We start from the raw sequence: 72089 nt of genomic DNA on the forward strand, positions 1-72089 counted from the left end.
CACACTGCTGGTGGGGCATGGAGACATACTGGTGGAGGGAGAGGAACATGGAGACAAACACACACACTGTTCATGGGGGGCTAGGGGGGCATGGAGACACACATATACACTGCTGATGGGGGGCATGGAGACACACACTGGTGGGGGAGAGGGACATGGAGACACACACACACACTACTGATGGGGGTAGGGGGGCATGGAGACACACTGGTGTGGGGAGGGAAACATGGAGACACACACTGCTGATGGGGAGGCGTGGAGACACACACTGGTGGGGGGAGAGGGACATGGAGACACACACACACATTGCTGATGGGGGTAGGGGGGCATGGAGACACACTGATGTGGGGAGGTGGACATGAAGATGCACACTGCTGATGGGGGGGCATGGAGACACACACACTGCTGATTGGGGTAGGAGGGCATGGAGACACACTGGTGTGGGGAGGGAAACATGGAGACACACACTGCTGATGGGGAGGCGTGGAGACACACACTGGTGGGGGGAGAGGGACATGGAGACACACACACACACACACACACACTGCTGATGGGGGTAGGGGGGCATGGAGACACACTGGTGTGGGGAGGTGGACATGAAGATGCACACTGCTGATGGGGGGGCATGGAGACACACACACACACTGCTGATGGGGGTAGGGGGGCATGGAGACACATTGATGTGGTTAGGTGGACATGAAGATGCACACTGCTGATGGGGGGGCATGGAGACACACACTGGTTGGGGGAGAGACATGGAAACACACACACACTGCTGATGGGAGGTAGGGGGGCATTGAGACACACTGGTGTGGGAGGGGGACATGAAGACACACACTGCTGATGGAAGGGGAGGCATGGAGACACACACTGGTGGGGGGAGAGGGACATGGAGTCGAGACACATGCAGTCAGGGTCACACACAAGCACAGACAGAGGTGCCCTCACCTTGGTGACTTGTAGCCTTCAGCAGCTGCTCCCTCCTCTTCTACGCTGCCAGCCAGGGCCCAGGAGAAGAGCTGTAGATGTCGATGGAGCCCCGCCCCTGCGCGGGTCAGATGAGCATGTGCTGGGCTCCACCAATTTTGGCTCAGCACATGCTCCTCTGACCCCCACTGTCAGCAGGTTACTCTCTGCTGCTGCTGCTGCAGCTCATTGTCACAGAGCAGGCACCTGGCATCAGCAGCACATTGATGGAGGCGGGCGGGCAGAGCAGGTATGATGCCCTGGGCGGCGGTGCCACCTTCTGCTGTGCCTGCCACGACGCCCAGGGCACATGCCCTGCTCAACCCCCCTTAGTTATGCCTCTGCTTTCCAGTCTCCAGGGACAGCCAGCATCTCAGGGATGCTGGACATGCCCCCAGAGTGATGATCCCCATGTGGCAACACTCCTTTAATTAGACCACACCCATTTTTTGGGCGGCCGCGACTCCAGCATGGGCATAAAGGGCAGAGCGTGCACTGGGTGTCACTACACCCAGTGACGCCTCTGCTAGAATACCATTAATAACATCTGACATACCATTTCAAGTTAAACTCTTGCAGTTGCCAGTAAGATTATGTTTTTCCATGTCGAACAATAAATCCCAAGGACAAACACTTAAAGTAGAGATGAGCGGTTTGTGTCACCTTAAATCTGAATGAGCCCGATTTCCAGGATCCGAGTCAATCCAAGTAGCAGCTCAAGTTTTCCCGCCAGACTCAGATTCAAAATCAAGGTAAAACATCATCCTCCCGGCGTCGTATTCTCGTGGGTTTTGGATTCCATATAAGGACCCTGCGTCGGTGACTCTGCTGGTTAAATTGGCTTTGCTGTGTCCAGACTGATAACAAACAAGTGGCTGTGCTGTGTATAGTGTATACAAGGCACACTGCAGCGCAGCACCGATCCCGCTCTGTATTACTCTCATGGGAGCACTTCCATGGAATAAATGTACAAATGTATGAAATTGATGTTACAATAGTGCGCTGTTAACAGACAGTGTATTGCAGCGGGAAAACACACAAAGAGTAATCATCCAATACTCCACAAAAGCAGACACAAGAGAGGAGTGTGCTCAGTCACCGCGCACAACTGTTTGAAACATGAATACCCTTCACCTCAATGCAAGGTCACAAATAAAATGCAATATACTGAGCTTTTAATTGTCCAACTTCTTTTGTCAGATTGTTCACAATGGGTTTTCCTCAATTTCCAAAGGATAACGGTTCTGTAAAATTGTGCTCCAGACCAGTGCTTGATAACAGAGGAATGGGAAACACAAAAAATACAAACGGTGATAGTGCAGTGGTAAAAACAAGACTGATGTTTTATTTTAAAGGTTGCACTTACAAGAAGATAGAATTTAAATCGCATGTAGAAACCCAGTATCACATGGGGGCACAGCAAAACGGCTCACAGACGTCTACAGATGGTCTCCAAGAGGTGGCGACAGCCTCAAAGCACAAAAAATGAAAACAATAGTGCAGTAGTAAAAACAAAGATAATGTTTTAATTACAAGTTGCACTTACAGCAAAATGAAGTTAAAATCGCATATAAAAATCCAGTGGCACACAGGAACAGAGCAAGACATCTACAGGTGGTCTTCAGGAGGTGACGACGGCCCCAAAGCCAGAATTTGAAGTCGTCAGTCCTCGAGATGGCAAGCAGCGTCCTCAGGTTTCCACAAAAGTAAAAGCACAAACACACTTAACGCGTTTCGGATCACATGGGATCCTTCATCAGAAGTGTGTTGAGAGTCCATATACAGTCCTTTTAAAGACCTACTAATTCTAAAATTCAAAAAACATGTGCAGATCAATTGAAAGCGCTTCCTTCCGGCGGATATTACACCAACCGGAAGTTGTATGTGCGTTCCAGCGTGGTTTTATATCGTGATTTGCCATATGAAACATTAGGATATACAGCACTTTTATCCTCCTTTCCACAAGCTGCATTAATCAGAAATAACCAAAAACAATGGTGGTACGCCGTAGACAGAACAGACGATAAAGAAAACATATAAGTTTAAAAAACGTCTGAGCGGATATGACGTAACCCGGAAGTCCGGTATGCGTTCCAGCGCCGGTTTGCGTTCCATCGTCCTTTTCTTTAGCAATCCCTCTAGTTTCTTCTAAATCAAGGATTTATTTTGCTTGGGCGATCATGCGCATTCCGGCGCTGGCTCACACTTCACAGATTGGTCAATCAATTAGATAATGATCTAGGACACAAAAAAAATATGTATGTAAATATTTCATTATATTCGATTTTTAACATAAGTAAAACAAAAAGAATATAGTGCTGACACCAAGAAAAAGAAAGTATAACCTCGTGGTCTCACACAAGAAAGCATCCTAAGTCGAAATCACTATTCAAACCTTTTGGAACTAGGGTTTTTAATTGATAAATCCATCGAGTTTCTGCCATGGCCAGTCTTTTTTCCATATCCCTGGTTCTAGATCTTGGAAGTATCAATTCTATTCCATAAAAGGTTTTTATATGGCATTCATTTTTTCCATGGTGTTTCTTAAAATGTGCTGGAACAGTGTGTGTATCAAGTCCTTTCCTAATGTTGTATATGTGTTCTGCCAACCTCTGAGGAAAGGACTTGATACACATCTGTGAAGTGTGAGCCAGCGCCGGAATGCGCATGATCGCCCAAGCAAAATAAATCCTTGATTTAGAAGAAACTAGAGGGATTGCTAAAGAAAAGGACGATGGAACGCAAACCGGCGCTGGAACGCATACCGGACTTCCGGGTTACGTCATATCCGCTCAGACGTTTTTTAAACTTATATGTTTTCTTTATCGTCTGTTCTGTCTACGGCGTACCACCATTGTTTTTGGTTATTTCTGATTAATGCAGCTTGTGGAAAGGAGGATAAAAGTGCTGTATATCCTAATGTTTCATATGGCAAATCACGATATAAAACCACGCTGGAACGCACATACAACTTCCGGTTGGTGTAATATCCGCCGGAAGGAAGCGCTTTCAATTGATCTGCACATGTTTTTTGAATTTTAGAATTAGTAGGTCTTTAAAAGGACTGTATATGGACTCTCAACACACTTCTGATGAAGGATCCCATGTGATCCGAAACGCGTTGTGTGTTTGTGCTTTTACTTTTGTGGAAACCTGAGGACGCTGCTTGCCATCTCGAGGACTGACGACTTCAAATTCCGGCTTTGGGGCCGTCGTTACCTCCTGAAGACCACCTGTAGATGTCTTGCTGTGTTCCTGTGTGCCACTGGATTTTTATATGCGATTTTAACTTCATTTTGCTGTAAGTGCAACTTGTAATTAAAACATTATCTTTGTTTTTACTACTGCACTATTGTTTTCATTTTTTGTGCTTTGAGGCTGTCGCCACCTCTTGGAGACCATCTGTAGACGTCTGTGAGCCGTTTTGCTGTGCCCCCATGTGATACTGGGTTTCTACATGCGATTTAAATTCTATCTTTTTGTAAGTGCAACCTTTAAAATAAAACATCAGTCTTGTTTTTACCACTGCACTATCACCGTTTGTATTTTTTGTGTTTCCCATTCCTCTGTTATCAAGCACTGGTCTGGAGCACAATTTTACAGAACCGTTATCCTTTGGAAATTGAGGAAAACCCATTGTGAACAATCTGACAAAAGAAGTTGGACAATTAAAAGCTCAGTATATTGCATTTTATTTGTGACCTTGCATTGAGGTGAAGGGTATTCATGTTTCAAACAGTTGTGCGCGGTGACTGAGCACACTCCTCTCTTGTGTATGGAATAAATGTACCCACAAGGGAGTTATTGTCTCACCGTAGGAGTAAGGTACCCATATCCTAATATCATGTACAGGCTACTGTACCAGTGCTCAGATTTCCCCGTTCCCCTTTCTCCCTTTATTCCAACATCTTCCCCTATGTCAGAACTCTACTTTATTTCTATATCAACTGAAATCAAACAGTTGTGGCTGCGGTTTTATACTGTCAGATGCTGAAAAGAAGAGGATTACAGGACAAATTGAACCTGGTTATTTAATATATTTATAACCAAAAAGAAGAGAGGAAGTCTAATCCATATCACTGTCATTCTGAAAGCAAGTGAGTTCAAACATCCAGATTACTTTTTAAAAGTCATAATACTGTATGACGTTGATTCCACTTTAAATGATATGTACAGCGTTTTTGTCACAACTGAGGGCCTGAGCTGACGGAAGGCAGCCTCAGTTGTAGGGGCTGAGATGTACCGGAACCTGGGAGGTTGTATCAGACCCCTGGACATGTAAGTAACATGAAGAGAAACCGCCCGAAGGCGTGACCACGACAACTTGAGTAAAAGTCAATAATATTTATTTATGACAAACTCCATGCATCACAGTAGCAGTAAAAAGTAACATAAAAATCAGCAGAGAAATAATAATACAGTTCCTGGGTACTACAGGGTGGCAGGGGCCACAGAGCTCTGGTGGTATGAGACAGTTCTTATTATCTGCAAGTTGGAAAGTCCTTACCAGGCTCAACTGTAGCAATGAGGAAAGCCCAGGGTCGTACCAGCTGGTGTTCCAGGGAAAGCTGGACTGCTGTAGATAAAATGCTGCTGTGGGTACTGGTTAGAACCAGACAGGTGTTGGCACGGAGTGGATACTGGCTGGAACCAGTTAAATAATAAATAAAGCTTGAGGGCGATGCAATGTAGATGAAATGTAGAATTTGAGAGCGGAGAAATAATAATACCGGTGGAGAGTGGTAAACTGCAGAAAGGACACCGGCCCTTTAAGAGAAGCTGTACACTGCTGGAAGCTGAGCTGGAAGCAGGTGATGTTGTAGCTGGAAACAGGTGAGTCCAGAATGGATCGGAGAGTCAGGCTACACCGCAGATGGAATGCTGGTGCGGGTCTCTATAGCAGAAGTCTGGAGACAGGAGCTGGAACCTGAAAGACATTCACAGAAGAGAGACAAACTGGAACTAGGTTTGACAACCAAAGCACTGACGCCTTCCTTGCTCAGGCACAACCTATTTATACCTGCAGCAAGGAAGGCATTGGCTAGGCAATTGTGCAAATTAATAATACTGACAACGGATTGGTAGGAAAGATCAGCTGACAGAATCCAAGATGGCTGCGCCCATGCAGACACTTGGAGGGAAGTTTGGATTGTAATCCATGTGGTCTGGAAAACAGTAATGGCGGCGCCGGCCACCGGAGACAGGAGACGCCAGGCTGACAGATGCACATCCGACCACGCGGACACAGCGGAGGCCGCGGCTGACGTAATCGCCACTCTGAATGCAGAAGCTCAGGGACGGCGGCGGAGGCCGCGGGAGACGCCATGCCAGATGTATAAGGCGTTACTGTGACTGCGTCCAGAGAGACAGGAGAGGATGCGGGAATGTGCACATCAGGATAACAGATGGGATCCGGTCCTGGAGCGCTGAGCCAGCCTTAGGAGGCATCTGATAGGTAAGAAATGGCGTCCAGATACCCGGATCGTGACAGTTTTCTGTGACGCTGCATAAAGTGGATTACTGTTCCTGTCTTTGTTACACTTGTCCCTGGGAAGCATATTCACAGCAGGGAGCTGATACAGTGAGTTGGCAAAAGCTGTAACTAGAGATGTTGATAAGTGATTCCTTATGATTATTGTCTTGGAATATAGTAATATTAACATAGAACTTTAAATCACAGTGCGATTTTTACTTTAAGCAGGGCTGCAATCCGGAGGGATGCAATCACACTTTGCAGGGCCTGAGGGATGCAATCATACTTTGAGTGACAGCGGTGGGCGGCGACATACTGTTGCAGGGAAGTGGTCCGGCCAACGCAGGCGCTGCCGGACCGTTTTCGGGGTGGCTGCGTGATGTCACACGCAGCCGCTCCGATTAAAAAGATGGTAGCGGACCGCCTGCATAAGCAGCTATACTGTGTCTGCAGGGGGTCATCCTTAATTCCTGCCTCAGCGACGCATTTGTTTTGCGATCATATAGCTGGCCGCCGATTAGCATGCTGGGTTACCTTGCCCTGTGCTGGGCGGCCTTCAGCGCGCTACACAAGCAGTTGCAGAGTCTACTTTTTAGCAGAATATGCAACTCATACTAACTGAATAGGGTCCTCCTAAGTGTCAATTGTACTGCAGCATTATATCACTCATTTCTAGATGTGGAGCTGAAGCAAAGGTAAGCCAATATCAACACAGCGTGTTCTCTGGAATGCTGGTTTTATCAAAGGTGGATATGAAACCAGCATTCCATGAGAAGGGAGAAACGTGTTATGCTATCAGCATACCTTTGCTTCAGCTTCATATCTGCAGGCATTGTGCTTAATCCTCTATTCCAACATATGGGACATTTCGATAGAGGAGGGGAACCACATGCAGTCTCCCTTGTGGCCCCCTCCTCTATGGCATCTTGTTGACTATGGCATGCGCAAATTACTTGGAAATTGCAGCGGTGACCATTTTCCAAGTGGTTTGTGACCGCACTGCAGGACCGCGGGACTCTGGAGGGGTAAGTATACTATATAGGTGCAGTGTGTGCGGTGTGGCACCCCGCCGACCTAGGGGCCCATGTACACTGTACACACTGTACCTATTATAGAAACACCCATGGTTTTGAGGTGAATGTCCCTCATTTGGATGTAAAAGTGACTAGCAAAATATCATAAGCAGATGTACTGGGATGGAGCAGTGGCTAGTAGGCAGTCATGCTACTAACCCCGGTGTGACTGGAAGTGCACCTCAGCAAACAGATCTGTTAGATAACCAGCATACTGTAACCCTAGTGATCAATATTTGACACCGACACCAATGTCCAGGAAAAGACCTTAGAAGACTGAGCAAACTCACATGACCATTGGTGGTCATGCATTATTAAGGGTTTAACTGTCATTGGAGATGTGCGGGTTGCCAGCCGAACTTGGATGTTTTTTTTAAAGGGGCAATCATGTACAAGGGTTAGCCTTGTACATGATTGCCCCTTTAAAAAAAGTCCAGATTCGGCCTCATCCCACATGGCGCCGAACTCGGACTTCATTACAACCCGGCCCTTATCTGCACATGGGACTATGCACTTCCACTGGGTACATTACTATCAATATATAAGCTGCCGGTTCTATTTGTTCCAGTATTTCATCTGGCCTTGAATTCTAAAACAGTTTTCTGTTTCCATGGTAATAGTCTCCACAGAGGTCTCCAGGAGATAATATAAGTTAGAAACAGAGACTAGATCCATTGTTTACTGGGGCTCAGTATGAGTGACGGGATGCCAGTGGGCACAATACCGACGCCAGCATCCCGATCTTTGAAATCCCAACAGGGGAGAGGTAACTATGATCTGCCCTCTCCCCTACCCCCTAACCCTCCCTTCCCGCAGCCTAACCCTAACCCCCTCCCTTAGTGCCTAAACCTAACCTCGCCCCAGTGGCGCCCAACCCTAACCCCCCTGGGTGGCACCTAAACCTAACCCCCCCCCCCCCCCCCCCGGTCATAATCCTAACATGCCCATTATATTGCAGTTGGGATACCGGCTGTCGGGATGCTGGCTGTTGGGATGCCGGCTGTTGGGAATGGGGATGCCGGCTATTGGGATTCAGGCATCAACATTCTAATGAGTGTCGGGGACTCCGGTGTCAGTGTTCTGACTGGCGGGATCCTGACAGCCAGCATCGTAGCCGCACATGCCAGTTACTGTAGTAAGTCGCATAGGAACAAAACAAAAAAAAGGGATATACTGGAACTATGTATGAGCTTTATTGGTATTATTTATTCATATTGTGTTCCCTCTGCTGCAGTGTTGCCAGTTAATACTTTATGTATTTTTTATTAAATGTATTATAGTCATAGTAAGGTGGTTGAAACTTTTGTCAAGTGTGTCAGTGCTTCTTTTATTTTATCTGTCTTCATTTTGAAGTAGATCAGCCAGTACACATACAGTAGGAGCTGTGACACTCTTGTGACCACATGCATCTATCTTTCTGTGGTTTGTGCATGTTTGTTTTTTATGTTTTGACTATAAAACGAACCACACAGGTGAGTGGTCTCTCACAAATAAACGACAAAAACACTAGAGATGTGCACCGGAAATTTTTCGGGTTTTGTGTTTTGGTTTTGGGTTCGGTTCCGCGGCAGTGTTTTGGGTTCGACCGCGTTTTGGCAAAACCTCACCGATTTTTTTTTTGTCGAATTCGGGTGTGTTTTGGATTCGGGTGTTTTTTTCAAAAAACACTAAAAAACAGCTTAAATCATAGAATTAGGGGGTCATTTTGATCCCAAAGTATTATTAACCTCAAAAACCATAATTTACACTCATTTTCAGTCTATTCTGAATACCTCACACCTCACAATATTATTTTTAGTCCTAAAATTTGCACCGAGGTCGCTGGATGACTAAGCTAAGCGACCCTAGTGGCCGACACAAACACCTGGCCCATCTAGGAGTGGCACTGCAGTGTCACGCAGGATGTCCCTTCCAAAAAACCCTCCCCAAACAGCACATGACGCAAAGAAAAAAAGAGGCGCAATGAGGTAGCTGTGTGAGTAAGCTAAGCGACCCTAGTGGCCGACACAAACACCTGGCCCATCTAGGAGTGGCACTGCAGTGTCACGCAGGATGTCCCTTCCAAAAAACCCTCCCCAAACAGCACATGACGCAAAGAAAAAAAGAGGCGCAATGAGGTAGCTGTGTGAGTAAGCTAAGCGACCCTAGTGGCCGACACAAACACCTGGCCCATCTAGGAGTGGCACTGCAGTGTCACGCAGGATGTCCCTTCCAAAAAACCCTCCCCAAACAGCACATGACGCAAAGAAAAAAAGAGGCGCAATGAGGTAGCTGTGTGAGTAAGCTAAGCGACCCTAGTGGCCGACACAAACACCTGGCCCATCTAGGAGTGGCACTGCAGAGTCACGCAGGATGTCCCTTCCAAAAAACCCTCCCCAAACAGCACATGACGCAAAGAAAAAAAGAGGCGCAATGAGGTAGCTGTGTGAGTAAGATAAGCGACCCTAGTGGCCGACACAAACACCGGGCCCATCTAGGAGTGGCACTGCAGTGGCACGCAGGATGGCCCTTCCAAAAAACCCTCCCCAAACAGCACATGACGCAAAGAAAAAAAGAGGCGCAATGAGGTAGCTGTGTGAGTAAGATAAGCGACCCTAGTGGCCGACACAAACACCGGGCCCATCTAGGAGTGGCACTGCAGTGTCACGCAGGATGTCCCTTCCAAAAAACCCTCCCCAAACAGCACATGACGCAAAGAAAAAAAGAGGCGCAATGAGGTAGCTGTGTGAGTAAGCTAAGCGACCCTAGTGGCCGACACAAACACCGGGCCCATCTAGGAGTGGCACTGCAGTGTCACGCAGGATGTCCCTTCCAAAAAACCCTCCCCAAACAGCACATGACGCAAAGAAAAAAAGAGGCGCAATGAGGTAGCTGTGTGAGTAAGATAAGCGACCCTAGTGGCCGACACAAACACCGGGCCCATCTAGGAGTGGCACTGCAGTGTCACGCAGGATGTCCCTTCCAAAAAACCCTCCCCAAACAGCACATGACGCAAAGAAAAAAAGAGGCGCAATGAGGTAGCTGTGTGAGTAAGATAAGCGACCCTAGTGGCCGACACAAACACCGGGCCCATCTAGGAGTGGCACTGCAGTGTCACGCAGGATGTCCCTTCCAAAAAACCCTCCCCAAACAGCACATGACGCAAAGAAAAAAAGAGGCGCAATGAGGTAGCTGTGTGAGTAAGCTAAGCGACCCTAGTGGCCGACACAAACACCGGGCCCATCTAGGAGTGGCACTGCAGTGTCACGCAGGATGTCCCTTCCAAAAAACCCTCCCCAAACAGCACATGACGCAAAGAAAAAAAGAGGCGCAATGAGGTAGCTGTGTGAGTAAGATAAGCGACCCTAGTGGCCGACACAAACACCGGGCCCATCTAGGAGTGGCACTGCAGTGGCACGCAGGATGGCCCTTCCAAAAAACCCTCCCCAAACAGCACATGACGCAAAAAATTAAATTAAGAAAAATTAATTAATTAATTAAATTAAGAAAAATTAAAGAAAAAAGAGGTGCAAGATGGAATTGTCCTTGGGCCCTCCCACCCACCCTTATGTTGTATAAACAGGACATGCACACTTTAACCAACCCATCATTTCAGTGACAGGGTCTGCCACACGACTGTGACTGAAATGACGGGTTGGTTTGGACCCCCACCAAAAAAGAAGCAATTAATCGCTCCTTGCACAAACTGGCTCTACAGAGGCACGATCTCCACCTCATCATCATCCTCCGATATATCACCGTGTACATCCCCCTCCTCACAGATTATCAATTCGTCCCCACTGGAATCCACCATCTCAGCTCCCTGTGTACTTTGTGGAGGCAATTGCTGCTGGTCAATGTCTCCACGGAGGAATTGATTATAATTCATTTTAATGAACATCATCTTCTCCACATTTTCTGGATGTAACCTCGTACGCCGATTGCTGACAAGGTGAGCGGCGGCACTAAACACTCTTTCGGAGTACACACTTGTGGGAGGGCAACTTAGGTAGAATAAAGCCAGTTTGTGCAAGGGCCTCCAAATTGCCTCTTTTTCCTGCCAGTATAAGTACGGACTGTGTGACGTGCCTACTTGGATACGGTCACTCATATAATCCTCCACCATTCTTTCAATGGTGAGAGAATCATATGCAGTGACAGTAGACGACATGTCCGTAATCGTTGTCAGGTCCTTCAGTCCGGACCAGATGTCAGCATCAGCAGTCGCTCCAGACTGCCCTGCATCACCGCCAGCGGGTGGGCTCGGAATTCTGAGCCTTTTCCTCGCACCCCCAGTTGCGGGAGAATGTGAAGGAGGAGATGTTGACAGGTCGCGTTCCGCTTGACTTGACAATTTTGTCACCAGCAGGTCTTTGAACCCCAGCAGACTTGTGTCTGCCAGAAAGAGAGATCCAAGGTAGGCTTTAAATCTAGGATCGAGCACGGTGGCCAAAATGTAGTGCTCTGATTTCAACAGATTGACCACCCGTGAATCCTTGTTAAGCGAATTAAGGGCTCCATCCACAAGTCCCACATACCTAGCGGAATCGCTCCGTGTTAGCTCCTCCTTCAATGTCTCCAGCTTCTTCTGCAAAAGCCTGATGAGGGGAATGACCTGACTCAGGCTGGCAGTGTCTGAACTGACTTCACGTGTGGCAAGTTCAAAGGGCATCAGAACCTTGCACAATGTTGAAATCATTCTCCACTGCGCTTGAGACAGGTGCATTCCACCTCCTATATCGTGCTCAATTGTATAGGCTTGAATGGCCTTTTGCTGCTCCTCCAACCTCTGAAGCATATAGAGGGTTGAATTCCACCTCGTTACCACTTCTTGCTTCAGATGATGGCAGGGCAGGTTCAGTTGTTTTTGGTGGTGCTCCAGTCTTCTGTACGTGGTGCCTGTACGCCGAAAGTGTCCCGCAATTCTTCTGGCCACCGACAGCATCTCTTGCACGCCCCTGTCGTTTTTTAAAAAATTCTGCACCACCAAATTCAAGGTATGTGCAAAACATGGGACGTGCTGGAATTTGCCCATATTTAATGCACACACAATATTGCTGGCGTTGTCCGATGCCACAAATCCACAGGAGAGTCCAATTGGGGTAAGCCATTCCGCGATGATCTTCCTCAGTTGCCGTAAGAGGTTTTCAGCTGTGTGCGTATTCTGGAAAGCGGTGATACAAAGCGTAGCCTGCCTAGGAAAGAGTTGGCGTTTGCGAGATGCTGCTACTGGTGCCGCCGCTGCTGTTCTTGCGGTGGGAGTCCATACATCTACCCAGTGGGCTGTCACAGTCATATAGTCCTGACCCTGCCCTGCTCCACTTGTCCACATGTCCGTAGTTAAGTGGACATTGGGTACAACTGCATTTTTTAGGACACTGGTGAGTCTTTTTCTGACGTCCGTGTACATTATCGGTATCGCCTGCCTAGAGAAGTGGAACCTAGATGGTATTTGGTAACGGGGGCACACTACCTCAAGAAATTGTCTAGTTCCCTGTGAACTAACGGCGGATACCGGACGCACGTCTAACACCAACATAGTTGTCAAGGCCTCAGTTATCCGCTTTGCAGCAGGATGACTGCTGTGATATTTCATCTTCCTCGCAAAGGACTGTTGGACAGTCAATTGCTTACTGGAAGTAGTACAAGTGGGCTTACGACTTCCCCTCTGGGATGACCATCGACTCCCAGCAGCAACAACAGCAGCGCCAGCAGCAGTAGGCGTTACACGCAATGATGCATCGGAGGAATCCCAGGCAGGAGAGGAATCGTCAGAATTGCCAGTGACATGGCCTGCAGGACTATTGGCATTCCTGGGGAAGGAGGAAATTGACACTGAGGGAGTTGGTGGGGTGGTTTGCGTGAGTTTGGTTACAAGAGGAAGGGATTTACTGGTCAGTGGACTGCTTCCGCTGTCACCCAAAGTTTTTGAACTTGTCACTGACTTATTATGAATGCGCTGCAGGTGACGTATAAGGGAGGATGTTCCGAGGTGGTTAACGTCCTTACCCCTACTTATTACAGCTTGACAAAGGCAACACACGGCTTGACAAATGTTGTCCGCATTTCTGGTGAAATACTTCCACACCGAAGAGCTGATTTTTTTGGTATTTTGACCAGGCATGTCAATGGCCCTATTCCTCCCACGGACAACAGGTGTCTCCCCGGGTGCCTGACTTAAACAAACCACCTCACCATCAGAATCCTCCTGGTCGAGTGGAGTCCAGCTTTTCCTCAGCTCCCGCTATAACTCCGCTTCCACACACTTTATCCCCTTTGTGGGGACCCAGCTCCCTTGTCCAGCTGCTGGGATCCCCCCTACCGCTCCCCGCAGCACTCACGGAGCCCGGGGACCATTACCCTGCAAGCCGCCGATTGAGGCCTTCATCACCCCTGGAAGCCGGGGCCTCGAGTTCCGGGCTGCCCCCAGAGGCTGTACACGGCCAGTGCGGGAATCCATAAAGGCAGCTGCCTTCCCCGGCGACCACCCTGCGCATCCCACTGAGACCTCTCTTACCGCTGTCCGCGTCCTCCACGGAGCCCAGGATCCACCTCAATACGAGCCGCCGACTGCGGCCTTACCCGCCCGCCGAAGCCGCGGCCTCGGGTTCCGGACCGCTCCCGGCGGCGGGCCGCGGCCGGCGCGGAGCTCCACAGAAGTGACCGTTTACCCCCCGCAAGTCGCGGACACAGATCCCCCTGGCTGCCTGCACACTCTGCTGCTGTCTGCAGCCCACCTGCAGAGAGATCCTGCCGGGCATTGCTGGATGTGGTGAGTCCGGATCTCACTATATGGGGCTGGAATCCCCAGTGTATTGTTATAACACTGAGACTGACTTGTAGGGCAGAGGCCCACACAGGGCCCCATCTTATAGACTTTCTCACCATGTATTCTTTTATTGCTGGCCTTGGGGCCTTAAAGTGCCTGGTCCTCGAGCTGAAGGGGATTTAAGCTACAGTGCCACTTCCATACATAGCTTCCCTGCCTCTCTGTATGTGCAAAATAGGCAGGACCTGTTTGGAGATGTGATCTCTGCATTCCTACGCATTGCTGTGATGCTGGCTCCTCAATGATATATTAATGCCAGGCTGATGGGGGTCGTTGCTCAATAGACGCATTCTAATGTAGCTCTGCACCACCACCATTCTACAGTTCAGACCAAACTACGCTTTTATTGCTATATTCCTACATTATGGTCAGAACCAAACCCAGGAAATCATCCCGAACCAATCCCACACCTCGACCAAAGAACCCTTCATCACAATCGACCATTAGGCCTTATCTCCAGCCGACAACGACCGAGACGGATCAAGAATCAATGGCGGCCAGTCCTACTTCTTCGCCCTCTTCCTCGCCTGTATCGTTGTCCAAAGGCGGCCCTGCACCCCCTCCATCCTGGGAGAGAAACGAACTCAAGGAAATATTTTCATTCCTTAAAACACTCCCCACTAAACAGGATCTTCAGGATACGATTAGACAGGAAATGGCGACTGTTAAGAAGGATATCTCACAATTATCGGACAGGCTGACAGCTGTTGAGGAGACCCAAGATACTTCCGATACACTTTTTCGATCCCTGCAGGATATCCTTACAGCCCAAACCATGGAAATACGCTCCCTACAAAATAGGGTGACTGATATGGATAACAGGGGACGTCGGAACAATATCCGTATAAGGGGCCTCCCGGAAGATGTCCCACAATCAGGTCTCATTGACGCTCTCACGAAGATCTTTAATGAACTGCTGGGAAATGAACCTGACACCGAGATTGTCTTTGATAGGGCTCACCGTGCTCTTAAGCCTCGTGGACTTTCTTCAGACCGACCCCGCGACGTGATTTGCCGCTTGCATTATTTCACGCAAAAGGAAGACATTATGCGCAAAGTGCGCCAGCTAGATGAAGTGGATTTTAATGGAATGCCGATCTTCCTTTATCAAGACTTGTCCTGGCACACACTTCAATTACGCAAGACATTGAAACCTTTGACAGACGAACTACGCAAGCGGCAATTAAAATATCGCTGGGGGTTCCCCTTTAACCTACAAGTTTCCTATTCTGGGAAAGTATTCTTCCTGCAAAATTCTTCCGATTTACCGTCCTTTTGTGCTGCACTGGGACTGCCGGAACTGGCCATCCCAGCCTGGGAGGCGGAAATCCCGCAACTACAACTGCCGCAACATAAACAAAGAGGCCCCCCCTGGCAGACAGTCCGCTATGCCAAAAAGGCTCCGACCGCTGTTGCAGTGTCCTCTGCCACGGATGATACCTGACTGGACGCTCTCTACCTCTTGGATTTTTCAGTTGGTGTATTCCTCCGCCTCTTAGTGGGGCTGAGATCCTCCTACGTGGCCCTCCTGGTACTTTAATTGATTTTGCAACGTTATCTTCTACATGTGTGGTGGTTATGGTCTTTAGATGTTACTCCTAGTATTCCGGTGCTAGATAGCTATATGTTCTTTTTTGTGAATGCTTCTAAGATGTTCGTACTTGCATTTCGATGTTTGCGTCTCCTGACGACGACTCCCTTGTCCCCCTACCCGCTTAGTATAACACTATCCCCTGGAGCTGTGATCCTATCGTTGGGACGCGGTCTCCACGGCGGGTGCTTCATAATGGTTTATTTTTCTATTCCTCTTTTCTTTTGTTCTAACTCCTCTCTCCTCTTTCTATATCTCTGTCTCTCTTCTGTGGTAGTTTCCCTGGGAACCATGCTGCTGATCCCCTTATTTGGACACCATGAGTGCTCCTAACCGAATTAAAATCTCCTCGTTTAATGTTAAAGGGCTTAATGTACCTGAAAAAAGATCCAAACTACTTAGATCATTATGGTTGGATAAGGTAGATGTAGCCCTAATTCAGGAAACACACTTTAAGACAGACCTGAGGCCCCCCTCCTTATCGGACCGCCACTTCCCTCTCTCATTCTTTAGTAACAATCCGGAAGGTAAAACAAAAGGGGTAGCAATCTTATTTTCCAAAAAACTCCGTGTGACGGACGTGATGGCCCACAGATTGGTTCCAGGTAGACTACTATTGCTAAACTGTCAAATTTTTCAACAAACTTTCACGTTTATTGTGTTGTATGCTCCCAATCAAGCCCAACCCCAGTTCTTTACATCACTCCTCTCTCAGTTTGATTCTCTCTTGCAGGGCATAGTGGTATTGGGAGGTGATTGTAATTGGTCTCTAAATCCCACAGTAGATACTTCTAACGCAGCCCCTAGATTTTCGAAGCGCAAGCATTGCCAAGTTCGGAAAGTCTTCCACGAGCTTCAGCTGGCCGACTCCTGGAGAGTCCTGCACCCTACTGCCCGAGACTACTCTTTTTTTTCTCATCCCCACCAGGTCTACTCACGTTTAGACTACCTATTTTTAAGCCATAGACATCTTCCCCTCCTCTTAGATGCTGATATAGGTTCAATCACGTGGTCAGACCACGCTCCTATTTCTATGTCTCTTTCGCTCCAAACTCCCACTTTAGGTCAATGGTCTTGGCGTCTGAATGAATCTCTTTTGCAAGATGTTTATTGTAAGGGGGAACTCGAGAAGGCCTTGTCTGATTACATTGACCTGAACGATACGCCCGATGTGTCCAAAATTGTAGTGTGGGAAGCACACAAATGTGTTATCCGGGGTAAACTGATTCAATTGGGAACACATGTGAAAAAACAGAAAAAGGCCCTCATCGATACCCTCTTGCAACAGATACATACCCTAGAATCTGATCATAAAACTTCTCTGTCTGGAGAAACTTATGCAAAATTAACTGATGTTAGAGCCCGACTGAATAAAGTACTATCTGATACCACGCTACACTCCATGCGTAAATGTCAAAATCGATTTTACCAATGGGGTAATAAGCCTGGCAGACTGTTGGCACGTGCTTTACGTGCACAGCATTCTGCCTCATTTATCAGTGCAATGAAAGATGCTAATGACCTTCTTCACTCCAAGACCCCAGAAATTGCCTCTTGTTTTAAGCAATATTACTCCACCCTTTATAATTTAGCTACATCCTCGAATAACCCTAACCCTTTGTTAGTGTTACCTCAAATTCGGAATTATTTGTTAGCCACAGATTTTCCCACTATTTCAACGACAGATATAGAGCTGCTAGAGCGTCCATTCACCCTACAAGAATTAGACCATGTTATCTCGTTAACTCCGTCCGGTAAAAGCCCTGGGCCGGATGGTTTTACTATAGCATATTATAAAACATTTAAGGATAGTTTGGCCCCTTTACTGCTTCGTGCCTATAACGCTATTTCTGCTACCTCACATTTTTCCCCTCAATCCCTAGAGGCACATATTGCAGTGATTCCTAAACAAGGTAGGGATCCCACGTTGTGCTCCAGCTACAGACCCATCTCACTGTTGAATGTTGATTTAAAACTCTACGCTAAACTCATGGCTGTCAGACTGAATACCCTTCTTCCCTCCCTAATACATGGGGATCAAGTGGGATTCATCCCCGGTAGGGAAGCTAAGGATAACACCACAAAGATTTTGAATTTGATACATTTGGCTTGCTTGAGGCAACTACCCACAGTATTGCTCTCGACGGATGCTGAAAAAGCATTTGATAGGATCAGCTGGATTTCATGAGGTCTGTGCTGGAGCATATTGGCCTGGGACCTATCGCGCTCCATAGAATCATGGCTTTATACACCACTCCTACTGCCAGGGTCAGGATTAATGGTACTCTTTCGGACTCCTTTAGTGTCACCAACGGCACGAGACAGGGTTGCCCTCTTTCCCCTTTGATTTTTGTACTGTGTATTGAGGCGTTAGCAAGAACTATTAGGAAAAATATTAATATCTCTGGCCCCCAGGTGGATGGTGAGGAATTTAAACTGGCGCTTTTCGCTGACGACCTCCTAGCGGTCATATCCAACCCCTCAGTTTCGCTCCCTCATCTTATGCAAGAATTTGACACCTTCAGCAAACTTTCTAACTTTAAAATTAATTACTCTAAATCCTCCGCCCTTAATGTCTCCGCATCCCCCGCTGCGGTTAGGGGCCTTCAACAAGCATTCCCCTTCTCTTGGAACTCTAATTGCATCACCTACCTAGGAGTTAGATTAACAAATAATCTTTCACAACTGTTCACCCTAAACTATGCGCCAATATTATCCTTAATTCGTAATGATTTTAGCAGATGGCATTCCAAACACCTGTCTTGGCTAGGGAGAATTAATGTTATTAAAATGAATACTCTCCCAAAGCTGCTGTACCTCTTCCAAACTTTACCGATTTCTATCCCGAATTCTTGGTTCCAGTCTATTCAACGCTTGATTCAACAGTTTATCTGGTTCCGTAAAAGACCCAGAATTGGATATGCCACTCTTTCTAGATTTACTAGTTCCGGTGGTGTCCAACTACCTAACATCAAAACTTATTATCATGCGGTGTTACTGAATAGAGTGCTCGATTGGACCAAGAATGGGGATATCAAACAGTGGGTGAAACTTGAAGGGTCTTGTATGTTACGACACCCTGAGATTTTCCCATGGTTACCCCATATTGCAAAGCTTTCCCCCCCCCACCCGACGATCTCTCCAACAATAGCCGCCTGGAAAAATTTACGCCGTCTGCCCTCCATTTCCTCCCCTTCTTGCCCACTGACCTCTTTTTTAGCTAATAATGAGTTCCCTTCCGGCCTTCACCCCAAGCATTTTCTTCATTGGACTGAGATGGGGCTCTTCAGGGTCGGTCAGCTGATCGCAGCGTCTCAGGTGAAACAGTTCTCCGAGATTAGGCAAAATTGGGACATACCTCAGACGGATTTTTGGAAGTTTCTGCAAGTCAGACATTTTATATTAACTAACTCTGCACGATTGGCATTTTCCCGCGAACTAACTCCATTTGAAAAGCTTTGTATATCCCCCCAACCCCTAGCCCACTCGGTTTCTACTCTTTATAAAATGCTACAAAACTCCCAAACTGACACCAAACCGTCTTTTGCCAGCGCGTGGGAAAAAGATCTTGGTTTAACACTCTCACAGGAGGAATGGGAATCTATCTTCCTCAAAGCGCACGCTAGCTCCATATGTATTCAGATTAGAGAGACCCAGTACAAAATTCTCACCCGATGGTATAGATACCACTCCATTCTTCACACAATGTTCCCTGCTGCCTCAAATAAATGTTGGCGCTGCTCCTCAACAATAGGTACGATGATTCACATATGGTGGGATTGCCCACGCCTGAGACCCTTTTGGAACGAGGTAATAAAGATCTCAACCGAGATCTTAGGTGTTCAGCTGCCAGAAGACTCTGCGTTCTGGCTATTGGGTCATTCTTCGATTCCTGTCTCCAGTTACAAGAAATCTCTGCTGAAACATCTCTGTAACGCAGCTCGTGCAGTTATACCTGTATTGTGGAAATCCTCATCCCCACCTACTAGGAGGGATTGGTTCCGCAGAGTAGATACCTATATGGTCATGGAAGATTTACTCCTTACCTCCACTTTCCGACTATCAGTTTTTAGGACCACCTGGGCTCCCTGGCTTGATTTTAAAACGACAGATACGTATAAACTTCACATCTCGTAATACTGTGGCTAGGGAGGTTTCCTGACATTATTTACGCCTTGCTATTGGTACCCTTCCCAGGGTGTCTTCCCCCGCTTTCCCTTTTTCTCTTTCCCTTTCGCTCCTTTCCTGCCTCTTCTTTCCTTTTTCCTCTTTCTCTTCTTTTTATTTTCTATATAAAGTTGAAAGTTTAAAGTTTATTGTGTAATTTTGGATGTGCTCAGGTATTGAATGACAAGTGTTTAGAACTTTCTGGATACTCAACTGGTTGAGCTCAATTCAACTTCTCTACATTTAGTACAGTGTCGTTCCGGTCTAGTTTACTGAGACTATTGTATTTGAGCACGATGTTTTCAATGTACTTTGTCTTCTTTCAATAAAAATCAGATTATACAAAAAGAATCCTCCTGGTCAATTTCCTCCCCAGCGCCAGCAACACCCATATCCTCCTCATCCTGGTGTACTTCAACACTGACATCTTCAATCTGACTATCAGGAACTGGACTGCGGGTGCTCCTTCCAGCACTTGCAGGGGGCGTGCAAATGGTGGAAGGCGCATGCTCTTCACGTCCAGTGTTGGGAAGGTCAGGCATCGCAACCGACACAATTGGAGTCGGACTCTCCTTGTGGATTTGGGATTTCGAAGAACGCACAGTTCTTTGCGGTGCTACTGCTTTTGCCAGCTTGAGTCTTTTCATTTTTCTAACGAGAGGCTGAGTGCTTCCATCCTCATGTGAAGCTGAACCACTAGCCATGAACATAGGCCAGGGCCTCAGCCGTTCCTTGTCACTCCGTGTGGTAAATGGCATATTGGCAAGTTTACGCTTCTCCTCCGACAATTTTATTTTAGGTTTTGGAGTCCTTTTTTTACTGATATTTGGTGTTTTGGATTTTACATGCTCTGTACTATGACATTGGGCATCGGCCTTGGCAGACGACGTTGCTGGCATTTCATCGTCTCGGCCATGACTAGTGGCAGCAGCTTCAGCACGAGGTGGAAGTGGATCTTGATCTTTCCCTAATTTTGGAACCTCAACATTTTTGTTCTCCATATTTTAATAGGCACAACTAAAAGGCACCTCAGGTAAACAATGGAGATGGATGGATACTAGTATACTTATGGATGGACTGCCGAGTGCCGACACAGAGGTAGCTACAGCCGTGGACTACCGTACTGTGTCTGCTGCTAATATAGACTGGATAATAATGAGATGAAATCAATATAATATCACTAGTACTGCAGCCGGACAGGTATGTATATTTATTATGTAATGACTGATGACGGACCTGCTGGACACTGTCAGCTCAGCAGCACCGCAGACTGCTACAGTAAGCTACTATACTATAGTAGTATGTACAAAGAAGAAAGAAAAAAAAAACCACGGGGAGGTGGTATACAATTATGGATGGACTGCCGAGTGCCGACACAGAGGTAGCTACAGCCGTGGACTACCGTACTGTGTCTGCTGCTAATATAGACTGGATGATAATGAGATGAAATCAATATAATATCACTAGTACTGCAGCCGGACAGGTATGTATATTTATTATGTAATGACTGATGACGGACCTGCTGGACACTGTCAGCTCAGCAGCACCGCAGACTGCTACAGTAAGCTACTATACTATAGTAGTATGTACAAAGAAGAAAGAAAAAAAAAACCACGGGGAGGTGGTATACAATTATGGATGGACTGCCGAGTGCCGACACAGAGGTAGCTACAGCCGTGGACTACCGTACTGTGTCTGCTGCTAATATAGACTGGATGATAATGAGATGAAATCAATATAATATCACTAGTACTGCAGCCGGACAGGTATGTATATTTATTATGTAATGACTGATGACGGACCTGCTGGACACTGTCAGCTCAGCAGCACCGCAGACTGCTACAGTAAGCTACTATACTATAGTAGTATGTACAAAGAAGAAAGAAAAAGAAAAACCACGGGGAGGTGGTATACAATTATGGATGGACTGCCGAGTGCCGACACAGAGGTAGCTACAGCCGTGGACTAACGTACTGTGTCTGCTGCTAATATAGACTGGATGATAATGAGATGAAATCAATATAATATCACTAGTACTGCAGCCGGACAGGTATGTATATTTATTATGTAATGATGACTGATGACGGACCTGCTGGACACTGTCAGCTCAGCAGCACCGCAGACTGCTACAGTAAGCTACTATACTATAGTAGTATGTACAAAGAAGAAAGGAAAAAAAAAACCACGGGGAGGTGGTATACAATTATGGATGGACTGCCGAGTGCCGACACAGAGGTAGCTACAGCCGTGGACTACCGTACTGTGTCTGCTGCTAATATAGACTGGATGATAATGAGATGAAATCAATATAATATCAATAGTACTGCAGCCGGACAGGTATGTATATTTATTATGTAATGACTGATGACGGACCTGCTGGACACTGTCAGCTCAGCAGCACCGCAGACTGCTACAGTAAGCTACTATACTATAGTAGTATGTACAAAGAAGAAAGAAAAAAAAAACCACGGGGAGGTGGTATACAATTATGGATGGACTGCCGAGTGCCGACACAGAGGTAGCTACAGCCGTGGACTAACGTACTGTGTCTGCTGCTAATATAGACTGGATGATAATGAGATGAAATCAATATAATATCACTAGTACTGCAGCCGGACAGGTATGTATATTTATTATGTAATGATGACTGATGACGGACCTGCTGGACACTGTCAGCTCAGCAGCACCGCAGACTGCTACAGTAAGCTACTATACTATAGTAGTATGTACAAAGAAGAAAGAGAAAAAAAAACCACGGGGAGGTGGTATACAATTATGGATGGACTGCCGAGTGCCGACACAGAGGTAGCTACAGCCGTGGACTAACGTACTGTGTCTGCTGCTAATATAGACTGGATGATAATGAGATGAAATCAATATAATATCACTAGTACTGCAGCCGGACAGGTATGTATATTTATTATGTAATGACTGATGACGGACCTACTGGACACTGTCAGCTCAGCAGCACCGCAGACTGCTACAGTAAGCTACTATACTATAGTAGTATGTACAAAGAAGAAAGAAAAAAAAAAAACCACGGGGAGGTGGTATACAATTATGGATGGACTGCCGAGTGCCGACACAGAGGTAGCTACAGCCGTGGACTAACGTACTGTGTCTGCTGCTAATATAGACTGGATGATAATGAGATGAAATCAATATATATGTATATATAATATCACTAGTACTGCAGCCGGACAGGTATATATATTTATTATGTAATGACTGATGACGGACCTGCTGGACACTGTCAGCTCAGCAGCACCGCAGACTGCTACAGTAAGCTACTATAGTAGTATGTATAAAGAAGAATGAAAAAAAAAAAAAACACGGGTAGGTGGTATACAATATTATATATATATATATATATATATTATATACAATTATATATATATATATATATATATATATATATTAAACTGGTGGTGGTGATTGATTATTAAACTGGTGGTCAGGTCACTGGTCACACTATCAGCAACTTGCAAGTAGTACTCCTAAGCAGACAATCACAAAATATATTATACTGGTCTGGTGGTCAGTGTGGTCACAATGGCAGTGTGGCACTGACTCTGGCAGCAAAAGTGTGCACTGTACGTTATATGTACTCCTGAGTCCTGCTCTCAGACTCTAACTGCTCCCCACTGTCAGTGTCTCCCCCACAAGTCAGATAATTAATACAGTCACACTATCTAATCTATATCACTTCAGCAAGTAGTAGTAGTATAGTAGTACTCCTCCTAATAATGCTCCCCAAAATTACTACTACTGTGTCTCTCTCTACTGTCTCACTCTCTTCTCTAAACGGAGAGGACGCCAGCCACGTCCTCTCCCTATGAATCTCAATGCACGTGTGAAAATGGCGGCGACGCGCGGCTCCTTATAGAGAATCCGAGTCTCGCGATAGAATCCGAGCCTCGCGAGAATCCGACAGCGGGATGATGACGTTCGGGCGCGCACGGGTTAACCGAGCAAGGCGGGAAGATCCGAGTCGCTCGGACCCGTGTAAAAAAACCTGAAGTTCGGGCGGGTTCGGATTCCGAGGAACCGAACCCGCTCATCTCTAAAAAACACTGAGCACTAAATTCAAGTTCTACAGTATATAAAATTATACAAGGTGCAGGTTTCAAGTGAAGATGCTGTGTTATTATAGCTGAAAGATGACACACGGTATGGAAGTGGTCAATTTCTTGCCGCATTTACTAACAGGCCTGCTAATCATTCAATCAAAATATAATTGATAGTGGCACTTATTCTTGTGGCACAGTGGCTAGCATTGTTTCCACCAGATCCATGGATTCCAATCCGACACGCAAACTTGTTGTGGAGTTTATATGTTCTCACCATGTTGCATGGGTAACCTCTGGGTGCTATAGTTTGCTGCAGGGAGCTATCTAATAATATTCTGGTAGGTTAACGTTACTGTTTTTTTATAGAGAATATAAACTGTAAGCTACACAGGGGCAGGGAGTGATGGAGTAAAGCTCTGTGTAATATATTAGTGCTATACAGGTTGAGTATCCCTTATCCAAAATGCTTGGGACCAGAAGTATTTTGGATATCGGATTTTTCCGTATTTTGGAATAATTGCATACCATAATGAGATATCATAGTGATGGGACCTAAGTCTAAGCACAGAATGTATTTATGTTTCATTTACACCTTATACACACAGCCTGAAGGTCATTTTAGCTAGAGATGTGCACTTGAAATTTTTCGGGTTTTGTGTTTTGGTTTTGGGTTCGGTTCCGCGGCCGTGTTTTGGGTTCGACCGCGTTTTGGCAAAACCTCACCGAATTTTTTTTGTCGGATTCGGGTGTGTTTTGGATTCGGGTGTTTTTTTCAAAAAACCCAAAAAAACAGCTTAAATCATAGAATTTGGGGGTCATTTTGATCCCAAAGTATTATTAACCTCAAAAACCATAATTTCCACTCATTTTCAGTCTATTCTGAATACCTCACACCTCACAATATTATTTTTAGTCCTAAAATTTGCACCGAGGTAGCTGTGTGAGTAAGATAAGCGACCCTAGTGGCCGACACAAACACCGGGCCCATCTAGGAGTGGCACTGCAGTGTCAAGCAGGATGGCCCTTCCAAAAAACACTCCCCAAACAGCACATGACGCAAAGAAAAAAAGAGGCGCAATGAGGTAGCTGTGTGAGTAAGATAAGCGACCCTAGTGGCCGACACAAACACCTGGCCCATCTAGGAGTGGCACTGCAGTGTCACGCAGGATGGCCCTTCCAAAAAACACTCCCCAAACAGCACATGACGCAAAGAAAAAAAGAGGCGCAATGAGGTAGCTGTGTGAGTAAGATAAGCGACCCTAGTGGCCGACACAAACACCGGGCCCATCTAGGAGTGGCACTGCAGTGTCACGCAGGATGGCCCTTCCAAAAAACACTCCCCAAACAGCACATGACGCAAAGAAAAAAAGAGGCGCAATGAGGTAGCTGTGTGAGTAAGATAAGCGACCCTAGTGGCCGACACAAACACCGGGCCCATCTAGGAGTGGCACTGCAGTGTCACGCAGGATGGCCCTTCCAAAAAACACTCCCCAAACAGCACATGACGCAAAGAAAAAAAGAGGCGCAATGAGGTAGCTGTGTGAGTAAGATAAGCGACCCTAGTGGCCGACACAAACACCGGGCCCATCTAGGAGTGGCACTGCAGTGTCACGCAGGATGGCCCTTCCAAAAAACACTCCCCAAACAGCACATGACGCAAAGAAAAAAAGAGGCGCAATGAGGTAGCTGTGTGAGTAAGATAAGCGACCCTAGTGGCCGACACAAACACCGGGCCCATCTAGGAGTGGCACTGCAGTGTCACGCAGAATGGCCCTTCCAAAAAACACTCCCCAAACAGCACATGACGCAAAGAAAAAAAGAGGCGCAATGAGGTAGCTGTGTGAGTAGGATAAGCGACCCTAGTGGCCGACACAAACACCGGGCCCATCTAGGAGTGGCACTGCAGTGTCACGCAGGATGGCCCTTCCAAAAAACACTCCCCAAACAGCACATGACGCAAAGAAAAAAAGAGGCGCAATGAGGTAGCTGTGTGAGTAAGATAAGCGACCCTAGTGGCCGACACAAACACCTGGCCCATCTAGGAGTGGCACTGCAGTGTCACGCAGGATGGCCCTTCCAAAAAACACTCCCCAAACAGCACATGACGCAAAGAAAAATTCAAGAAAAAAGAGGTGCAAGATGGAATTGTCCTTGGGCCCTCCCACCCACCCTTATGTTGTATAAACAGGACATGCACACTTTAACCAACCCATCATTTCAGTGACAGGGTCTGCCACACGACTGTGACTGAAATGACGGGTTGGTTTGGACCCCCACCGAAAAAGAAGCAATTAATCTCTCCTTGCACAAACTGGCTCTACAGAGGCAAGATGTCCACCTCATCATCATCCTCCGATATATCACCGTGTACATCCCCCTCCTCACAGATTATCAATTCGTCCCCACTGGAATCCACCATCTCAGCTCCCTGTGTACTTTGTGGAGGCAATTGCTGCTGGTCAATGTCTCCACGGAGGAATTGATTATAATTCATTTTAATGAACATCATCTTCTCCACATTTTCTGGAAGTAACCTCGTACGCCGATTGCTGACAAGGTGAGCGGCGGCACTAAACACTCTTTCGGAGTACACACTTGTGAAAGGGCAACTTAGGTAGAATAAAGCCAGTTTGTGCAAGGGCCTCCAAATTGCCTCTTTTTCCTGCTAGTATAAGTACGGACTGTGTGACGTACCTACTTGGATGCGGTCACTCATATAATCCTCCACCATTCTTTCAATGGGGAGAGAATCATATGCAGTGACAGTAGACGACATGTCCGTAATCGTTGACAGGTCCTTCAGTCCGGACCAGATGTCAGCATCAGCAGTCGCTCCAGACTGCCCTGCATCACCGCCAGCGGGTGGGCTCGGAATTCTGAGCCTTTTCCTCGCACCCCCAGTTGTGGGAGAATGTGAAGGAGGAGATGTTGACAGGTCGCGTTCCGCTTGACTTGACAATTTTCTCACCAGCAGGTCTTTGAACCCCAGCAGACTTGTGTCTGCCGGAAAGAGAGATCCAAGGTAGGTTTTAAATCTAGGATCGAGCACGGTGGCCAAAATGTAGTGCTCTGATTTCAACAGATTGACCACCCGTGAATCCTTGTTAAGCGAATTAAGGGCTCCATCCACAAGTCCCACATGCCTAGCGGAATCGCTCCGTGTTAGCTCCTCCTTCAATGTCTCCAGCTTCTTCTGCAAAAGCCTGATGAGGGGAATGACCTGACTCAGGCTGGCAGTGTCTGAACTGACTTCACGTGTGGCAAGTTCAAAGGGCAGCAGAACCTTGCACAACGTTGAAATCATTCTCCACTGCGCTTGAGACAGGTGCATTCCACCTCCTATATCGTGCTGAATTGTATAGGCTTGAATGGCCTTTTGCTGCTCCTCCAACCTCTGAAGCATATATAGGGTTGAATTCCACCTCGTTACCACTTCTTGCTTCAGATGATGGCAGGGCAGGTTCAGGCGTTTTTGGTGTTGCTCCAGTCTTCTGTACGTGGTGCCTGTACGCCGAAAGTGTCCCGCAATTCTTCTGGCCACCGACAGCATCTCTTGCACGCCCCTGTCGTTTTTTAAAAAATTCTGCACCACCAAATTCAAGGTATGTGCAAAACATGGGACGTGCTGGAATTTGCCCAGATTTAATGCACACACAATATTGCTGGCGTTGTCCGATGCCACAAATCCACAGGAGAGTCCAATTGGGGTAAGCCATTCCGCGATGATCTTCCTCAGTTGCCGTAAGAGGTTTTCAGCTGTGTGCGTATTCTGGAAACCGGTGATACAAAGCGTAGCCTGCCTAGGAAAGAGTTGGCGTTTGCGAGATGCTGCTACTGGTGCCGCCGCTGCTGTTCTTGCGGCGGGAGTCCATACATCTACCCAGTGGGCTGTCACAGTCATATAGTCCTGACCCTGCCCTGCTCCACTTGTCCACATGTCCGTGGTTAAGTGGACATTGGGTACAGCTGCATTTTTTAGGACACTGGTGACTCTTTTTCTGAGGTCTGTGTACATTTTCGGTATCGCCTGCCTAGAGAAATGGAACCTAGATGGTATTTGGTACCGGGGACACAGTACCTCCAACAAGTCTCTAGTTGGCTCTGCAGTAATGATGGATACCGGAACCACGTTTCTCACCACCCAGGATGCCAAGGCCTCAGTTATCCGCTTTGCAGCAGGATGACTGCTGTGATATTTCATCTTCCTCGCAAAGGACTGTTGGACAGTCAATTGCTTGGTGGAAGTAGTAAAAGTGGTCTTACGATTTCCCCTCTGGGATGACCATCGACTCCCAGCAGCAACAACAGCAGCGCCAGCAGCAGTAGGCGTTACACGCAAGGATGCATCGGAGGAATCCCAGGGAGTTGGTGGGGTGGTTTGCGTGAGCTTGGTTACAAGAGGAAGGGATTTACTGGTCAGTGGACTGCTTCCGCTGTCGCCCAAAGTTTTTGAACTTGTCACTGACTTATTATGAATGCGCTGCAGGTGACGTATAAGGGAGGATGTTCCGAGGTGGTTAACGTCCTTACCCCTACTTATTACAGCTTGACAAAGGCAACACACGGCTTGACAAATGTTGTCCGCATTTCTGTTGAAATACTTCCACACCGAAGAGCTGATTTTTTTGGTATTTTCACCAGGCATGTCAACGGCCATATTCCTCCCACGGACAACAGGTGTCTCCCCGGGTGCCTGACTTAAACAAACCACCTCACCATCAGAATCCTCCTTGTCAATTTCCTCCCCAGCGCCAGCAACACCCATATCCTCCTCATCCTGGTGTACTTCAACACTGACATCTTCAATCTGACTATCAGGAACTGGACTGCGGGTGCTCCTTCCAGCACTTGCAGGGGGCGTGCAAATGGTGGAAGGCGCATGCTCTTCACGTCCAGTGTTGGGAAGGTCAGGCATCGCAACCGACACAATTGGACTCTCCTTGTGGATTTGGGATTTCGAAGAACGCACAGTTCTTTGCGGTGCTTTTGCCAGCTTGAGTCTTTTCAGTTTTCTAGCGAGAGGCTGAGTGCTTCCATCCTCATGTGAAGCTGAACCACTAGCCATGAACATAGGCCAGGGCCTCAGCCGTTCCTTGCCACTCCGTGTGGTAAATGGCATATTGGCAAGTTTACGCTTCTCCTCCGACAATTTTATTTTAGATTTTGGAGTCCTTTTTTTACTGATATTTGGTGTTTTGGATTTTACATGCTCTGTACTATGACATTGGGCATCGGCCTTGGCAGACGACGTTGCTGGCATTTCATCGTCTCGGCCATGACTAGTGGCAGCAGCTTCAGCACGAGGTGGAAGTGGATCTTGATCTTTCCCTAATTTTGGAACCTCAACATTTTTGTTCTCCATATTTTAATAGGCACAACTAAAAGGCACCTCAGGTAAACAATGGAGATGGATGGATACTAGTATACTTATGGATGGACGAGCGACTGCCGACACAGAGGTAGCTACAGCCGTGGACTACCGTACTGTGTCTGCTGCTAATATAGACTGGATGATAATGAGATGAAATCAATATATATTATATCACACTAGTACTGCAGTCGGACAGGTAGATATATTTATTATGTAATGACTGATGACGGACCTGCTGGACACTGTCAGCTCAGCAGCACCGCAGACTGCTACAGTAAGCTACTATAGTAGTATGTATAAAGAAGAAAGAAAAAAAAAAAACCACGGGTAGGTGGTATACAATTATGGATGGACGAGCGACTGCCGACACAGAGGTAGCTACAGCCGTGGACTACCGTACTATGTCTGCTGCTAATATAGACTGGATGATAATGAGATGAAATCAATATATATTATATCACACTAGTACTGCAGCCGGACAGGTAGATATATTTATTATGTAATGACTGATGACAGACCTGCTGGACACTGTCAGCTCAGCAGCACCGCAGACTGCTACAGTAAGCTACTATAGTAGTATGTATAAAGAAGAAAAAAAAAAAAAACACGGGTAGGTGGTATACAATTATGGATGGACGAGCGACTGCCGACACAGAGGTAGCTACAGCCGTGGACTACCGTACTGTGTCTGCTGCTAATGTAGACTGGATGATAATGAGATGAAATCAATATATATTATATCACACTAGTACTGCAGCCGGACAGGTAGATATATTTATTAGGTAATGACTGATGACGGACCTGCTGGACACTGTCAGCTCAGCAGCACCGCAGACTGCTACAGTAAGCTACTATAGTAGTATGTATAAAGAAGAAAGAAAAAAAAAAAACACGGGTAGGTGGTATACAATTATGGATGGACGAGCGACTGCCGACACAGAGGTAGCTACAGCCGTGGACTACCGTACTGTGTCTGCTGCTAATATAGACTGGATGATAATGAGATGAAATCAATATATATTATATCACACTAGTACTGCAGCCGGACAGGTAGATATATTTATTATGTAATGACTGATGACGGACCTGCTGGACACAGTCAGCTCAGCAGCACCGCAGACTGCTACAGTAAGCTACTATAGTAGTATGTATAAAGAAGTAAGAAAAGAAAAAAAACCACGGGTAGGTGGTATACAATATTATATATATATTATATACAATTATATATATATATATATATATATATATATATATATATATATTAAACTGGTGGTGACTGGTGGTCAGGTCACTGGTCACACTATCAGCAACTTGCAAGTAGTACTCCTAAGCAGACAATCACAATATATATTATACTGGTGGTCAGTGTGGTCACAATGGCAGTGTGGCACTCTGGCAGCAAAAGTGTGCACTGTACGTTATATGTACTCCTGAGTCCTGCTCTCAGACTCTAACTGCTCCCCACTGTCAGTGTCTCCCCCACAAGTCAGATAATATACAGTCACACTATCTATCACTTCAGCAAGTAACTAGTACTCCTCCTAATGCTCCCCAAAATTACTACTGTGTCTCTCTCTACTGTCTCACTCTCTTCTCTATAAACGGAGAGGACGCCAGCCACGTCCTCTCCCTATGAATCTCAATGCACGTGTGAAAATGGCGGCGACGCGCGGCTCCTTATATAGAATCCGAGTCTCGCGATAGAATCCGAGCCTCGCGAGAATCCGACAGCGGGATGATGACGTTCGGGCGCGCTCGGGTTAACCGAGCAAGGCGGGAAGATCCGAGTCGCTCGGACCCGTGTAAAAAAACATGAAGTTCGGGCGGGTTCGGATTCCGAGGAACCGAACCCGCTCATCCCTAATTTTAGCCAATATTTTTTGTAACTTTGTGCATTACCAAAGTGTGTGTACATTCACACAATTCATTAATGTTTCATATACACCTTATGCACACAGCCTGAAGGTCATTTAATACAATATTTTTAATAACTTTGTGTATAAACAAAGTTTGTGTACATTGAGCCATCAGAAAACAAAGGTTTCACAATCTCACTCTCACTCAAAAAAGTCCGTATTTCAGAATATTCCGTATTTCGTAATATTTGGATATGGGATACTCAACCTGTATAAGGTTAATAATAACTGTAGCGTGTTAATATTACTATTCCAAGACAATAACAACCTCCAATCTGATATACAGATAAACCAAGAGCATCTTCATAGACATCAGGATAAAGTTATATTAATTCTATAGTCTCCTCTACCATACATTTGTTAAAACTTCCTATATATGTGCATAGTATTCTGTTAGGCCACTAACTGTATAGGAGTATTATATATATGTGCATATTATTCCTTTAGGCCAATAGCTGTATTGAACTTTTATATACAGTATGTGTGCATATTATTTCCTAAGGCCAATAGCTGTATAGGAGTATTAATATATGTGTGTATTGTTCCCTCAGGCCAATAGCTGTATAGGACTGTTACATATATATGTGCATATTATTCCTTTAGGCCAATAGCTGCATAGGATGATTATATTTATGTGCATAATATTCTCTCAGGCCACTAGTTGTATATGAAAGATATATATGTGTGTGTGTGTGTGTGTGTGTGTGTGTGTGTGTGTGTGTGTGTGTGTGTGTGTGTGTGTGTGTGTGTGTGTGTGTGTGTGTGTGTGTATACGTGAAGGTTAGAGACGGCACTCTCCGGACTTTATAAGCATAGAAAGAAAAGGCTATAAGCCCTTAAACAGCAGTCAACGGTTCATTTTATTAAAAAAACCTTCATCAGGACATAAAACAAACCAAAATCTTACTTTCCATATATGCATTCACCAAGTGCTGCAGTGAGAGTTGACCATGCTGCACGCCGTGGCGGGATGATGTCACAGGGCTGCGATGCGCGACTCTCTGCGCTCCTTCGTCCCAGCCGTTGCCTAACAATGGTAAATCAAATTGACAAGTGCCTTCACCAAGATCGTAACACATACATAAAGCGCAGGGAGAGCTTGTTCTGGTATAAATGAAAGCATGCCCTATCAGTATTATCCCAGGGGTAACAATGTAATAGCCCTCAAAACGGAGCCCTATTGACTCCAACAATCATAATAGAAGTCAAGTATATACAGGTTGAGTATCCCTTATCCAAAATGCTTGGGACCAGAGGTATTTTGGATATCGGATTTTTCCGTATTTTGGAATAATTGCATACCATAATGAGATATCATGGTGATAGGACCTAAATATAAGCACAGAATGCATTTATGTGACATATACACCTTATATACACAGCCTGAAGGTTATTTTAGACAATATTTTTTATAACTTTGTGCATTAAACAAAGTGTGTATACATTCACACAATTAATTTATGTTTCATATACACCTTATACACACAGCCTAAGGTCATTTAATACAATATTTTTAATAACTTTGTGTATTAAACAAAGTTTGTGTACATTGAGCCATCAAAAAACAAAGGTTTCACTATCTCAATCTCACTGAAAAAAGTCCGTATTTCGGAATATTCCGTATTTCGGAATATTACGTATTTCTGAATATTTGGATATGGGATACTCAACCTGTAATATGTAACAACGGTACTTAGTAAAAGGAATTACATAATACCTAAAGTGCATCATCATAATAATAATAATGTTGCGCCAGATAAGAGCTGTAATAGATAAAAAGAGGGCTATATATTGACTGTTACCTCCAAGGGAATAATGTCTTTCAAGATTTATTAAAAAACAGATCTACACTTCCGGTTCCGGGACCCATGGAGTGAGCCTCTCAGCGCCGGAGCTCCGTCCTGCCGCCCGCTACAAAGAACCTTTTCAAGGCTGCTACAGCCTCCACACCGCCCAGACTGCCCCTGGCGAGACCCGCGATCACGATGGATCGCTTCGTGACACCCGTAACCGCGGCTACACAGGCCCCCGCTGGCGCACCCACGAGGCTGGAGAAGCGCCGCGCGGGAAGCAATATGGCGCCTGGCCCCGGACCTGAAGTCACCACTCCTGCCTCCAAGAAAGCCGCGGCGGAGGGGACTGAGTATGCTGGCTCACAGGTATGCCGGGATCCGGAGGCTCCAGTAACATATGGAGACGTTGTGGCAGCTATAAAAGCCACTATGGCCCCCTGCTTTCACAGGCTGTCAGTGATATAACAACACAGCTGCAACACTTACAGCAGAGGGTCACACACACTGAATCTCAACTGCAGGCTGCAACACATGACATAGAAGGGTTACACCACTCAGTGAAATCTCTAACTACAGAGAACTATCAGATATGGAATAAGTTGGATGATATGGAAAATCGCGCAAGAAGAAATAATATCAGACTTGTGGGATTGCCGGAATCACTTAAAGGCACGGCGCTGGCTCATTTTGCCCGTGTTACTCTTCCCGCAATTTTGAATATAGAACGTGAATGTAGTGATTTAGTAATTGAAAGAATTCACCGTGTGGGTCCTATGCCCACCCCCAACAAACCGCGCCCACGTGTAACTTTGTTCCGCTGTCTGAACTACCTTCATAAATTAGCATTCTGGTCCACGTCTCGCAAAATGAGGGATATCCAATGGGAGGGTAACAAGCTTTTCATATTCCAGGATTATTCAGTGGAACTGACCCGGGCCCGCAAAGCTTTTTCCCCTATTAGCACTCAACTTGTTATAGAGGGTCGCAAGCAGAGCCGTCTTAACAGCAGTGTAGGCCCCTGGGCACAGCAATGCACTGGGGCCCCTACCCACCCACCAGCAGTAGGGGTGGGGGGTGCTATCTAGAGATGAGCAGGTTCGGTTCCTCTGAATCCGAACCCGCCCGAACTTCAGGTTTTTTACACGGGTCCGAGCAGGCTCGGATCTTCCCGCCTTGCTCGGCTAACCCGAGCGCGCCCGAACGTCATCATCACGCTGTCGGATTCTCGCGAGGCTCGGATTCTATCGCGAGACTCGGATTCTATATAAGGAGCCGCGCGTCGCCTCCATTTTCACACGTGCATTGAGAGTCATAGGGAGAGGACGTGGCTGGCGTCCTCTCCGTTTAGAGAAGAGAGAGACACAGTATTTTGGGGAGCATTATTAGGAGGAGTACTACTATACTGTATACTACTATACTACTTGCTGAAGTGATATTTATAGATTAGATAGTGTGACTGTAAGTGTATTATCTGACTTGTGGGGGAGACACTGACAGTGGGGAGCAGTTAGAGTCTGAGAGCAGGACTCAGGAGTACATATAACGTACAGTGCACACTTTTGCTGCCAGAGTCAGTGCCACACTGCCATTGTTGTGACCACACTGGCCACCAGTATAATAATATATTTTGTGATTGTCTGCTTAGGCCTCGGAGAACTAGTTGCAAGTTGCAACGTGACCTGAAGTGACCACCAGTTTAATAATCAATCACCACCAGTTTAATATATATATATATATATATATATATAATTGTATATAATATATATATATATATATATATAATATTGTATACCACCTACCCGTGGTTTTTTTTTTTTTTCATTCTTCTTTATACATACTACTATAGTAGCTTACTGTAGCACTCTGCGGTGCTGCTGAGCTGACAGTGTCAAGCAGGTCCGTCATCAGTCATTACATAATAAATATATATAGTACCTGTCCGGCTGCAGTACTAGTGATATTATATTGATTTCATCTCATTATCAATAATTTATCATCCAGTCTAGACTCTATATTAGCAGCAGACACAGTACGTTAGTCCACGGCTGTAGCTACCTCTGTGTCGGCACTCGGCAGTCCATCCATAATTGTATACCACCTACCCGTGGTTTTTTTTTTTCTTTCTTCTTTGTACATACTACTATAGAGTATAGTAGCTTACTGTAGCAGTCTGCGGTGCTGCTGAGCTGACAGTGTCCAGCAGGTCCGTCATCAGTCATCATTACCTAATAAATATATTATCTACCTGTCCGGCTGCAGTACTAGTGATATTATATATACATACATATATATATTGATTTCATCTCATTATCAATCATCCAGTCTATATTAGCAGCAGACACAGTACGTTAGTCCACGGCTGTAGCTACCTCTGTGTCGGCACTCGGCAGTCCATCCATAATTGTATACCACCTACCCGTGGTTTTTTTTTTTCTTTCTTCTTTGTACATACTACTATAGAGTATAGTAGCTTACTGTAGCAGTCTGCGGTGCTGCTGAGCTGACAGTGTCCAGCAGGTCCGTCATCAGTCATCATTACCTAATAAATATATTATCTACCTGTCCGGCTGCAGTACTAGTGATATTATATATACATACATATATATATTGATTTCATCTCATTATCAATCATCCAGTCTATATTAGCAGCAGACACAGTACGTTAGTCCACGGCTGTAGCTACCTCTGTGTCGGCACTCGGCAGTCCATCCATAATTGTATACCACCTACCCGTGGTTTTTTTCTTTTCTTTCTTCTTTGTACATACTACTATAGAGTATAGTAGCTTACTGTAGCAGTCTGCGGTGCTGCTGAGCTGACAGTGTCCAGCAGGTCCGTCATCAGTCATCATTACCTAATAAATATATTATCTACCTGTCCGGCTGCAGTACTAGTGATATTATATATACATACATATATATATTGATTTCATCTCATTATCAATCATCCAGTCTATATTAGCAGCAGACACAGTACGTTAGTCCACGGCTGTAGCTACCTCTGTGTCGGCACTCGGCAGTCCATCCATAATTGTATACCACCTACCCGTGGTTTTTTTTTTTTTCTTTCTTCTTTGTACATACTACTATAGTATAGTAGCTTACTGTAGCAGTCTGCGGTGCTGCTGAGCTGACAGTGTCCAGCAGGTCCGTCATCAGTCATCATTACCTAATAAATATATTATCTACCTGTCCGGCTGCAGTACTAGTGATATTATATATACATACATATATATATTGATTTCATCTCATTATCAATCATCCAGTCTATATTAGCAGCAGACACAGTACGTTAGTCCACGGCTGTAGCTACCTCTGTGTCGGCACTCGGCAGTCCATCCATAATTGTATACCACCTACCCGTGGTTTTTTTTTTTTCTTTCTTCTTTGTACATACTACTATAGAGTATAGTAGCTTACTGTAGCAGTCTGCGGTGCTGCTGAGCTGACAGTGTCCAGCAGGTCCGTCATCAGTCATCATTACCTAATAAATATATTATCTACCTGTCCGGCTGCAGTACTAGTGATATTATATATACATACATATATATATTGATTTCATCTCATTATCAATCATCCAGTCTATATTAGCAGCAGACACAGTACGTTAGTCCACGGCTGTAGCTACCTCTGTGTCGGCACTCAGCAGTCCATCCATAATTGTATACCACCTACCCGTGGTTTTTTTTTTTCTTTCTTCTTTGTACATACTACTATAGTATAGTAGCTTACTGTAGCAGTCTGCGGTGCTGCTGAGCTGACAGTGTCCAGCAGGTCCATCATCAGTCATCATTACCTAATAAATATATTATCTACCTGTCCGGCTGCAGTACTAGTGATATTATATATACATACATATATATATTGATTTCATCTCATTATCAATCATCCAGTCTATATTAGCAGCAGACACAGTACGTTAGTCCACGGCTGTAGCTACCTCTGTGTCGGCACTCGGCAGTCCATCCATAATTGTATACCACCTACCCGTGGTTTTTTTTTTCTTTCTTCTTTGTACATACTACTATAGTATAGTAGCTTACTGTAGCAGTCTGCGGTGCTGCTGAGCTGACAGTGACCAGCAGGTCCGTCATCAGTCATCATTACCTAATAAATATATTATCTACCTGTCCGGCTGCAGTACTAGTGATATTATATATACATACATATATATATATTGATTTCATCTCATTATCATCCAGTCTATATTAGCAGCAGACACAGTACGGTAGTCCACGGCTGTAGCTACCTCTGTGTCGGCACTCGGCAGTCCATCCATAAGTATACTAGTATCCATCCATCTCCATTGTTTACCTGAGGTGCCTTTTAGTTGTGCCTATTAAAATATGGAGAATAAAAATGTTGAGGTTCCAAAATTAGGGAAAGATCAAGATCCACTTCCACCTCGTGCTGAAGCTGCTGCCACTAGTCATGGCCGAGACGATGAAATGCCAGCAACGTCGTCTGCCAAGGCCGATGCCCAATGTCATAGTACAGAGCATGTCAAATCCAAAACACCAAATATCAGCAAAAAAAGGACTCCAAAACCTAAAATAAAATTGTCGGAGGAGAAGCGTAAACTTGCCAATATGCCATTTACCACACGGAGTGGCAAGGAACGGCTGAGGCCCTGGCCTATGTTCATGGCTAGTGGTTCAGCTTCACATGAGGATGGAAGCACTCAGCCTCTCGCTAGAAAACTGAAAAGACTCAAGCTGGCAAAAGCACCGCAAAGTACTGTGCGTTCTTCGAAATCCCAAATCCACAAGGAGAGTCCAATTGTGTCGGTTGCGATGCCTGACCTTCCCAACACTGGACGTGAAGAGCATGCGCCTTCCACCATTTGCACGCCCCCTGCAAGTGCTGGAAGGAGCACCCGCAGTCCAGTTCCTGATAGTCAGATTGAAGATGTCAGTGTTGAAGTACACCAGGATGAGGAGGATATGGGTGTTGCTGGCGCTGGGGAGGAAATTGACCAGGAGGATTCTGATGGTGAGGTGGTTTGTTTAAGTCAGGCACCCGGGAAGACACCTGTTGTCCGTGGGAGGAATATGGCCGTTGACATGCCTGGTGAAAATACCCTAAAAATCAGCTCTTCTGTGTGGAGGTATTTCAACAGAAAAGTGGACAACAGGTGTCAAGCCGTGTGTTGCCTTTGTCAAGCTGTAATAAGTAGGGGTAAGGATGTTAACCACCTCGGAACATCCTCCCTTATACGTCACCTACAGCGCATTCATAATAAGTCAGTGACAAGTTCAAAAACTTTGGGTGACAGCGGAAGCAGTCCACTGACCAGTAAATCCCTTCCTCTTGTAACCAAGCTCACGCAAACCACCCCACCAACTCCCTCAGTGTCAATTTCCTCCTTCCCCAGGAATGCCAATAGTCCTGCAGGCCATGTCACTGGCAATTCTGACGATTCCTCTCCTGCCTGGGATTCCTCCGATGCATCCTTGCGTGTAACGCCTACTGCTGCTGGCGCTGCTGTTGTTGCTGCTGGGAGTCGATGGTCATCCCAGAGGGGAAGTCGGAAGACCACTTGTACTACTTCCAGTAAGCAATTGACTGTCCAACAGTCCTTTGTGAGGAAGATGAAATATCACAGCAGTCATCCTGCTGCAAAGCGGATAACTGAGGCCTTGACAACTATGTTGGTGTTAGACGTGCGTCCGGTATCCGCCGTTAGTTCACAGGGAACTACACAATTTCTTGAGGTAGTGTGCCCCCGTTACCAAATACCATCTAGGTTCCACTTCTCTAGGCAGGCGATACTGAAAATGTACACAGACCTCAGAAAAAGACTCACCAGTGTCCTAAAAAATGCAGCTGTACCCAATGTCCACTTAACCACGGACATGTGGACAAGTGGAGCAGGGCAGGGTCAGGACTATATGACTGTGACAGCCCACTGGGTAGATGTATGGACTCCCGCCGCAAGAACAGCAGCGGCGGCACCAGTAGCAGCATCTCGCAAACGCCAACTCTTTCCTAGGCAGGCTACGCTTTGTATCACCGCTTTCCAGAATACGCACACAGCTGAAAACCTCTTACGGCAACTGAGGAAGATCATCGCGGAATGGCTTACCCCAATTGGACTCTCCTGTGGATTTGTGGCATCGGACAACGCCAGCAATATTGTGTGTGCATTAAATATGGGCAAATTCCAGCACGTCCCATGTTTTGCACATACCTTGAATTTGGTGGTGCAGAATTTTTTAAAAAACGACAGGGGCGTGCAAGAGATGCTGTCGGTGGCCAGAAGAATTGCGGGACACTTTCGGCGTACAGGCACCACGTACAGAAGACTGGAGCACCACCAAAAACTACTGAACCTGCCCTGCCATCATCTGAAGCAAGAAGTGGTAACGAGGTGGAATTCAACCCTCTATATGCTTCAGAGGTTGGAGGAGCAGCAAAAGGCCATTCAAGCCTATACAATTGAGCACGATATAGGAGGTGGAATGCACCTGTCTCAAGCGCAGTGGAGAATGATTTCAACGTTGTGCAAGGTTCTGATGCCCTTTGAACTTGCCACACGTGAAGTCAGTTCAGACACTGCCAGCCTGAGTCAGGTCATTCCCCTCATCAGGCTTTTGCAGAAGAAGCTGGAGACATTGAAGGAGGAGCTAACACGGAGCGATTCCGCTAGGCATGTGGGACTTTGGATGGAGCCCTTAATTCGCTTAACAAGGATTCACGGGTGGTCAATCTGTTGAAATCAGAGCACTACATTTTGGCCACCGTGCTCGATCCTAGATTTAAAGCCTACCTTGGATCTCTCTTTCCGGCAGACACAAGTCTGCTGGGGTTGAAAGACCTGCTGGTGAGAAAATTGTCAAGTCAAGCGGAACGCGACCTGTCAACATCTCCTCCTTCACATTCTCCCGCAACTGGGGGTGCGAGGAAAAGGCTCAGAATTCCGAGCCCACCCGCTGGCGGTGATGCAGGGCAGTCTGGAGCGACTGCTGATGCTGACATCTGGTCCGGACTGAAGGACCTGACAACGATTACGGACATGTCGTCTACTGTCACTGCATATGATTCTCTCACCATTGAAAGAATGGTGGAGGATTATATGAGTGACCGCATCCAAGTAGGCACGTCACACAGTCCGTACTTATACTGGCAGGAAAAAGAGGCAATTTGGAGGCCCTTGCACAAACTGGCTTTATTCTACCTAAGTTGCCCTCCCACAAGTGTGTACTCCGAAAGAGTGTTTAGTGCCGCCGCTCACCTTGTCAGCAATCGGCGTACGAGGTTACATCCAGAAAATGTGGAGAAGATGATGTTCATTAAAATGAATTATAATCAATTCCTCCGTGGAGACATTGACCAGCAGCAATTGCCTCCACAGAGTACACAGGGAGCTGAGATGGTGGATTCCAGTGGGGACGAATTGATAATCTGTGAGGAGGGGGATGTACACGGTGATATATCGGAGGATGATGATGAGGTGGACATCTTGCCTCTGTAGAGCCAGTTTGTGCAAGGAGAGATTAATTGCTTCTTTTTTGGTGGGGGTCCAAACCAACCCGTCATTTCAGTCACAGTCGTGTGGCAGACCCTGTCACTGAAATGATGGGTTGGTTAAAGTGTGCATGTCCTGTTTATACAACATAAGGGTGGGTGGGAGGGCCCAAGGACAATTCCATCTTGCACCTCTTTTTTCTTTAATTTTTCTTTGCGTCATGTGCTGTTTGGGGAGGGTTTTTTGGAAGGGACATCCTGCGTGACACTGCAGTGCCACTCCTAGATGGGCCCGGTGTTTGTGTCGGCCACTAGGGTCGCTTATCTTACTCACACAGCTACCTCATTGCGCCTCTTTTTTTCTTTGCGTCATGTGCTGTTTGGGGAGGGTTTTTTGGAAGGGACATCCTGCGTGACACTGCAGTGCCACTCCTAGATGGGCCCGGTGTTTGTGTCGGCCACTAGGGTCGCTTATCTTACTCACACAGCTACCTCATTGCGCCTCTTTTTTTCTTTGCGTCATGTGCTGTTTGGGGAGGGTTTTTTGGAAGGGACATCCTGCGTGACACTGCAGTGACACTCCTAGATGGGCCCGGTGTTTGTGTCGGCCACTAGGGTCGCTTATCTTACTCACACAGCTACCTCATTGCGCCTCTTTTTTTCTTTGCGTCATGTGCTGTTTGGGGAGGGTTTTTTGGAATGGACATCCTGCGTGACACTGCAGTGCCACTCCTAGATGGGCCCGGTGTTTGTGTCGGCCACTAGGGTCGCTTATCTTACTCACACAGCTACCTCATTGCGCCTCTTTTTTTCTTTGCGTCATGTGCTGTTTGGGGAGGGTTTTTTGGAAGGGACATCCTGCGTGACACTGCAGTGACACTCCTAGATGGGCCCGGTGTTTGTGTCGGCCACTAGGGTCGCTTATCTTACTCACACAGCTACCTCATTGCGCCTCTTTTTTTCTTTGCGTCATGTGCTGTTTGGGGAGGGTTTTTTGGAAGGGACATCCTGCGTGACACTGCAGTGACACTCCTAGATGGGCCCGGTGTTTGTGTCGGCCACTAGGGTCGCTTATCTTACTCACACAGCTACCTCATTGCGCCTCTTTTTTTCTTTGCGTCATGTGCTGTTTGGGGAGGGTTTTTTGGAAGGGACATCCTGCGTGACACTGCAGTGACACTCCTAGATGGGCCCGGTGTTTGTGTCGGCCACTAGGGTCGCTTATCTTACTCACACAGCTACCTCATTGCGCCTCTTTTTTTCTTTGCGTCATGTGCTGTTTGGGGAGGGTTTTTTGGAAGGGACATCCTGCGTGACACTGCAGTGACACTCCTAGATGGGCCCGGTGTTTGTGTCGGCCACTAGGGTCGCTTATCTTACTCACACAGCTACCTCATTGCGCCTCTTTTTTTCTTTGCGTCATGTGCTGTTTGGGGAGGGTTTTTTGGAAGGGACATCCTGCGTGACACTGCAGTGACACTCCTAGATGGGCCCGGTGTTTGTGTCGGCCACTAGGGTCGCTTAGCTTAGTCATCCAGCGACCTAGGTGCAAATTTTAGGACTAAAAATAATATTGTGAGGTGTGAGGTATTCAGAATAAATAGACTGAAAATGAGTGTAAATTATGGTTTTTGAGGTTAATAATACTTTGGATCAAAATGACCCCCAAATTCTATGATTTAAGCTGTTTTTTAGTGTTTTTTGAAAAAAACACCCGAATCCAAAACACACCCGAATCCGACAAAAAAAATTCGGTGAGGTTTTGCCAAAACGCGGTCGAACCCAAAACACGGCCGCGGAACCGAACCCAAAACCAAAACACAAAACCCGAAAAATTTCCGGCGCTCATCTCTAGTGCTATCAGCGGCATATTTGATGTTCCGCGGGGGGGTAGGGGGGTTCTATCTTTCGCTCAGCATGTAGGACCTGGAGAAATCATTTCTGCTAATTACTCCTTTACTGCACAAATGGGGTGGGAAGGAGAACACTAAACTGTAGAAGGGGACATTGTGCTGAATGAAGGGGCCCTGGAACATAACTTCCAGGGTGGTATGGGGTGTTTAATACACAGGGGAGGGGTGGATAGTGGAGTGGGCTTAATATTCATAATTTTCCGGGGGTCAGGGTAGCTTGCTTTACTGCAGATATCTCCAGTTCCTGAAAATAGTTTTCTTAGCTTTAATGGGATAAAAAAAACTAGAGTCCCACCTTTCAGGAGATACTGGGGACTTGGGGATCAGACTTCAGGAGCCAGAGCAATCCACCAACAAATATATAAAACTGCATATTAGGCGTTTGGAGCTGGAGCAGGGACCAGCAGCTTGAAGGCTGATATTTCTGGTTCTGGACATAGTAGAGACAAGCTGCCAGTGTCTACTGAAAGGGGAGAGTCCCAGCTTTTGGAGTATACCCTCAGAAAAACTCTAAGTCAGCCAGAACCCGAGATATCTGGCTGGGAAGAACAATTAACAGGCTTGGATGGGCACCACTGCTTTGAAGTCGGATATCTACGGTTCCCCTGGGCCGATTTTTAAAAATCTGGTACCCCTGGAAAGAGGGGACCCTCAGCTATCAGCCTAGGGCCCTTTTACTCCTGGGGCCCTTGGTCAAGAGCCCATTGAGCCCATACAAAAAGACGGCCCTGGTCGCAAGTTTGGCCTGTTATACCCCGCTCGCTTGCGCATTTATGAAGGTACCTCCCACAAAGATTTTCTATCACCTGCTGACGCAGCGGCCTACCTCCGTAATGTATCCAGAGAAGACAGCGCGGACATTTCTGATCTCCCTTCAGCGACAAATTGATCATTTCCTGCTGAATGACCACCTGTAGCCTAGTCGTTCATTACGCATGGACTGCCTTGGTTTATTTTGATTAGAGCAACAATGACACACGGGCACTATGGTAGCCGTCACTACTCCACAATTGCTTTGCCTGCTCTTGGATTTAGTTTTGACCGATTTTCTGTTTCTTTCTTGTGAAATGTTCTTACCTACGCACCTACTTTGCAGATGCAAATTGAAAAAGCGCTATGATGGCTGGGATATACCCCATTATGCTGCATTTTCATGGTTATACAGCCATATTCACTACATTAGCCACAGGCTTTCTACTAGATACTGCTCACTGCATATCGCTTATATTATAATATTATATCGCTTCTTGGAGCATTTGGTTATATAGCTTAATTACTAGGGGTTTCTGGGTGGGATTCGTTTATGTATATCGCGGTGGGGAGGGGCTCCTCCTTTCCTGCTGGTGCACACCACTTAATGCCAGGGTGCGGGACCGCTACCGCTGGCATTCGCCCATGCTCGTTGACCGGAGGTCACCGGTCACAGAAATATTGGCTATTTACCGAAGTATTCTCTTCTCAATTGTATGGCCTGTTATTTACTACTGCTTTCTATTTCCATCTCTTCTTTTCCCCTCCTGTTTTGTCTCTTCCCTCCCCCCTCTTTCCCACCCCCCGTCCTCAGGCAGGTGATGATGCTCATGCCCCTTATGCAGACAGTTTACAATTCCTCTGTTTTGCCCTTTCCTCTGAACTATGCCTAATCTGATGGTGGGATCTTGGAATGTCGGGGGCTTTAACTCCCCAGCAAAGAGGTGGAAAATACTCCTATATTTAGGTAAACAGCACATAGACCTGGCATTCCTCCAAGAAACGCACCTAACTCCAGAGGAAACGGCAAAATTGAATGCTCTGAACTGGCGGGTATTAGGTTTTAGCTCTTTCAATTCCAAGGCCAGAGGGGTTGTCATATTGGCGAAACGTTCTATGACCACTGAAATCCTGACCACTGTTACTGATCCTGAAGGTCGTTATGTGATAATGTCTGTTAAGATTAATGGTAGAGTTTATACACTATGTAACGTATATGCACCCAACATTTATTCAAAAAATTTATTTCAATCTTTACTCGCCAAACTAACTCCTCTTCTCACAGACCCCTTAATACTCTGTGGAGATTTGAATCTTATCTCCTCCCCCTATTTAGACCGATCCCACACACCGACAAAACTTCTTTCACTACCCAAACTTGGGGTCCCTCTATTAGCTGACAGCCTACAGACGATATATATCTGGAGAGCTTTACACCCCACAGAGAGGGAATACACGTGCCTCTCAGCGGCCCACCACACGCTATCTAGGATAGACTATATTTTACTATCCCATTCCCTATTACCGAACGTATCAGATTCACAAATTGAGGCAATCTCCTTATCGGACCATGCCCTAGTTACTGCAACACTTCATTTCCCAGACATATCCCAATCTCCCAGATTATGGAGATTCCCCTCCCATCTCGCTCACTCCCTGAAATTTCAGCAAAGATTGGAATCCTCTTGGGAGGCCTTTAAAACTAACAACGCATCCCATTTGGATGAAGATCCAATTCTATTCTGGATGACTGCAAAATCGGTTCTCCGGGGGGCTATGTCTCAGCCACCAATAAAAAATATGCCTCTCAATATTTAGAGTTTCAGAGACCCCTGTCGACAGCCTATCAGCAATACAAATCTTTTCCGACCACTCAAAATCGCCTTATGTCACAACTGAGGGCTGGTGCTGACCAGAGGAAGCCTCAGTTGTAGGGGCTGAGGTATATGTGTACCTGGGAGGCAGTACAGGGTTCTTAGACATGCAGGGAACCTTTAGAACAAATGCCCGAAGGCGTGACCAAGACAACGAAGGAAAGTTCAAAGGTTTATTAAACACAGTTCAGAGGAATACGGATGACTTGGTACAGGTAACAGGAATCACAGTTCAGAGAAATACTTGGGATCGATGACGGAACACCGATGGTGACTTGGGATCGATGGCGGAGCACCGATGGAGACTTGGGATCGATGGCGGAACACCGATGGTGACTGGGGATCGATGGCGGAACACCGATGGAGACTTGGGATCGATGGCAGAACACCGATGGTGACTGGGGATCGATGGCGGAGCACCGATGGAGACTTGGGATCGATGGCGGAACACCGATGGCGACTGGGGATCGATGGCAGAACACCGATGGAGACTTGGGATCGATGGCAGAACACCGATGGTGACTGGGATCGATGGCGGAGCACCGATGGAGACTCGGGATCGATGGCGGAACACCGATGGCGACTGGGGATCGATGGCGGAGCACCGATGGAGACTCGGGATCGATGGCGGAACACCGATGGTTACTGGCAGGGCAGAGCACCGCTGGAAGCTAGAAGCTGGAAGCCGGTCTCAGGTAACTGCCAGTCACAGGTAGCAATGTAGACACTGCAGAGTCAGGCTGTACTGCAGAGAAAGTCCATGGAAGAACTGCACACTGGAATCACTGTAGACAATTGAAGCACTGACTTCTTTCCACCCCAGGAACAAGATATTTATACCAGCTGGGAAACAGGGATTGGCTGGCTGATTAACCAGAGACCAGAGTGCAGCTGCTGGGTAATCAGGCTGAGAGCAGAGTGCAGCTGATTGGCTGAAAAGTAACATGTGATGAAAACAAACATGGCTGCGCCCATGTTTGAACTTGGAGGGAAAGACTGTTTGTAACTTGCATGTGAGCTTTAACCATGAAGCTGCCAGAATCACAGTAAAGAGTTTAGAGACAATGAGATGCAGCGTGCTGCACACAGACAGTGCAGATGGAAACCAGGCTTGGAACACTGGGACAGTCTCAGGAGACATTTGGAAGGTAAATACTGATAAGGAATTACCTGGATCGTGACAGCACCCCCTCCTTTAGGAGTGGCCCCAGGACACTTCTTATAAATTTTTTACCTGAACAAACGGAAGGATCTAGATTGAATCCTGATGAACTTGAACTGGCTGGAACCAGATGAGACTGTACTGGACCTATGGACGAGACCAGATTGAGTCCAGACAAACTTGAACCGGCTGAGACCGGCGGAGACTTTGGGCCGACGGATAGGGCAGGATTAGATCCAAAGGTACTGGAGTCGTCTGGCACCGAAGGAGGCTGATCCGGACAGACAGATGGGACCGGATTGGGTCCAGAAAAGCTTGAACCGGCTGGGACCGGAGGAGTCTTTGGATTGATATTCGAATCAGCTGGAACTGAAGGAGTCTTTGGACCTACGGATGGAACCGGATTGAGTCTGGAGACAGTTGAATCAGCTGGAACTGAAGGAGTCAGAATCCGGTTAGAACCGGAATGAGTGGTATCAGAGTGTTCAGTTACACCATCCTGGACCTGGTCCATGCTGGATGCCAACAGGGTGGTGCTCTCGGAAGACGGCAAACAGGAGTTCATAACTGCATCTGTAGCACAAAAATTTCCATCTGGGAACTTGGCTCTGGATACTTCCCTTGGGGCTGAAACTTTGGTGACCCCTCCTGGGGTTGACGAATCAGACACCTCTCTCAGGGTTGTTTTCTCCAGCACCCCCCCTGGGGTTGACAGATCAGAAACTCCTTTTTGAGAAGACTCATATGCCCCTACTAGAGCTTGAACATTGGATACCCCTCCTGGGGTTGCAGAAACGAACGCCCCTTCTTGGGCTGTAGACACAGACGTCCCTTCTTGGGCTGTAGACACAGACGCCCCTTCTTGGGCTGTAGACACAGACGTCCCTTAACCACGGAGGGTTACTTGTATTCCATCCAGCCGAGAGGAGAGATCCTGGAGACAGCGAATCACATGGCCCTGTGCAGTCTCCTGACGTTCAAGGCAGGCTGCAAGTTCTTGCATCGGCCTGGTCGCTTGGACCTGGTCTCCGGACGGATCCATGGAGTCAGTGCTTACTGTCACAACTGAGGGCTGGTGCTGACCAGAGGAAGCCTCAGTTGTAGGGGCTGAGGTATATGTGTACCTGGGAGGCAGTACAGGGTTCTTAGACATGCAGGGAACCTTTAGAACAAATGCCCGAAGGCGTGACCAAGACAACGAAGGAAAGTTCAAAGGTTTATTAAACACAGTTCAGAGGAATACGGATGACTTGGTACAGGTAACAGGAATCACAGTTCAGAGAAATACTTGGGATCGATGACGGAACACCGATGGTGACTTGGGATCGATGGCGGAGCACCGATGGAGACTTGGGATCGATGGCGGAACACATATGGTGACTGGGGATCGATGGCGGAACACCGATGGAGACTTGGGATCGATGGCAGAACACCGATGGTGACTGGGGATCGATGGCGGAGCACCGATGGAGACTTGGGATCGATGGCGGAACACCGATGGCGACTGGGGATCGATGGCGGAACACCGATGGAGACTTGGGATCGATGGCAGAACACCGATGGTGACTGGGATCGATGGCGGAGCACCGATGGAGACTCGGGATCGATGGCGGAACACCGATGGCGACTGGGGATCGATGGCGGAGCACCGATGGAGACTCGGGATCGATGGCGGAACACCGATGGTTACTGGCAGGGCAGAGCACCGCTGGAAGCTAGAAGCTGGAAGCCGGTCTCAGGTAACTGCCAGTCACAGGTAGCAATGTAGACACTGCAGAGTCAGGCTGTACTGCAGAGAAAGTCCATGGAAGAACTGCACACTGGAATCACTGTAGACAATTGAAGCACTGACTTCTTTCCACCCCAGGAACAAGATATTTATACCAGCTGGGAAACAGGGATTGGCTGGCTGATTAACCAGAGACCAGAGTGCAGCTGCTGGGTAATCAGGCTGAGAGCAGAGTGCAGCTGATTGGCTGAAAAGTAACATGTGATGAAAACAAACATGGCTGCGCCCATGTTTGAACTTGGAGGGAAAGACTGTTTGTAACTTGCATGTGAGCTTTAACCATGAAGCTGCCAGAATCACAGTAAAGAGTTTAGAGACAATGAGATGCAGCGTGCTGCACACAGACAGTGCAGATGGAAACCAGGCTTGGAACACTGGGACAGTCTCAGGAGACATTTGGAAGGTAAATACTGATAAGGAATTACCTGGATCGTGACAGCACCCCCTCCTTTAGGAGTGGCCCCAGGACACTTCTTATAAATTTTTTACCTGAACAAACGGAAGGATCTAGATTGAATCCTAGATGAACTTGAACTGGCTGGAACCAGATGAGACTGTACTGGACCTATGGACGAGACCAGATTGAGTCCAGACAAACTTGAACCGGCTGAGACCGGCGGAGACTTTGGGCCGACGGATAGGGCAGGATTAGATCCAAAGGTACTGGAGTCGTCTGGCACCGAAGGAGGCTGATCCGGACAGACAGATGGGACCGGATTGGGTCCAGAAAAGCTTGAACCGGCTGGGACCGGAGGAGTCTTTGGATTGATATTCGAATCAGCTGGAACTGAAGGAGTCTTTGGACCTACGGATGGAACCGGATTGAGTCTGGAGACAGTTGAATCAGCTGGAACTGAAGGAGTCAGAATCCGGTTAGAACCGGAATGAGTGGTATCAGAGTGTTCAGTTACACCATCCTGGACCTGGTCCATGCTGGATGCCAACAGGGTGGTGCTCTCGGAAGACGGCAAACAGGAGTTCATAACTGCATCTGTAGCACAAAAATTTCCATCTGGGAACTTGGCTCTGGATACTTCCCTTGGGGCTGAAACTTTGGTGACCCCTCCTGGGGTTGATGAATCAGACACCTCTCTCAGGGTTGTTTTCTCCAGCACCCCCCCTGGGGTTGACAGATCAGAAACTCCTTTTTGAGAAGACTCATATGCCCCTACTAGAGCTTGAACATTGGATACCCCTCCTGGGGTTGCAGAAACGAACGCCCCTTCTTGGGCTGTAGACACAGACGTCCCTTCTTGGGCTGTAGACACAGACGCCCCTTCTTGGGCTGTAGACACAGACGCCCCTTAACCACGGAGGGTTACTTGTATTCCATCCAGCCGAGAGGAGAGATCCTGGAGACAGCGAATCACATGGCCCTGTGCAGTCTCCTGACGTTCAAGGCAGGCTGCAAGTTCTTGCATCGGCCTGGTCGCTTGGACCTGGTCTCCGGACGGATCCATGGAGTCAGTGCATACTGTCACAACTGAGGGCTGGTGCTGACCAGAGGAAGCCTCAGTTGTAGGGGCTGAGGTATATGTGTACCTGGGAGGCAGTACAGGGTTCTTAGACATGCAGGGAACCTTTAGAACAAATGCCCGAAGGCGTGACCAAGACAACGAAGGAAAGTTCAAAGGTTTATTAAACACAGTTCAGAGGAATACGGATGACTTGGTACAGGTAACAGGAATCACAGTTCAGAGAAATACTTGGGATCGATGACGGAACACCGATGGTGACTTGGGATCGATGGCGGAGCACCGATGGAGACTTGGGATCGATGGCGGAACACCGATGGTGACTGGGGATCGATGGCGGAACACCGATGTAGACTTGGGATCGATGGCAGAACACCGATGGTGACTGGGGATCGATGGCGGAGCACCGATGGAGACTTGGGATCGATGGCGGAACACCGATGGCGACTGGGGATCGATGGCGGAACACCGATGGAGACTTGGGATCGATGGCAGAACACCGATGGTGACTGGGATCGATGGCGGAGCACCGATGGAGACTCGGGATCGATGGCGGAACACCGATGGTGACTGGGGATCGATGGCGGAGTACCGATGGAGACTCGGGATCGATGGCGGAACACCGATGGTTACTGGCAGGGCAGAGCACCGCTGGAAGCTAGAAGCTGGAAGCCGGTCTCAGGTAACTGCCAGTCACAGGTAGCAATGTAGACACTGCAGAGTCAGGCTGTACTGCAGAGAAAGTCCATGGAAGAACTGCACACTGGAATCACTGTAGACAATTGAAGCACTGACTTCTTTCCACCCCAGGAACAAGATATTTATACCAGCTGGGAAACAGGGATTGGCTGGCTGATTAACCAGAGACCAGAGTGCAGCTGCCGGGTAATCAGGCTGAGAGCAGAGTGCAGCTGATTGTCTGAAAAGTAACATGTGATGAAAACAAACATGGCTGCGCCCATGTTTGAACTTGGAGGGAAAGACTGTTTGTAACTTGCATGTGAGCTTTAACCATGAAGCTGCCAGAATCACAGTAAAGAGTTTAGAGACAATGAGATGCAGCGTGCTGCACACAGACAGTGCAGATGGAAACCAGGCTTGGAACACTGGGACAGTCTCAGGAGACATTTGGAAGGTAAATACTGATAAGGAATTACCTGGATCGTGACACCTTATATACATTGAAGCCAAAGCACACTTTGATGAATTCATGTCCTCTATGGGTAATAGATATTCATTCTCGGTGAACTATCGATTCTACAAATTTGGCAATAAAACGGGCAAGTTGTTGACGACACTCCTCACGGGTTCCCGCCCACCCATGGTCACTCATCCTTTGCGTACCCCTGCTGGCACATTAACTATTAATAATCAGGAGATTTCTGATGTTATGAAATCATTTTACAAGGATTTATATTCCTCTTCCTCAAGCGCCACCCTTTCCACTCCTCCCACCCAGTCACCATGGCCCAAGAACTTTTGGGATAATCTTTCTGTTCCCCAGCTTCATACTTCCATGGTATCACCATTGTTAGCTCCCATCTCATTAGAGGAAATCCGGAGTGTCATTGGACAGTTTGGCAGGGACAAGGCACCGGGCCCTGATGGCTTTAGTGACGATTTTTATAAAATTCTTTTACCCCGGATACGGGACACACTGGTATCTGTCCTTAATGCGATTCTGTCTTCTGACACTCTTCCCAAACACTTTAACACTGCCATCCTCAAAGTCCTCCCCAAACCTGGTAGAGACTTATCCCAACCGGGGTCATATCGCCCAATTTCACTCTTAAATCTTGATTACAAGCTACTTACTAAAATCTTAGCTAACCGGATTCAATTATTACTCCCTCATATCATACATAAAGATCAAACTGGGTTCATCTGGGGCAGACACTCGGAGATCAATGTAAGGAGAGTACTTTCTGCCATTTATGCCTCCTCCTCCTCTTCAACTACCCCTTCCTCCCTTCCAGTTATTCTCTCACTCGACGCGGAAAAAGCGTTTGATATGGTGGACTGGGATCATCTTTTTTCCACACTCCTACAATTTGGCTTCCCTGCAGATTTTGTAAATCTTTTAAAACTTCTCTACACGGCTCCACAAACCCAGATATCCTGTAATGGAGTTCTCTCTTCTCCCTTCGAGATCTAGAAGGGTACCAGACAGGGGTGCCCATTATCACCCTTACTATTTGCAATAGCACTGGAACCCCTGGCGATTGCCTTACGCCAATTGAGTGTAATTAAGGGAATTCAAATAGGAAATGTTGACCTTCGCCTTGCCCTCTTTGCCGATGATATGCTATTATTTGTTTCAGACCCGTCGACCTCTATCCCAGAGATCCTTGGAATGATACAGGCATTCGGAGTTAGGGCGGGGTATAGGATCAATGTGGCCAAATCAGAACTTTTACCCTTAGGTCCCTCCTCACGTACCATTTCCACACTTCTTCCGTATCTCTCATTTAAAATAGCCCACACTAAGATTACATACCTAGGGATTCAAATCCCAGCGAACCTTTCCAGACTATATGGAGAAAATTTTACTCCTGTTCTGGCACGTATCACCGCACTATTGGATGGCTGGAAATTGTTACCTCTATCCCTGATAGGGAGAATAGCTGTGTTACAAAGTATAGTTTTCCCAAAGATATTTTACCTCATGCAGATGCTCCCAGTCTGCCTTACTAAGCATGACATTCAATATTTACGTAAAATTATGTTGAGGTTTTTATGGAAAGGCAAGAAGGCGTTCATCGCTTTGGATAAACTGATGGCACCCAAGTCCGCAGGTGGATTTGGTGTTCCTGATTACGCATCCTACTCAATGGCGTCTCTATTTAGATGTGCTGCTGACTGGCTGTTTGACAGGGAACTCTATACAGACTCCGCTCTGGATGAGGCACTATTCACTCCTTACTCCCCGGGGGCATTACTCCTATCTAAACCCTCACTGATCCCGACCCACATCCTCGCTAACCCCCTTTTTAGGGATATCTATTATAACTGGCGCTCTTTACACAAGAAATTTAAATGTAATCCTGAGAAATCTACATGCATCCCGCTATGGGGTAATCCAGCTTTCCCCTCGTCCCTCCTTAACTCAAATTACCGACTCTGGAAAGAGAAAGGACTCTCAAACTCTTCCAAAGTATTTGACCCGGGAGGCTCCATGTATTCCTTCTCATCGCTCCAAGAGAAATTTGACCTACCCCACTCTCATTTTTTCATGTATCTCCAGATGCGACACTATTTAGGCTTAGCTACTCACATGTTTATTACCCCACATGAAGCCCCTCTGTCTTCTAACCCACTATAGCTTTCGCTTAAAACACATAGAACAGGCCCGACACGCATTAGACAAATATATTCCATTCTGACATCTAGCACAATAGACTGTAGATGGGATAGACTACTTAACCAATGGAGTAAGGATATACCTAGCCTGACTAGTCATCACCAACTCAGTGATCATTATGTCTCTACCCTTAAAGCCCTGACTTCACCTTACTTACAGGAGGTCCACCTCCTTACTCTACAGAGAGCCTATATTTCCCCGAGTCAACATGCTAAGTTTCACCCCACGGAAACTGGGGAATGTCCCAAATGTCATATACGCACGGCTTCCTTCTATCACATGTTTTGGGAGTGTGGTCTGATTAAACGTTTTTGGAACAAACTTCTGGCCTATATTAATAAGCTTCTGAATATACACGTAACAGCAATACCCCTATCTTGTTTGTGTGCAAATTTCTCCAAATGGAATTTAGGAACTGAGAAACGGCGAATTATACCATTTCTCACTATTTTGGTAACGGTCTCAAAGAAAATTATTTTATCGCACTGGTTATTATCCTCTCCCCCTACACTCGGGGAAGTTCATGGTAAACTTTTACAGATACTATACTATGACAGGAAATCGGTTCAAGTCAATATAGAGGTGGGGGTTAAACTTTTTACAAGAAGTGGGGTCTTTATATAGAGTCGCGGGATCAGTCCACACAGGCCCAGATATTTAAGGTCTTTGAACAAACTGAATGGTTTCTACATAGGAAACTGTTAGAAGAATCTACCTCATGATCATCCATGCCATTTATGCTGTTAAGTCCTAGGGCTGAACTCCTCCAGACCCTCCCAGGAGATTGATACATTCACTGCTATTTTTCCTCGACTCTATTGTCAGGAGCATCTTTACCCTCCCCCCCCCCATTTACCCTAATGTACTTCCCTACCCCATCTTCTTTCTTCTCTTTCTGTACTTTTTTCTCATCTTCATGTGAAAACAAATAGATTTTTGAATGATGTTTTAATGGTTAGTTTTAGGGAGCATCTTCATGTGGGTTATTGTGGTACAAATATTGAATACCTGAAATATGGGAATATATGCCTTTTTTATATCTCTATACCCCTGTAACTTTGAGTATTAATCTTATTAATGATACTTCGGGCTTAAGGACTGGTTCTTGGAGTTAGAGATTTAACGGATTTAAGATCATTAGTGGCTACAAGATTGTAGAATATGACATAATCACTGGAGTAATACCTTTGTTCCCATGCTCAGATAAGATTGAATGTTTTCTTTTCGATATAGTTTGATGTACCTACCTACATGATGTAATTGTTTACTTCATCAAATGCTAACGATCTGTTCCTGTTTGACCTTATATTCTATGAAAATCAAAATAAACAGATTTATAAAAAAAAAAAAACAGCTCTACTGTAAGCTAAGGACAAATCACAAAAAGCTATTCAAACCAGAGTATTCATTTAGTCCATTGGGGGAGACAGTGTTTAATCTGTGAATCCAGCGTGCCTCACACTGGAGGATCTTTCTTCCTCTAACTCCCCCTCTAATGCTGCTTGGGACATAATCAATAATTTTGTAGCACAAAGTCGCTAAAATGTGTTTAAATAATTTGAAGTGTCTGGCCACTGGTTGTTCCTGTGTACAACCCTCCAATGCTTGACTGATTGACATACGGTGTGTCGCCATCCGTTCTTTGAATGTCACTGTGGTCTTCCCTACATACATTAAACCGCACGGGCACCTTATGAAGTATACCACAAATTTACTGGTACAGCCCAGGACATGTTTGATCGGTATACGTGTTCTATTATAGATTGTAAGCTTGCGAGCAGGGCCTTCCTACCTCTCTGTCTGTTTTTACCCAGTTTTGTTCTATTACTGTTGTTCCAATTGTAAAGCGCAACGGAATATGCTGCGCTATATAAGAAACTGTTAATAAATAAATAAAATAATAAAATATTATGCAGATGTGTAAAGTCAGAACCTGTTTCCATAAAGCTACAGGTCGTGCAACCTGTACATTTATAAGGGTGGTCTTCAGTTTACCGGCTGTCGGGATCCCGGCGCACAGTATACCGGTGCCGGAATCCCGACAGCCAGCATACCGACACCTTTTCTCCCTCTTGGGGGTCCACAACCCCCCTGGAGGGAGAATAGATAGCGTGGCATGCGTATCGCACCACCGTGCCCGCAAGGGGCTCATTTGCACTTGCCCAGCTGTTGGTATGCCGGCGGTCGGGATTCCGGCGCCGGTATGCTGGTCGCCAGGAGCCCGGCCGCTGGCATACCCTACTACACCCCATTTATAACAACCTGGTTTTCTAGTTAAAAACGTCTTACTGGTCAAGGATCCTTGTACCTTTGAAATGTCATTCTTTACCAGAAGATCTTTAAGATTCTTATTTCTCCTGTAACTTGGTCTTTTAAAGATTTCAGGTCTGGGTCTACCAATACAATCATCCACAATCTTTTAGCTGCTTGCATTCGTCTATTGCTGGAAGGATGATATCGTTGAACAAAGATCATTTTATCCTGTATTCTGTCGACATTTCGTCAGATGAAAAAGTCTCTGTGATGAAACCGGTAAGGGCTTGGCTCAGTGACATGCTCCTGTCTCTGCATCCGGCTTTCTCCAACCACACCAACGGGACCCAGGTTACAGCCGCTTGCACACACGGCGGGACCGAGTGTAGCTGACAATCATCCAGCGGCTTACAATTCACGTGGTCTGCCCCCTGAGAGACGCTGGTCTGCGGGACGAGTATTGCCTGGATGGTAACATATAATGTCATGTGGTAACGAGCCCACAGTGTGTTTTTCTCTGGTACGAGTTCTTTCTGACCGCGTTGCAGTTTTTTATTTGATTTCTAAATAAACTTGTATGCACTTTGGAGCACCCCCTTTCTCTTTGTTTTTACTAGGAATTTACACCCAAGGATCCTGGGTTTTTGGAACCGAAAAAAGGGGAGCACCGGTCCTTATATTTGTGGACATATGTGCGATTGGACTTCACGGCACCTGTTGTCTGTGCTGGACTGGAGGCTCACACAAGTATACTGGCCACTTCACTATTTTCATTTATATATATATATATATATATTAGAGATGAGGGGGTTCCCCCCCTTCCCAAACTTCACTACCCAAGCCCGGATCCGAGTCAGGCTCGGGTTTTCCCGCCTGAGTCGGAAACCAGAACGAGGCAAAACGTCATCATCCTGCTGTCAGATTCTCGCGGGGTTTGAATTCCATATAAGGAGCCGCGCGTCCCCGCCATTTTCACTACAGCATTGAAGAGTGTAGAGAGAAGACGTGTCTCCGTCCTCAGTGTCCTAAGTGGTAGTGTCTAGTGCTGCATCTGTCCAGTCACAGTGGTTGTGTTCTCTGCTGCCATATGTCCAGTGCTGCTGTATAAGTCCAGTCCAGTGGTGCTGTGTTGTGCTGCATCAGTCCAGTATGGTGTCTTGTGCTGCATCAGTCCACTCACAGTGGTGGTGTCCTCTGCTGTCATATGTCCAGTGCTGCTGTATAAGTCCAGTCCAGTGGTGCTGTGTTGTGCTGCATCAGTCCAGTGGTGCTGTGTTGTGCTGCATCAGTCCAGTCACAATGGTGGTGTCCTCTGCTGCCATATGTCCAGTGCTGCTGTATAAATCCATTGCAGTGGTGCTGTGTTGTCCTGCATCAGTCCAGTGGTGGTGTCCCTGTGCTGCTGTATATGTCCAGTGATACTGCTGTATATGTCCAGCGTTACTGCAGAATAAGTCTAGTGATCCTGCCATATAATTCCAGTGGTACTGGCGTATAAATCCAGTGATCCTGCTGTATAATTCCAGTGATACTGCCATATATGTCCAGTGATACTGCTGTATATGTCCATTGATACTGCCATATATGTCCAGCGATACTGCCATATAAATCCAGTGATCCTCATCCTGCCATATAATTCTAGTGATCCTGCCGTATAATTCCAGTGGTACTGGCGTAGATGTCCAGTAATACTGCAGTGGTACTGGCGTAGATGTCCAGTGATACTGCCGTATATGTCCATTGATACTGTCTTATATGTCAAGCGGTACTGCCGCATAAATCCAGTGATCCTGCCGTATAATTCCAGTGATACTGCCGTATAATTCCAGTGATCCTGAAAAATAAATACAGTGATCCTGCAGTATAATTCCAGTGGTACTGGCGTATAAGTCCAGTTCAGTGATACTGCCGTATATGTCCAGTGGTACTGCCGTATAATTCCAGTGATCCTGCCGTATAATTACAGTGATCCTGCTGTATAATTCCAGTGGTACTGGCGTATAACTCCAGTGATCCTGCCGTATAATTCCAGTGGTACTGGCGTATAAATCCAGTCCAGTGATACTGCCATATATGTCGAGTGGTACTGACGTATATGTCCAGTGATCCTGCCGTATATGTCCAGCGGTACTGCCGTATAATTCCAGTGATCCTGTCATATAATTCCAGTGATCCTGCCGTATAATTCCAGTAGTACTGGTGTATAAATCCAGTGATCCAGCGGTATAATTCCATTAGTACTGGCGTATAACTCCAGTGATCCTGCCGTATAATTCCAGTGGTACTGGCGTATAAGTCCAGTCCAGTGATACTGCAGTATATGTCCAGTGGTACTGCCGTATAATTCCAGTGATCCTGCCGTATAATTCCAGGGAATATATCTACTGAGGGGACATACCTACTGAGAGGGCATACCTACTGAAGAGCCATAACTACAAAGGGGGCATATCTACTGAGGGCAATACTACATGGGGGCAATACTACACAGGGGCATTACTAATGAGGGCATTATAAGGGGGACATAAGGGGTACTACTACTGGGGGCACTTCTACTATGGACTCTACATAAGAGGCACTACCACTGTGGGCACTGCATAAGGGACACTACTACTGTGGGCATTGTATAAGGGGCACTACTGCGGTGGGCATTATGTGAATTTGTGGTGCTACTACTGTGGGCTTTGTGTATAAGGGGCACTAATGTGTGTCAAAACATGAATAAGGGACACTACTATGTGGTGTAATGTGAATAAGATTGTGCTACTGTGCGGCGTAATTTGAATTGGGGATACTATTGGGTAACCACACCCCTTCTTTTAGCAACCACAACGCTTTTTGTGGCTCGCACCTGCAGTACTTGCAATCCCTTTATTGTACAGGTGCCGGGGTGGGGGGTGGGATGAGTTCCACCACCTCTCTAGGATCACTTTAAGCTCTGGTAATATATATGTGCATATTATTCCTGTAGGCCACTAGCTGTATATGACTGTAATATATATGTGCATATTATTTCCTTAGTTCACTAGTTGTATAGGACTGTTATAGAGTATATATGTGCATATTATTCTCTTAGGCCAATAGCTGCATAGGAAGCCTATATATATGTGCATATTATTCCCTTAGGTCATTAGCTGTATAGGATTAATATTAGTGATGTGCACCGGACATTTTTCGGGTTTTGTGTTTTGGTTTTGGATTTGGTTCCACGGCCGTGTTTTGGATTCGGACGCGTTTTGGCAAAACCTCCCTGAAATTTTTTTGACGGTTTCGGGTGTGTTTTGGATTCGGGTGTTTTTTTACAAAGAACCCTCAAAAACAGCTTAAATCATAGAATTTGGGGGTCATTTTGATCCCATAGTATTATTAACCTCAATAACCATAATTTCCACTCATTTTCAGTCTATTCTGAACACCTCACACCTCACAATATTATTTTTAGTCCTAAAATTTGCCCGAGGTCGCTGGATGGCTAAGCTAAGCGACCCAAGTGGCCGACACAAACACCTGGCCCATCTAGGAGTGGCACTGCAGTGTCAGACAGGATGGCACTTCAAAAAAATAGTCCCCAAACAGCACATGATGCAAAGAAAAAAAGAGGCGCACCAAGGTCGCTGTGTGACTAAGCTAAGCGACACAAGTGGCCGACACAAACACCTGGCCCATCTAGGAGTGGCACTGCAGTGTCAGGCAGGATGGAACTTCAAAAAAATAGTCCCCAAACAGCACATGATGCAAAGAAATAAAGAGGCGCACCAAGGTCGCTGCGTGACTAAGCTAAGCGACACAAGTGGCCGACACAAACACCTGGCCCATCTAGGAGTGGCACTGCAGTGTCAGGCAGGATGGCACTTCAAAAAAATAGTCCCCAAACAGCACATGATGCAAAGGAAAAAAGAGGCGCTCCAAGGTCGCTGTGTGACTAAGCTAAGCGACACAAGTGGCCGACACAAACACCTGGCCCATCTAGGAGTGGCACTGCAGTGTCAGGCAGGATGGCACTTCAAAAAAATTGTCCCCAAACAGCACATGATGCAAAGAAAAAAAGAAGCGCACCAAGGTCGCTGTGTGACTAAGCTAAGCGACACAAGTGGCCGACACAAACACCTGGCCCATCTAGGAGTGGCACTGCAGTGTCAGACAGGATGGCCCTTCAAACAAATAGTCCCCAAACAGCACATGATGCAAAGAAAAAAAGAGGCGCACCAAGGTCGCTGTGTGACTAAGCTAAGCGACACAAGTGGCCGACACAAACACCTGGCCCATCTAGGAGTGGCACTGCAGTGTCAGGCAGGATGGCACTTCAAAAAAATAGTCCCCAAACAGCACATGATGCAAAGAAAAAAAGAGGCGCACCAAGGTCGCTGTGTGACTAAGCTAAGCGACACAAGTGGCCGACACAAACACCTGGCCCATCTAGGAGTGGCACTGCAGTGTCAGGCAGGATGGCACTTCAAAAAAATTGTCCCCAAACAGCCCATGATGCAAAGAAAAAAAGAGGCGCACCAAGGTCGCTGTGTGACTAAGCTAAGCGACACAAGTGGCCGACACAAACACCTGGCCCATCTAGGAGTGGCACTGCAGTTTTCTAACGAGAGGATGAGTGCTTCCATCCTCAAGTGAATCTGAACCACTAGCCATGAACATAGGCCAGGGCCTCAGCCGTTCCTTGCCACTCCGTGTCGTAAATAGCATATTGGCAAGTTTACGCTACTCATCAGACGCTTTCAATTTTGATTTTTGGGTCATTTTACTGAACTTTTGTTTTTTGGATTTTACATGCTCTCTACTATGACATTGGGCATCGGCCTTGGAAGACGACGTTGATGGCATTTCATCGTCTCGGCCATGACTAGTGGCAGCAGCTTCAGCAGGAGGTGGAAGTGGATCTTGATCTTTCCCTATTTTAACCTCCACATTTTTGTTCTCCATTTTTTAATGTGTGGAATTATATGCCAGTATCAATAGCAATGGCCTACTACTATATATACTGCGCACAACTGAAATGCACCACAGGTATGGATGGATAGTATACTTGACGACACAGAGGTAGGTACAGCAGTGGCCTACTGTACCGTAATGCTATATATTATATACTGGTGCTCAGCAAACTGTGCAAAACTGAAATGCACCACAGGTATGGATGGATAGTATACTTGACGACACAGAGGTAGGTACAGCAGTGGCCTACTGTACCGTAATGCTATATATTATATACTGGTGGTCAGCAAACTGTGCAAAACTGAAATGCACCACAGGTATGGATGGATAGCATACTTGACGACACAGAGGTAGGTACAGCAGTGGTCTACTGTACCGTAATGCTATATATTATATACTGGTGGTCAGCAAAATTATGCACTGTCCTCCTACTATATACTACAATGCAGCACAGATATGGAGTGTTTTTCAGGCAGACAACGTATACTGTTGGTCACTGGTCAGCAAAACTCTGCACTGTACTCCTCCTATATAATACTGCTGGTCCCCAGTCCCCACAATAAAGCAGTGTGAGCACAGATATATGCAGCACACTGAGCACAGATATGGAGTGTTTTTCAGGCAGACAACGTATACTGGTGGTCACTGTCAGCAAAACTCTGCACTGCACTCCTCCTATATAATATACTGGTGGTCCCCAGTCCCCACAATAAAGCAGTGTGAGCACAGATATATGCAGCACACTGAGCACAGATATGGAGTGTTTTTCAGGCAGACAATGTATACTGGTGGTCACTGTCAGCAAAACTCTGCACTGTACTCCTCCTATATAATACAGCTGCTCCCCAGTCCCCACAATAAAGCAGTGTGAGCACAGATATATGCAGCACACTGAGCACAGATATGGAGTGTTTTTTTCAGGCAGAGAACGGATAAAACTGGTGGTCACTGATCAGCAAAACTCTGCACTGTACTCCTCCTATATTAATATAAAGCTGCTCCCCAGTCCCCACAATTAAGATATAAGCAAGCACAAATATTTGCATCAACAATGAATAAACGGAGAGGACGCCAGCCATGTCCTCTCCCTAACATTTCCAATGCACGAGTGAAAATGGCGGCGACGCGCGGCTGCTTATATAGAATCCGAATCTCGCGAGAATCCGACAGCGGGATGATGACGTTCGGGCGCGCTCGGGTTAACCGAGCCATACGGGAGAATCTGAGTATGCCTCGGACCCGTGTAAAATGGGTGAAGTTCGGGGGGGTTCGGTTTCCGAGGAACCGAACCCGCTCATCACTAATTAATATATGTGCATATTATTCTTTTAGGCCAATAGCTGTAAAGGACGATTATATCTACAATATGTGCATATTATTCCATTAGGCCAGTAGCTGCATAGGATGATTATATATATGTGCATAATATTCTCTTAGGCAATAGTTGTATAGGACGTTTATATTAGAGATGTGCGGCAGGCACTTTTCATATTTTGTGTTTTGGTTTTGGATCTGGATCCTTGCTCGAGTTTTGGATCTGGATTGGTTTTACCAAAACCACCCTTTCGGGTTTTGGTTTTGGATCTGGTTGATTTTTTTTTTAAACATAAAAACAGCTGAAATCACATAATTTGGGGGTAATTTTAATGATAGGTCATATCCATCAAAGCTAAACCTTATTATAACATGCTTTACAGAGTTTACATACAGTATAACCAGGTGCTTAACCACTTGCCTGACATGGTCGCATCAGATGCAACCATGCCTGCAAGTGCCCTATCTGACCTGGTCGCACAGGATGCGACCAGTCAGATAGAGAGTGTTAGCAGCAGCAGGGAAGAGAAACTTCCCTCCGCTGCTGCTGTCAGAGGGACCGGAAAGGTCCCTCTGCCTTCCCGCACTCTCCCCCTGTGTCTGCCGTGCTGCCAATCACTGCTGATCGGTCAGCACAGCAGGATCCCCCCCGCCCACCCTCCAGCGGCTGCAGACACTGACAGCCGTTCGGGAGTGTAAATGAACCCTCCCAAGCCACCCCCAGACCCCCCCCCCCCCCCCCCCTGTATACCTGCAGGCTGTCCCGGCTTTCAAAATGAAAGCCGCCATGGTCGCAATGTTCCCGATGTTCCGATGGTTGCGATGTTCCCGATTTAATTTTTTTTTTTTTTACTAAAATCATTTGGGATAGGGTTAAATTCATGTTCTTCACCTAATTCACTCAAAAAAAAAACCCTGACAATTTCGTAGCGGTTTTCGGCGAAATAAATCGTCAGTTAAGTGATTAAAGTAAATGTGTTCTTCCTGATCCAGCAGGCCACCCTGTTGTCTGATGAGGTTCAGCTGTGCTCTCCCAGCTTACTCTACATAACACAGTCTGATATCCATGTATACAGTATCATTGGCAGGAGTGAGAAGAGTATAGTACAAAAAACATTGCATTAGTTGTCCTTTAAAAAAGAAAATAAACTGCAGATCATAGTAGCACTGACATGAAATGTATCTCCTAATTGTTTCCAGCCTTTTTATTACTGGCTGCCCTGATAAGGATAGATATCTTGCAGAGTACTGCCAAGCATGTATTATAACCAACCATTATTTATAGCACATCCCTAACCTTTAGCTGCCAAAACCAGTGTATTGCATGTATTGTGCTATCATTAGGTAAATAATACCTTTCATTTAGTGATGTGCACCTGAAATTTTTCGGGTTTTGTGTTTTGGTTTTGGGTTCGGTTCCGTGGCCGTGTTTTGGGTTCGAACGCGTTTTGGCAAAACCTCACCGAATTTTTTTTTGTCGGATTCGGGTGTGTTTTGGATTCGGGTGTTTTTTTCAAAAAACCCTAAAAAACAGCTTAAATCATAGAATTTGGGGGTCATTTTGATCCCATAGTATTATTAACCTCAATAACCATAATTTCCACTCATTTTCAGTCTATTCTGAACACCTCACACCTCACAATATTATTTTTAGTCCTAAAATTTGCACCGAGGTCGCTGGATGGCTAAGCTAAGCGACACAAGTGGCCGACACAAACACCTGGCTCATCTAGGAGTGGCACTGCAGTGTCAGACAGGATGGCACTTCAAAAAAATTGTCCCCAAACAGCACATGATGCAAAGAAAAAAAGAGGCGCACCAAGGTCGCTGTGTGACTAAGCTAAGCGACACAAGTGGCCGACACAAACACCTGGCCCATCTAGGAGTGGCACTGCAGTGATAGACAGGATGGCACTTAAAAAAATAGTCCCCAAACAGCACATGATGCAAAGAAAAAAAGAGCTGCACCAAAGTCGTTGTGTGACTAAGCTAAGCGACCCAAGTGGCCGACACAAACACCTGGACCATCTAGGAGTGGCACTGCAGTGTCACGCAGGATGGCCCTTCAAAAAAATACTCCCCAAACAGCACATGAAGCAAAGAAAAAAAGAGGCGCAATGAGGTAGCTGTGTGACGACTAAGCTAAGCGACCCTAGTGGCCGACACAAACACCTGGCCCATCTAGGAGTGGCACTGCAGTGTCAGACAGGATGGCACTTAAAAAAATAGTCCCCAAACAGCACATGATGCAAAGAAAAAAAGAGCTGCACCAAAGTCGTTGTGTGACTAAGCTAAGCGACCCAAGTGGCCGACACAAACACCTGGCCCATCTAGGAGTGGCACTGCAGTGTCACGCAGAATGGCCCTTCCAAAAAATACTCCCCAAACAGCACATGACGCAAAGAAAAAAAGAGGCGCAATGAGGTAGCTGTGTGACGACTAAGCTAAGCGACCCTAGTGGCCGACACAAACACCTGGCCCATCTAGGAGTGGCACTGCAGTGTCACGCAGGATGGCCCTCCAAAAAATACTCCCCAAATAGCACATGACGCAAAGAAAAAAAGAGGCGCAATGAGGTAGCTGTGTGACGACTAAGCTAAGCGACCCTAGTGGCCGACACAAACACCTGGCCCATCTAGGAGTGGCACTGCAGTGTCAGACAGGATGGCACTTAAAAAAATAGTCCCCAAACAGCACATGATGCAAAGAAAAAAAGAGCTGCACCAAAGTCGTTGTGTGACTAAGCTAAGTGACCCAAGTGGCCGACACAAACACCTGGCCCATCTAGGAGTGGCACTGCAGTGTCACGCAGGATGGCCCTTCAAAAAAATACTCCCCAAACAGCACATGACGCAAAGAAAAAAAAGAGGCGCAATGAGGTAGCTGTGTGACGACTAAGCTAAGCGACCCTAGTGGCCGACACAAACACCTGGCCCATCTAGGAGTGGCACTGCAGTGTCAGACAGGATGGCACTTAAAAAAATACTCCCCAAACAGCACATGACGCAAAGAAAAATGAAAGAAAAAAGAGGTGCAAGATGGAATTGTCCTTGGGCCCTCTCACCCACCCTTATGTTGTAAAAACAGGACATGCACACTTTAACGAACCCATCATTTCAGCGACAGGGTCTGCCACACGACTGTGACTGAAATGACTGGTTGGTTTGGGCCCCCACCAAAAAAGAAGCAATCAATCTCTCCTTGCACAAACTGGCTCTACAGAGGCAAATGTCCACCTCCTCATCATCGTCCGATTCATCACCCCTTTCACTGTGTACATCCCCCTCCTCACAGATTATTAATTCGTCCCCACTAGAATCCACCATCTCAGGTCCCCGTGTACTTTCTGGAGGCAATTGCTGCTGGTGAATGTCTCCATGGAGGAATTGATTATAATTCATTTTAATGAACATCATCTTCTCCACATTTTCTGGAAGTAACCTCGTACGCCGATTGCTGACAAGGTGAGCGGCGGCACTAAACACTCTTTCGGAGTACACACTGGAGGGAGGGCAACTTAGGTAGAATAAAGCAAGTTTGTGCAAGGGCCTCCAAATTGCCTCTTTTTCCTGCCAGTATACGTACGGACTGTCTGACGTGCCTACTTGGATGCGGTCACTCATATAATCCTCCACCATTCTTTCAATGGTGAGAGAATCATATGCAGTGACAGTAGACGACATGTCAGTAATCGTTGGCAGGTCCTTCAGTCCGGACCAGATGTCAGCATCAGCAGTCGCTCCAGACTGCCCTGCATCACCGCCAGCGGGTGGGCTCAGAATTCGTAGCCTTTTCCTCGCACCCCCAGTTGCGGGAGAATGTGAAGGAGGAGATGTTGACGGGTCGCGTTCCGCTTGACTTGACAATTTTCTCACCAGCAGTTCTTTGAACCTCTGCAGACTTGTGTCTGCCGGAAAGAGAGATCCAACGTAGGTTTTAAATCTAGGATCGAGCACGGTGGCCAAAATGTAGTGCTCTGATTTCAACAGATTGACCACCCGTGAATCCTGGTTAAGCGAATGAAGGGCTCCATCCACAAGTCCCACATGCCTAGCGGAATCACTCTGTTTTAGCTCCTCCTTCAATGCCTCCAGCTTCTTCTGCAAAAGCCTGATGAGGGGAATGACCTGACTCAGGCTGGCAGTGTCTGAACTGACTTCACGTGTGGCAAGTTCAAAAGATTGCAGAACCTTGCACAACGTTGAAATGATTCTCCACTGCGCTTGAGACAGGTGCATTCCACCTCCTTTGCCTATATCGTGGCCAGATGTATAGGCTTGAATGGCCTTTTGCTGCTCCTCCATCCTCTGAAGCATATAGAGGGTTGAATTCCACCTCATTACCACCTCTTGCTTCAGATGATGGCAGGGCAGGTTCAGGTGTTTTTGGTGGTGCTCCAGTCTTCTGTACGTGGTGCCTGTACGCCGAAAGTGGCCCGCAATTCTTCTGGCCACCGACAGCATCTCTTGCACGCCCCTGTCGTTTTTTAAATAATTCTGCACCACCAAATTCAAGGTATGTGCAAAACATGGGACGTGCTGGAATTTGCCCAGATGTAATGCACGCACAATATTGCTGGCGTTGTCCGATGCCACAAATCCCCAGGAGAGTCCAATTGGGGTAAGCCATTCTGCGATGATCTTCCTCAGTTGCCGTAAGAAGTTTTCAGCTGTGTGCGTATTCTGGAAAGCGGTGATACAAAGCGTAGCCTGCCTAGGAACGAGTTGGCGTTTGCGAGATGCTGCTACTGGTGCCGCCGCTGCTGTTCTTGCAGCGGGAGGCAATACATCTACCCAGTGGGCTGTCACAGTCATGTAGTCCTGAGTCTGCCATGCTCCACTTGTCCACATGTCCGTGGTTAAGTGGATATTGGGTACAACTGCATTTTTTAGGACACTGGTGAGTCTTTTTCTGACGTCCGTGTACATTCTCGGTATCGCCTGCCTAGAGAAGTGGAACCTAGATGGTATTTGGTAATGGGGGCACGCTACCTTAAGCAATTGTCTAGTTCCCTGTGAACTAACGGCGGATACTGGACGCACGTCTAATACCAACATAGTTGTCAAGGCCTCAGTTATCTGCTTTGCAACAGGATGACTGCTGTGATATTTCATCTTCCTCGCAAAGGACTGTTGGACAGTCAATTGCTTACTGGAAGTAGTACAAGTGGTCTTCCGACTTCCCCTCTGGGATGACGATTGACTCCCAGCAGCAACAACAGCAGCGCCAGCAGCAGTAGGCGTTACACTCAAGGATGCATCGGAGGAATCCCAGGCAGGAGAGGACTCGTCAGACTTGCCAGTGACATGGCCTGCAGGACTATTGTCTTTCCTGGGTAAGGAGGAAATTGACACTGAGGGAGTTGGTGGTGTGGTTTGCGCGAGCTTGGTTACAAGAGGAAGGGATTTACTGGTCAGTGGACTGCTTCCGCTGTCGCCCAAAGTTTTTGAACTTGTCACTGACTTATTATGAATGCGCTGCAGGTGACGTATAAGGGAGGATGTTCCGAGGTGGTTAACGTCCTTACCCCTACTTATTACAGCTTGACAAAGGCAACACACGGCTTGACACCAGTTGTCCGCATTTCTGTTGAAATAATTCCACACCGAAGAGCTGATTTTTTTTGTATTTTGACCAGGCATGTCAATGGCCATATTCCTCCCACGGACAACAGGTGTCTCCCCGGGTGCCTGACTTAAACAAACCACCTCACTATCAGAATCCTCCTTGTCAATTTCCTCCCCAGTGCCAGCAACACCACATATCCTCATCCTGGTGTACTTCAACAGTGACATCTTCAATTTGGCTATCAGGAACTGGACTGCGGGTGCTCCTTCCAGCACTTGCAGGGGGCGTGCAAATGGTGGAAGGCGCAAGCTCTTCCCGTCCAGTGTTGGGAAGGTCAGGCATCGCAACCGACACAATTGGACTCTCCTTTGGGATTTGTGATTTCGAAGAACGCACAGTTCTTTGCTGTGCTTTTGCCGCAAGTCTTTTCTTTTTACTAGCGAGAGGATGAGTGCTTCCATCCTCATGTGAAGCTGAACCACTAGCCATGAACATAGGCCAGAGCCTCAGCCGTTCCTTGCCACTCCGTGTCGTAAATGGCATATTGGCAAGTTTACGCTTCTCCTCAGACGCTTTTAATTTTGATTTTTGGGTCATTTTTTTACTGATCTTTTGTGTTTTGGATTTTACATGCTCTGTACTATGACATTGGGCATCGGCCTTGGCAGACGACGTTGATGGCATTTCATCGTCTCGGCCATGACTAGTGGCAGCAGCTTCAACACGAGGTGGAAGTGGATCTTGATCTTTCCCTATTTTTTTAACCTCCGCATTTTTGTTCTCCATATTTTAATGCGCACAACTAAAAACCACCACAGGTAAACAATGTAGATGGATGGATAGTATAGTATTATATTACTTATGGAGGACGAGTGACTGACGACACAGAGGTAGGTACAGCCGTGGCCTACCGTACTGCTTATATATATAATATATTGTATATAACGGACCTGGTGGACACTGTCAGCAGACTGCTAAACTAGTATGAAGAAGAAAAAAAAAACCACCACAGGTAGGTATACAATGTAGATGGATGGATAGTAAGTATAGTATTATATTACTTACGGACGACGAGTGCACTGGCGACACAGAGGTAGGTACAGCCGTGGCCTACCGTACTGCTTATATATATATAATATACTGTATATAACGGACCTGGTGGAGACTGTCAGCAGACTGCTAAACTAGTATGAAGAAAAAAAAACCCACCACAGGTAGGTATACAATACAATGTAGATGGATGGATAGTAAGTATAGTATTATATTACTTATGGACGACGAGTGCACTGACAACACAGAGGTAGGTACAGCCGTGGCCTACCGTACTGCTTATATATATAATATACTGTATATAACGGACCTGGTGGACATTGTCAGCAGACTGCTAAACTAGTATGAAGAAAAAAAAACCCACCACAGGTAGGTATACAATGTAGATGGATGGATAGTAAGTATAGTATTATATTACTTATGGACGACGAGTGAACTGACGACACAAAGGTAGGTACAGCCGTGGCCTACCGTACTGCTTATATATATAATATACTGTATATAACGGACCTGGTGGACACTGTCAGCAGACTGCTAAACTAGTATGAAGAAAAAAAAAACCCACCACAGGTAGGTATACAATACAATGTAGATGGATGGATAGTAAGTATAGTATTATATTACTTATGGACGACGAGTGCACTGACGACACAGAGGTAGGTACAGCCGTGGCCTACCGTACTGCTTATATATATAATATACTGTATATAACGGACCTGGTGGACACTGTCAGCAGACTGCTAAACTAGTATGAAGGGAAAAAAAACCCACCACAGGTAGGTATACAATGTAGATGGATGGATAGTATAGTATTATATTACTTATGGACGACGAGTGCACTGACGACACAGAGGTAGGTACAGCCGTGGCCTACCGTACTGCTTATATATATAATATACTGTATATAACGGACCTGGTGGACACTGTCAGCAGACTGCTAAACTAGTATGAAGAAAAAAAAACCACCACAGGTAGGTATACAATGTAGATGGATGGATAGTAAGTATAGTATTATATTACTTATGGACGACGAGTGCACTGACGACACAGAGGTAGGTACAGCCGTGGCCTACCGTACTGCTTATATATATAATATACTGTATATAACGGACCTGGTGGACATTGTCAGCAAACTGCTAAACTAGTATGAAGAAAAAAAAAACCACCACAGGTAGGTATACAATACAATGTAGATGGATGGATAGTAAGTATAGTATTATATTACTTATGGACGACGAGTGCACTGACGACACAGAGGTAGGTACAGCCGTGGCCTACCGTACTGCTTATATATATAATATACTGTATATAACGGACCTGGTGGACACTGTCAGCAGACTGCTAAACTAGTATGAAGAAAAAAAAAACACCACAGGAGTGTTTTTCAGGCAGACAAACGTATACTGGACTGGTGGTCACTGTCAGCAAAACTGTGCACTGTACTCCTGCTATAACTGCTCCCCAGTCCCCACAATTAGGCAGTGTGAGCAGTGCACTCAGCACAGATATATCATGCAGCAGTGCAGCTCACTGAGCACAGATATGGTGGAGCGTTTTTTTTAAGGCAGAGAAACAAAGGATTAAACTAACTCACTGGTGGTAAACCCTGCACTGTACTCCCTAACAGCTGCTCCCCGTCCCCAATCCTCCCCACATAACTAAGTCACTCAGTTTACTCTGTTCTTTTCTAATATAACGGAGAGGACGCCAGCCACGTCCTCTCCCTATCAATCTCAATGCACGTGTGAAAATGGCGGCGACGCGCGGCTCCTTATATAGAATCCGAATCTCGCGAGAATCCGACAGCGGGATGATGACGTTCGGGCGCGCTCGGGTTAACCGAGCAAGGCGGGAGGATCCGAGTCGCTCGGACCCGTGTAAAAAAAAGGTGAAGTTCGGGCGGGTCGGATCCCAAGGATCCGAACCCGCTCATCACTACTTTCATTCTCAATACACAATTTTATACATAATTTGCATATGCATGAATTGGAACATATTATTATCAGCATTTATTTATATACTGTAGCGTCAGTATACTACTATAGGGATGGGGGATAATGCTACAGTTAACTTTAGGTATATCCTGTTGTCCAGAAAATAAGACACAGAGACTACAGATTCTCGTATAATAAAATCCGTTCATTGTTTTGGTGTGTTCTCGGGCGGTTTCATGGAGGGGCACTTTTATGTTACCAGTTTTCAACAACATCCTACCACAATTGAGCCTATTTTAAAAACAATAGTAAATTAGCTTAAATACCAATGCTTTTCATCTCTATGTGATTATACTTTATATTCCGTAGCGGAGCACGGGTATTCAGCTAGTGTACATATATATGCTGTGCCTTGTCCAGCAAACACCCGGGGTGGCATCCAAACTGGACTGCCACAACATATATATATATATATATATATACACACACACACTAGCTGAATACCCGTGCTCCGCTTGTCTTTCCGACAAGACGGCAGTTTCAGACAGGAATTGAATATACCCCTAAACCTCCCTCATCTATATGAGTCACCTTGTATTTCAACACAATTGAAATATTCTGTTTATCAGGACACATTTCTAATGTGAATCATGCTTACATAAAACTACACGTAATGTACTTGCACAATATAGTACAGGTTGAGTATCCCTTATCCAAAATGCTTGGGACCAGAGGTATTTTGGATATCGGATTTTTCCTTATTTTGGAATAATTAGATACCATAGTGAGATATCATGGTGATGGGACCTAAGTCTAAGCACAGAATGCATTTATGTTACATATACACCTTATACGCACAGCCTAAAAGTAATTTTAGCCAATATTTTTTATAACTTTGTGCATTAAACAAAGTGTGTCTACATTCACACAATTCATTTATGTTTCATATACACCTTATATACACAGCCTGAAGGTCATTTAATACAATATTATTAATAACTTTGTGTATTAAACAAAGTTTGTGTACATTGAGCCATCAAAAAACAAAGGTTTCACTATCTCACTCTCACTCAAAAAAGTCCGTATTTCGGAATATTCCGTATTTCGGAATATTTGAATATGGGATACTCAACCTGTATTTTGTAAATATTAATAATTTGTAAAATATTAAGTTGAGACAGAGCTTGTCCCTTACATCTTCCAACATATGTTGTACAGTGATATAAAACTCAAAATGTATTTCCTTCAGTAAAATACAGTTCTTAATTGTTGTCATTAATTTACATTATACTCCAAATTTATCTCCTGAAGTGACAGTTCTCACTACATCAATGTCTGTCTAGTTCTGTTATAAATGAATGAATATTAATGGCAGTAATGTCCCTAATTATTGTATGCAAATAAGAAATTCCATCAGTCCATGGTGAGTACAAAGAACTATCCAAACTTCTCATCTTAGAGAAGCTCTGAGATCCTATAATTAAGTTTTTAGAATAAACCAGTAATAAATAATACTTCTTGTATTGTAGCTTCACAAAGAAGAAGAACTCTGGAAAGTTATTTGTAGCCAAACAATGTTGTTCTAAAACTTTCCTCTTTTCTCATTTATCTCTGTTGCTTGTCATCCTGGAGTCCAAAGAACTCAAATGATCATTTGTGGAAAATCTTGAAGGTTTTCCGCAAATTATGTAAATCCTTTGCAAAGTAATGGGCCCTACACGTACACACTGGCGGATATGCCGCCGAGGTGCCCAACGGTCGATATGGCCGACGGATGATCCGGCGCCGGGGTGTGTGTGTGGGGGGGGGGGGTGACGGGTGGAGTGAAGATGCTTCACTCCCCTCTACACCTGGCCCTATAGCCCTGCATGCTAATATGGATGAGATTGTCTATATTGGCATGCATGTATAAGCGATCCGGCATCAACGATGAACGAGCGCAGGGCCGCACATCGTTCATCATTGGTCCATACACACTGTAAGGTATGAACGATATCTCATTCATTAGTGAACG

This window comes from Pseudophryne corroboree, chromosome 4 (genome assembly GCF_028390025.1).
Source record: "Pseudophryne corroboree isolate aPseCor3 chromosome 4, aPseCor3.hap2, whole genome shotgun sequence".
Taxonomy (NCBI): domain Eukaryota; kingdom Metazoa; phylum Chordata; class Amphibia; order Anura; family Myobatrachidae; genus Pseudophryne; species Pseudophryne corroboree.